Source organism: Cervus elaphus, chromosome 20 (genome assembly GCF_910594005.1).
Source record: "Cervus elaphus chromosome 20, mCerEla1.1, whole genome shotgun sequence".
Classification (NCBI taxonomy): domain Eukaryota; kingdom Metazoa; phylum Chordata; class Mammalia; order Artiodactyla; family Cervidae; genus Cervus; species Cervus elaphus.
Window position 1 is genome coordinate 34,783,792 of NC_057834.1, and position 72,089 is coordinate 34,855,880.

The 72,089-nt window shown below is 38.2% G+C and overlaps 1 protein-coding gene and 1 pseudogene across 2 annotated transcripts; both read right to left on the minus strand.

The window, feature by feature from the left end:
* Positions 1 to 19,783: 19,783 nt before the first annotated feature.
* On the minus strand, positions 19,784 to 22,783 carry LOC122676439 (annotated as a pseudogene).
* A 15,860-nt stretch (positions 22,784 to 38,643) lies between these two features.
* On the minus strand, positions 38,644 to 44,965 carry LOC122677949 (T-cell surface glycoprotein CD1a-like). 2 transcript variants are annotated; one of them, XM_043878282.1, is made up of 6 exons: positions 44,487 to 44,965; positions 43,859 to 44,125; positions 43,047 to 43,325; positions 42,564 to 42,842; positions 42,150 to 42,240; positions 38,644 to 41,996 (listed from the first exon to the last, which is right to left on the minus strand). In XM_043878282.1, exons 1-6 carry the CDS (start codon positions 44,545 to 44,547, stop codon positions 41,954 to 41,956), a joined length of 1,020 nt encoding a protein of 339 aa, XP_043734217.1. In that variant the 5' UTR covers positions 44,548 to 44,965; the 3' UTR covers positions 38,644 to 41,953. The 2 variants fall into 2 exon arrangements, with proteins under 2 accessions (XP_043734217.1, XP_043734218.1); XM_043878283.1 differs by lacking the exon at positions 43,859 to 44,125.
* Between the last annotated feature and the right edge of the window lie 27,124 nt (positions 44,966 to 72,089).

Consider the following 72,089-nt stretch of genomic DNA (forward strand, 5'->3'; position numbering starts at 1 on the left):
GGATAGAGAAGCAGACCAGCAGACCAACCAGAACATTTGAGGAAGAGCTTATAAAAAGGACAACCATAGTGGTTGTGGATAATCTGCCACATATCCCTTCTTGTCTGGAAGGATGCACACAGGAGCAAAGCTGCATGCACACTCACAGGAAACCAGAAAGAAGCAGCCCTAGCTTTCTGCAGGTCCGTGGATGAAGATGAGGTTTGTGCACATGCTGTAAGAGAAACAGAAAGTAGACGGAAAGTGAAAACTAAGGCTGACTTGCAAACTTTCTGAAATGTGAGTACTCTCCCAACTCAAACAAAGATCTATTGGCAAAGGATAGAAGCTTAATTGACTCAACATGTTTGAGCACTACTTTATTAAACTATGCTCACACAAGAGTGATCCCTAAGAAATCAGGCTGAAAAAGAAAAAAACTACAAAAAAAAAAAAAAAAAAATTAGCAGAGACTCCTGTGGCTGCATACTATGGAAGAAGAGTCAGACTGACAGGTTAGACCAGCCAAGTCACTAAAGAAACATACAAAGAAGGAAACAACAACAGCAGTAACATAAGGAGATCAGAATCAGCACGTCATCTATAATATCCATTTTTTCAACAACAAAAAAAGCAGGTATAAAAAGAAAGAGGGAACTGTGACTATCCACAGGGAGAAAGGAAATGAATACAAACTGCCTTTGATGTTGCTCAAGGGTTAGATATAACTGACATAAATAGAAATCCTCAAAGCTGGAAGGTAATGAACATTAAAAACATTTGATTAACAATGCTCATTTTTAAAAATTAAAGTATGACAATAATGATGCATCAAATAGAAAGTATCTTTAAAGAAATGGAAAATATCGGAAAAAAAACTAAGTGGAAATTCTCGAATTGAAAGTAAAATAAATTCCTGATAAGACACAAGATAAATATATCAATTTCATATATATTTATAAAATCAATTTTATTTATGTGTCCCAACAACAAATAATCAAAAATGAAATTGGGAAAGCAATTTCATTCATGAAAGTCTTAAAAGCAATAAAATCTATAAGAAAAAGTTTACCAAAGGAAATGCAAGATATGTACATTGAAAACTAAAGGAGATTCTTGAAATTCATAACCTAAATATTAATAAACAGGGAAACATTTCATACATTCACAGTAGAATCAAAAAATAATGAGAAAAAGAAACAAAGTTAACAAAAATGTAACATCCGTATTCATTTTGCCTCTGTTGTGTTGGTCAAAAATTTTGTTTGGATTTTTCCATAGCATTGTATGGAAAAGCTCACATGAACTTTTTGACCAACCCAATACATATGTCATAAATAGCTCTTCTTGTTTTCCCTGCCAATGAAGCATTCTTCTGTTGATACTGTTTTGTTTTTGCTGAATATCATTTTGGATAAATGGGATTCAATGGAAAATTTTATTTTAGTATTATATTGATTTAGTATGTTGATATTTTGTCCAGAAATATTGCTGAATTATGTTCCTTTTAAGATAATTTCACTATTGTTTAATTTTCCTGTAGAGAAAATCATATTTTATGAAAATAAAGCCTTTTATGTCTTTTTTAAAATATTTACGCACTGGACTAGAATGTGCCACTTTAGTACCACTTTGAAGAGCAAAGGCAATAGCAGAGACCACTGTCTTTTCTCTAATTGCAATGGTGTGTGTGTGTGTCAGTCGCTCGATTGTGCCCGACTCTTTGCGACCCCATGGACTGTAGCCGGCCAGGCTCCTCTGTCCATGAAATTCTCCAGGCACGAATACTGGAGTGGGTTGCCAGTTCCTGCTGCGGAGGATCTTCCCGACCCAGGCTTGAACCCGGGTCTCCTGCATTGCAGGCGGTTGCTTTATCATCTGAGCTACTAGGGAAGCAAAGGTGACTTCAGTAAATCTTTTCAGATGCACCCTCAGCTGTTTAACTCTCCTGACAATGGACAGCAATGCATGTATATACAAGATGAATAAAAGGAACGAGGTTCTCTGATCTCTGCAACAACACTCCTCTTACCTTAGATAAACTAAAGGATGACAAATTGCCACAGGCTCATCATGGAAATCTGAAAGGTGTGTTTGCATTTCTCTCTCTTTTCTCTTCCATGTCTCCTCCTCTTTTGTTTAAATATCCCTGAGAAAATTTTGCAGTGTAAACTGAGGAGGAAGATGTGCCTGAAGGCTTTGCTAGGAACAGAATAAAGATTGGCTCATTCTCCTGTGTGAATTGTAATGATAAATCTTCATTTTTTTGCTACTATGAATAACTACCATAGGTTGGTTATAGATAAACTAAACAATACAAAGGAAGTTTTCTTTAATTCCAAAATAAGTAAGATTTTTTTTTCATCAATGAATATTTAATTTTATTGAGAGTTTTATTTGGCAAGTAGTGAAATGATCAGATGTTTCATTTTTGCCCCTTTAATCTGTTAATATAGATGAGCACATAAATGGATTTTCTAATTTTAAGTTGCTCTTGTACTCCTGGTAAAAATGCTATTGGTATATCTAAGTTTTCTTCAATTCCTAAGTGAAATTGAATGATAGCTACTGGGTGTTCAGTTTATCTGTTTACTTTGTCTTTAAGTGTTGGGTTGCTGAGCTTTTCATGTTGTGATATTCTAACCTCATAAAATGACTTCAGTTGTTTTCCATTATTTTGTATAACTTGAAACTGGGCATCATTAAGTGCCTAAAGTCTTTTGGATTTGTGAGCAAGTTTACCACCAGTTTCAATTTTTATGGCAACTGATATCCTTAAAATTTATTTTTCTTCTGAGTCTTATTTGACTCATTTATAATTTTCGATAAAACTTTCCATCTCACTTTTATTTCAAATGACCTGAATGAGGTTGTACATAGTTTTCTCTTATTTTCAATCTTAATTATATCCATTAGCACCCACTTATTAAACCCCAGTGTTCTTTATTTGTGCAGTATCTTTTTTTTATCATTCCTTCTAGTTTACTTTTATATTTTATTTTTTTCAGAAAAGCTGTCTGTTTCTAAGTTTGTAGTTTCTATCATAATATGTTTTAATTTCTATTTTAATGATACAGTCTTTATACTTATTTCCTTTCTTCCTCATATTTTGATTCATCTTATGGTTCTTTTACTTGTTTCCTGAGTGTATGTCTAAGTTACATATTTTCAATATTTCTTTTTCTCTACAAATACATTTTAAGCTATAAAATGATTATAATTCTACTTGGTTTCATAACACCATTGTGGATTATAGACAAGGATAGATATTGCAAAGAATACATACTACCCTACAAAAAATGTATAGTCAAAAGATTCAAAACATACTACAAGTAAGTGTACTACCTTGAAAAATTTTCAAATCATTTATAAATAAAATTAAGCAAAAAAAAAGTTAGAGAGGAAAATAATTTGATTATTACACAAGAAACACTATTACATAGGTGAAAATAACCAAGCGTCAGTTTTCAATTTTGAGGTTACTGAAACTGCAAGCCTCAGCAATGAAATAACTGAGCAAGGCAGGAAGAAATTTCTGATAACAACCCCAAAATAATTAATAAAATCATAAAAGACTTACTGTAAATTCAAACCATGCAGAAGATAAATTCTAAAGGAAAAATCCCTAACTGTAGTTTTAATTTTTTGATACATAGTATGGTATGACTACTTCCTCCTTGCTCCACAAAATTTCATTTGAGCCTAACCAGTTTTGACTAAGGGGCTTCCCAGGTAGCTTTAGTGGTAAAGAACTCACCTGCCAATGCAGGTGACTCTAGAGATGTGGGTTCAGTCTCTGGATCAGGAAGATCCCCTGGCGGAAGGCATGGCAACCCACTCCAATATTCTTGTCTGGAGAATCCCTCGGGCAGAGGCACCTGGCAGGCTACAGTCCATAGGGTCACACAGAGTTGGACACGACTGAAGCGACTTAGTATGCACACATTAATTTAGACCAAAAGCACTTACTGTTTGTGACCAGTCTCTTGTAAGAAGAAATCCCCCCTCCTCTGCTGCACTCTGGGGCTGTCCCACAATTACAGTCACAGATCCCTATTTTGTTAACCTTGCCATAACTGAAGATTGACTGGAAACATGTTACAAGAAGGTGTAGCTTTAGACAATGTAATCATCCTAAGTATGTTGGGGGGAAATCACCTAGAACTGATTTTTGAAAACATTTGTATAAATATAGAGAAGTGTTCAATTTGCTACTATTGAAAACTCTGTAATCATCAGATGACCTTCCTGTATTTCCTCCAAAGAAGTCTGAGTTACAATTTAATGATATTAAATTAAGCAGTGCCAATTTAATAAAATGTTAACCGAAGGTATAAAGTAACATCAATTCCTATTATTACTACAAACATTCAATAGTCAACCAACAGAAACTCATCTTTCTATTTGAACATGTTGTTCTTTCTTCAAAAGTGCAGGAAAAAGGAGAGAAGGTATCCAGGCTGTCCAATATGATCACACGGTTGGACTGTTTCTAACTTCATTCACCTTTTTAGCAGTTCTTTAACCTTCCAAGTCCACCCACACAGCCAACTCTTTCCTGTAGCTGATTTTAAGGAGATTTATATATTTCAACTCTTTTCCTTCCAAATCTATTTCTAAAGTTCAGTGGCATTTTCTCTCTGAGATCTCATTCTTTTTCAAGGAGATTTCCATTTAGATAACAATTTCACTCATGTGAATTTATGAAGCCAGGGTTGTTCCAGGTAGCCACAGTGGCAGGGTGCAGAAAGGTCTCTTTCTGTTCTAATCCAGGTTGCTCTTATCATTTCCCTTACATATTGTTGGATTATCTTCAGAATCTCCAAAATCTTAAACAATTATTTCTAAGAGCACCTTTGTGATGCTTCCATGATCTTACCAATGAGTACATTTAGCACCTACTTTTTGAAAACCTGTGAACAAGTTTCCTGGCAATACCTCCTGTGGTCTCAGTCATTGAGTGTCATGGGCCCTTATAGTCATAGCTAAACTGACCTGAAATGAGTCCACATGCTCAAAAGTAGTATACAGTATGCTCTGAGGCCTTCAAAGTGCTACTAAATGAAAATTCATATCTTTCTCCTCACTTGTGATGTATCTCAAGGTTTTGAGTTATGCTAACTACATTTTAGAATAGTGTTATATAACAAAATTATCTGCATGATGGAAATATTCTATTCTGTGATTTAATGGCACAATGTTTAGTTTAGTTTAATTTTGGAAAGAACGATCCTAGTGTTTAAACTGAAAATAATAGCTTTTCAGTTCTATCCACATGTCTATGGCTTTTTGTGTTTTAAATTTGTCCAGCTCACAGATAAGCTGAACTTTTCCCTCATGTCTGAATCCTGTAGACATTGTTGAGCCCAGGCTGAACACATTTACATGCTGCCTACAATGATTCATTTAAAGAGTCTGAAATCTCCATCACAGCGCCCTATGCTTCTTTACCTAACTACCCAGTCCATGATAGCTTTATTCTATGGCTAAATGTTACTATTTCCTAATTCTTTGCACTGTTTCGAAGTACAGCAGAAGGTGAAGTGGCCATTGCATAGGCTGACTTCTCATTAGCCTGGGTACCTTTTCTTTAAGAATCTCCAGACAGGATAGCTGACTCTTCTTAACAGGCTCATGGAGGTTTTTGAGGGAAAATATTTGAATAGAATATTTAATACTTTATATTTTTAATTCATATTAATTCAGCTCTTCCATGTATTTCTAATTTAAATTTTTCTTTCACTTCTACCCCATGGAATTTCTTTTTTGCTCTTCTTAGTTTAACCATAATATGTAGACCCACAGAGTAAGTCTTAGTTCATGTGGCACACACTTGTGTAGGCCTTCTTAACAGTTCATATACTTTATTAAATTTGGAAATGGCAACCCACTCCAGTACTATTGCTTGGAAAATGCCATGGATGTAGGAGCCTGGTAGGCTGCAGCCCATGGGTTCACAAAGAGTTGAACATGACTGACCGACTTTACTCACTCACTCACTCACTTTAGTAGGATTTAAAATTTTTTTTTCCCATAATAATTTTAGGTTTAAAGAAAAGGTGTGAGATAGTTAGGAAAATTCTGCCATTTCCCATAATATTAACACCCTACATAACGCTGGTAAATTTGCCAAAACTAATAAATTAACATTTGTACCTTATCATTAAAGTACAAATTTGTTCAGACTTCACCAGTTTTACCACTATTTTCCCACTATTCTCTACAAGCCATTCCACACGAATACTGTAAAGACTCCTTTTTCAAATGGCTCATGCCTCCAAGACAAGGTCCTGCCTTTACTGGTGAAAAGTAGAATAAGACGGTAGGAATGAAAAGGTGAAATTTTGCCTCCTATTGCTCCAAGTTCCTAATAATAGTTTCCTGTATTTAACAACACATATCCTAAAATTATACCCCTAAAGCATAGAAAACACACACCTTGAATCTAGAGGTAAGATTTCTGCAGACCTGAGGGCAACAAAGATCCGTCCACCGAAATACAGGTCAGTTGTTCAAGTGAGCTGTTATCTAATTGCTGCCTGAGGGCTGCTCCCGTGTGCAATCTTATACAGTCTGAGTGGTGGTCACCATACCTGAGGATGCTAAACCAGGCAGAGGAACCTGAAGCAAACGAGTAGGCCATGATATTGCTGTTTTTTCTTTTTTTTTTTTTTTTTAATGCTTTAATATTAACCAAACAATGCATCTAAAAAAGACAAGAATACTTTGATTTACTTGTTTATGCATTTGCTCATTTATTGAGCAAGCCTTCTGCTTGCACCCATAACAGTCCTTTACTGTCTTTTCACCAATGAAATTGTCGTCCCCTATCCAATCTTATCCAAAACCTGGGAATAAGTTTGTGGATCATTTTGGCACAGAAACCTGATTGGCTTAATTTTGTTTAGGATTCATGGATTCTTGAAGTTGTAAAGAATCTTAAACTTGATTTGTAAGAAACATTTCTCCAGCAAAAATTTACCTGCCTCTCCAGTCATTTGGACACAGAAAGACAAGCTTCTGAAACAGACTGATTGGCAAACCCATTGTATTTTTGCCTTATTGGCCCTTCCATCCACACCACATGTTTTTGGATTTCATTTTTTCTGATGTTATTTTTATAGATTTACTGCTTTTTTGCTGTTGTCTATTTTTAGGTGGCTCCTGTGGTAAGGAATCCAACTGCCAGTGCAAGAGACCCCAGAGATACAGGTTCAGTCCTCGGACTGGGAAGATCGCCTGGAGGAGGAAATGGCAACCCACTCCAGTATTCTTGTCTGAAAAATCACATGAACAGAGGAGTCTGGTAGGCTACAGTCCACAGGGCCACACAGAGTCAGACATGACTAAAGCAACTTAGCACACACACATGAACGGACTGAACACACACATCCCATCTTTTTTTAAAACTAGATTTTGCAGTAGAGCTGATTTACAGTGTTGTGTTTAATTTCTGCTCTACAGCAAAGTGACTCAGCTATACATATGTATACATTCTTTCCATTATGGTTTACCACAGGATATTCAATAGAGTTCTCTGTATTATGCAGTAAGAAATTGTTATCTATTCATCCTATATGTATTAGTTTAGGTCTGTTAATTCCATATTCCCTGTATCTTTTAAGAGTCATATAATAAGATTCATCTAATTCTTGTATCTGAATATAGCAGATGTATGTCCAGAAATATCTGGATTTCAAACTCTAAGTGCCAAGTTATATTTTATTGTTTTTCTTGCATCCATTGCTGAGGGCTCCCCTGATAGCTCAGTTGGTAAAGAATCTGCCTGCAATGCAGGAGAACCCAGTTTGATTCCTGAGTCAGAAAGATCCGCTGGAGAAGGAATAAGCTACCCACTTCAGTATTCTTGGGCTTCCCTTGTGGCTCAGCTGGTAAAGAATCTGCCTTCAATGGAGGATACCTAGGTTCTTTCCCTGGGTTGGGAAGAACCCTGGAAAAGGGAAAGGCTACCCACTATAATAGTCTGGCCTGGAGAATTCCATGGAGAATTCCATACAGCACAAACAGTTGGACACAACTGAGAAACTTTCAATGAAACAATAAATTCAATTGTTGAGGAAACAACTATCATTCTATTTATTATTATTTGTAGGCAACTTTTTCTCTCCAAAGATTTTCATCTTTTATTTTCCATTCTTTGTTTTTTGGAAGTATAATTGACATATAAAGTTTTATGACTTTAAAGTGTAGAATTCAGTGATTTGGTGTTTTTACACATTATGAAATGATCAACATAATAAATCTAGCTCCCATTCATCACCATCTGAAGTTATTACAATATTATTGATTATATTCCCTATCCTGTGTATTATACCCCCAATGACTTTATCCATTCACCTATCAGTGAAAGTTAAATCAATGGCTTCCCTAGTGGCTCAGTTGGTAAAGAATCTGCCTGCAATGCGGGAGACCTGGGTTCGATCCTTGAGTTGGGAAGATCCCCTGGAGAAGGAAATGGCTACCCACTCTAGTATTCTGGCCTGGATAATTCCATGGACTGTATAGTACATGCAGTGGCAATGAGTCAAACATGACTGAGCAACTTTCACTTTCAAATCTTGGCTTGTGTAAGTAATGCTGTAATAAACATTGGTGTGAATATATCTTTTCACATTACTGTTTTCATTTTCTTCAGGTAAGTACCAAGAAGTGGGTTCCTGGATCCTATGGTAGTTCTATTTTTGAACAACTTCCATACTGCTTTCCATAGTGGCTGCACAGATTTACATTCTTATCAACAGAGAAAGAATTTTTCCCTCTACATCGTTACCAACATTTGCTTTATTTTGGTTTGGTTTTTGTCTTTTTAATAATAGCCATTCTAAGAGTTGTAAGATGATATCTCGTGGGTTTTGATTTGCCTTTCTGTAATGATTAGAGATGTTGAGCACTGTTTCATGTGCCTGTTAACCAGAAATGAAAATGTCTGTTCAAGTTTTCTGCCCATTTTACAGTCATATTGGTTTTTATTTTGTTGTATGTGTTCTTTCTATATTATGGATATTAACCCCTTATCAGATATATGATTTGATAATATCTTATCCAGTTAAGTAGGTTGTTTCTTTATTTTGTTTTGTTGATAGTCTCCTTCACTTGTCCAAAAGCTTTTTAGTGTGATGTAGTCTTCTTTATTTTTGTTTTTATTGAGGAGATAGATTTTAAAAAATGCTGCTAAGATCTATGTCAAAGACCTGACTCCTGATGCTCTCTTCTAAGAGCTTTATGGTTTCAGTTTTTACATTCACATCTTTATGGGCTTTCTGTACCTTTGTACCTTTGATTTATCTGTCTGTTCTTGTGCAAGTACCATACTATTTGATTACATAGCTTTGTAGTATGGTCTGAAGTCAAGATGCATGATACCTTCAGTTTTGTTCTTCTTTCTGAAGTTTGCCTTTGCTATTCAGAACTTTTTGTGATTTCATACAATTTTTTTTTTCAGTACTATTTATTCCAGTTCTGTGGAAAATGGTATTGGCATTTAACAGAGATTGCATTGAATCTATAAATTGCTCTGGGTAGTTTGAACGTTTTAATGCTGTTAATTCTTCTAATCCATATACAAGTTATTCTTTTTTTTTTTCCATTTATAGGCATGCACACATGCTAAGTCACTTCAGTCGTATCTTTGCAACTCTATGGACTGTAGCCTGCCAGGCTCCTCTGTCCATGGAATTCTCCAGAGAAGAATACTGGAGTGGGTTGCCATGCCCTCCTCCAGGGGATCTTCCTAGCCCAGGGATCAAACCCATGTCTGTTGCGTCTCCTGCATTGGCAGGCAAGCTCTTTATCAGCAGCACCACCTAGGAAGCCCATGTATAAGCATACTTTGCTTTATTACGCTTTGCCTTTGTTGTGCTTCCAGATACTGTGTTCTTTACACATTGAAAATCTGTGGCCACTCTGCACAGCACAATGCTATCAGCATCATTTTTCTAACATTTTCTCACTTCGTTTCTGGGTCACATTTATTAATTCTCAAATGTTTCAAGCTCTCTGACTCTGATAGCAAAAAGGTTATGACTTGCTGAAGGCTCAGAGAATAGTTATCAATTTTTAGGAACAAAGTGTCTTAAATTAAGATATGTACATTTTTTTAACAAATAATGCTACGGCATATTTAATAGATTACCACATAGTATAAACATAACTATTACATGGACTGGAAAACAAACAAAAAAAATTACGTCACTGGCTTTATTGCTGTATTTGTTTTATTGAGGTGTTCTAGAACTGAACTTGCAGTGTCTCCTGGGTATGCTTCTATTTGTTCATATTTTTGTAGTTGGAAAAGATGTTTAAAGGATTTCAGTTATTTTAAATTTATTGAGACTTGTTTTGTGGCCTAACATGTAACCATTATGGGGAACACCCAGGTGTACTTGAAAAGAGTATATTTTCTGATTTTGGATGGAGTGTCCTGTGTATATGTATTAACTCCATCTAGCTAAAATGTCATATAAAGTCAGTGTTCCCTTACTGATTTTCTGTCTAGATGATTTATTCATCACTTTAAGTTGAGTATTAAATCCTATACTATTATTTGTTAATGTCAATTTCTCTTTTTTGGTCTGTCAAAGGTGCTCTATACATTTAGGTATTCTTATACTTGGTATATAAATGTTTACAAGTATTTGATTGTCTTGGAGGATTGATCCCTTTATCATTATGTAATACCCCCCTTTTTTTTAATACCCTTTTTTGTCTCTTACTATAACTTTTGTTTTAAAGTGTATTTGTCTGATGTAGCTATTGCTACCCTGGCTTTTTAAACATTTTTACTTTATATTGTAGTATAGTTAATTAGCAATGTTGTACTAGCTTCAGGTTGCTGTACATCATTTTCACGAAATATCTTTTTCCATCCCTCATTTTCAGCCTATGTGTGTCTTTAAAGTCAAAGTAAATCTTGTAGGTAGTATATATCTGCATCATTTTCTTTTTAACCCAATATGCAACCCTAAGTCTTTTGATTGGAGCATTTGATAGGTATCTTTATGACCATTGCATTGAACTCTTTGTCTAGCAAATCACTTATCTCCATTTTTCTCTTTCTGAGGTGTCTGTTTTATTTGTTTAGAACATATTCCTTTGTCTTTTCATTTTGACCAACTATCGACACTTTTTCTATATATTAGGTAGATCAACTGTGTCTCCTGGTCTTGAAGGAGAGGCCTTCTTTAGCAAGGCTTCTGTGGGAAGAGCAGTCCGGTCTGGTCACAGAACCAGGCACCCCAAAGCTGCACTCTGTGTGGTCTGTGGGTGTCCACCAGTTGTGATGTGGTGTGGTTTCTGTAGATGGGCTGGTGGCAAGAGCTGTCCTTGATGCGGCTGGCTGTGCAGCATAGCTATCACTGCTTTGGGTGCACCAGTAGGCAGTGCTGGCCCAGCAGGGCACGAGTTGCCCAGGAGGAGCACCTGTCCTGTCCTAAGCCTTCCACTACGTGCAATGGGGCAGGAGCCACTTTCGACAGGTACAGGTTCTGGCTCAGGCTGCCTGTTTGGTGTGTTAAGACAGGAGCTACTTCGGAGGGGCTCCAGAGCTAGCCACGGCTGCCTTCTGGGTGTGATAGGGTGGGAACCCCGGTAGAAAATCACTAGCTGGGTAGGTGTATTGGACAGTGTGGATTCACAAGAAAATGCTTGGACCTATGGTGATTCATGTTGAGGTTCGACAGGAAACAGCAAAATTCTGTAAAACAATTATCCTTCAATAAAAAATAAATACTTTTTTTTAAAGCTCAAAAAAAAACAAAAACAAAAAAAATTCTAGGACCAGGTGAAGAGTGCTAGCAAGGTTGGCCACAAATGTCAGAAAGGCACCCACCAGAGTTAGGTCAAGTAGATAAAGAGAGAATTTTCTAAAATGGTGCCAACTAGCACTTTGGCTCCCAGTTATTGCTGTTCAGTTGCTCAGTCACATCTGACTCTTTGTGAGCCCATGGACTGTAGCATGCCAGGATTCCCTGTCCTTCACTAATTCCCAGAATTTGCTCAAATTCATGCCCATAGAGTCAGTGATGTCATCCAGCTATTTCATCCCCTGCCACCCCCTTCTCCTCCTGCCCTCAATCTTTCCCACCATCAGGATCTTTTCCAGTGAGTTGGCTCTTTGCATCAGGTGGTCAAAATATTGGAGCTTTAGCTTCAACATCAGTCCTTCCATTGAATATTCAGGGTTGAATTCCTTTAGGATTGACTGGTTTTATCTCTGCAGTTAAGGGACTTTTAAGAGTCTTCTCCAGCACCATCAATTCTTTGGCTCTCAGCTTTCTTTATAGTCCAACTTTCACATGCATACATGATTACTGGAAAAAATATAGTTTTGACTATACGGACCTTTGTCTAAAATGATGTCTCTGCTTTTTAATACATTGTCTAACTCTGTCATAACTTTTCTTCCAAAGAATGAGTGTCTTTTAATTTCTTGGCTGTAGTCACCATCTGTAGCAGTTTGGAGCCCAAGAGAATAAAGTCTGTCATTGTTTCCATTGTTTCCCCATCTATTTGCCATGAAGTGATGGGTCAGATGCCATGATCTTCATTTTTTTAATGCTGAGTTTTAAGCCAGTTTCTTCACTCTCCTCTTTCAACTTTATCAAGAGGCTTTTTAGTTCCTCTTTGATTTCTGCCATGAGGGTGGTGTGCATATCTGAGGCTATTTCTCTCAGCAATCTTAATTCCAGCTTGTGTTTCCTCCAGCCTGGCATTTTGCATGATATACTCCACATATAAGTTAAATAAGCAGGGTGAAAATATACAACCTTGACATACACCTTCACCAGTTTGGAACCAGTCCATTGTTCCATGTCTGGTTCTAACTGTTGTTTCTTGACCTGCATACAGATTTCTTGCAGGCAGATAAGGTGGTCTGGTATTCCCATCTCTTTAAGAATTTTCCACAATTTGTGGTGATCTACACAGTCAAAGGCTTTAGTATAGTCAGTGAAACAGAAGTTTTTCTGGAACCCCCTTGCTTTTTCTATGATCCAACGAATGTTGGTTATTTGATCTCTGATATGACTGCCTTTTTGAAATTCAGCTTGAACATCTGGAAATTATTGGTTCATATACTGCTAAAACCTAGCTTGCAGGATTTTGAGCATTACATTGCTTGCAGGATTTTGAGTATTGCATTGCTAGCAGTGAAATGAGTGCAATTGTGCAGTAGTTTGAACATCCTTTGGCATTGCTCTTCTTTGGGATTAGAATGAAAACTGACCTTTTCCTGTCCTGTGGCCACTGCTGAGCTTTCCAAATTTGTTGGCATATTGAGTGCAGCATTTTAACAGCTTCATCTTTTAGGATTTGAAATAGTTCAACTGGGATTCCATCACATCCACTAGCTGCCTTCATAGTAATGCTTCCCAAGGCCCATTTGATTTCACACTCCAGGATGTCTGACTCTAGCTGAGTGATCACATTATCATGGTTATCCAGTCCCCAGGGAAAAGGTCCTGCACCTTTGACATTCACCCTAAAATTAGTCAATGAATCTCCTTCTTTTATGGCCCAGGCACATTTTAATGTGCTGACTCTGTGCCAAGACCAGAGTAAGTGAGTTTGTGTGCAAGGTCCTTAAGAGGTGAGTCTCTGTTTGCTATACCCCTCCTGCTTTCCTGGATGTAAGTTTCACTGGTTTGCAAAGCCAAATATTGAGGAGGCTAAGTCTTCCTGGTGCAGGTCCCCAGGACTGAGGTGCTCAACATGGAGTTCCAAACCCTCTCTTCTCAGGGAGGACCTCTGTTTGTGATATCAACTCCATTTACGGATTGCTGTGTGAGGGTTGTGGCTCTTGACTAGACTGCATCTTGCCCCTTCTATCCTGGACCTGTTCTTTTTCTTTCATTTGTATCCTTAGTTGAGGAAGAGATGTTCTACTAATCTTTAGGTAGTTCACAGAGAGATTGCTCTAAATGTACTCATAGTTTTCATGTGTGGGGGAGGAAGTGAGCTCAGGATTTTCTTACTGCCATCTTCATTCTGACCCCTTTTCCATTCTTTTCTCATGGAACATTTTGTAATTGGACTCAGAAATTTCACATTATAGTGCAAATATCTCACAATTGCTTACTTATTTCTATTGAGGTGAAACATGACCCATAAAGTGACCGTTTTAAAGCGCACAATTCAGTGGAACTTAGAACCACACAATACCGTGCAGCCACCAGCTCTAACAACATAAAACATTTGTGAAAGTGAAAATCGCTCAGTTGTGTCCGAATCTTTGCAACCCCATGGACTATACAGTCCGTGGAATTATCCAGGCCAGAATACTGAAGTGGGTAAGCTGTTCCCTTCTCCAGGGGATCTTCCCAACTCAGGGATTGAACCCAGGTCTCCTGCATTGCATGCAGATTCTTTACCAGCTGAGCCACCAGAGAAGCCCATAAAACATTTTTATTACCCCCTGAAAAAGAGCTCACATTCATTAGGCAGTCACCACTTATTTCTCCTTTACCCCAGAGCCCTATTAAGTAATAATTTTCTTTCTGCATCTATGGATTTATCAGTTCTATATATTCCATACATATGGAATGAGACTGTATATGTATTTTTGTATCTGGCTTCTTTCATTTAGCATGTTCTTGAGGTACATTCACTTAGTATCAGATATCATGCTTCCATTCCTTTTTAGGGTTGAATAACATTCCATTGCAGGTATATATACCATATTTTGTTTATCCACTTATTCATTAATGGACACTTGGATTATTTCTTCCTACTCATCATTGTGAATGGTGCTACTATGAGCATACTTGTACAAATATTTGTTTGAAAATCTGTTTTCCATTTTTAGGGGGACGTATCTAGAGGGGGAACTCCTGGGTCAAATAGTTAATATTTAACTTTTTGAGGAACTACCAAACTGTGTTCAATAGCAGCTGTATTATTCTACATTTCTACCAGCAATGTATGAGGATTGAAACTTCAAGTAGATGATAGATGGATAGATGATAGATAGACAGATAGGCAGATGACACCCACCTGGAGGGTAGAAAGTGAAGAACTAAAGAGCCTCTTGATGAAATTGAAAGAGGAGAGTGAAAAAGCTGGCTTAAAACTCAACATTCAAAAAATGAAGATCATGTCATATGGTCCCATTACTTCATGACAAATAGATATGGAAACAGTGACAGACTTTATTTTCTTGGGCTCCAAAATCACGGCAGATGGTGACTGGAGCCATGAAATTAAGACACTTGCTCCTTGGAAGAAAAGCTGTGACTAACCTAGTCAGCATATTAAAAAGCAGAGACGTTACTTTGCCAATGAAGGTCTGTATGGTTTTTTCAGTAGTCATGTATGGTTGTGAGAGTTGAACTATAAAGAAAGCTGAGCTCCAAAGAATTGATGCTTTTGAACTGTGATGTTGGAAAATATCCTTGAAAGTCCCTTGAACTGAAAAGAGGTCCAACCAGTCCATCCTGAAGGAAATCAGTCCTGAATATTCATTGGAAGGACTGATGCAGAAGCTGAAGCTCCAATACTTTGGCCACTTGATGCTAAGAATTGACTCATTGGAAAAGACCCTGATGCTGGAAAGACTGAAGGCAGGAGAAGGGGATGACAGAGGCTGAGATAGTTGGGTGTCCTCACTAACTCAATGGACATGAGTTTGAGGAAGATCCCAGAAACTGGTGATGGACAGGAAAGCCTGGCATGCTACAGTTCATGGGGTCGCAAAGAGTTGGACATGACTGAGTGACTGAACTAAACTGAACTGAGATAGATAAGACATTAGAAGTTGTTGTTGTTGTTGGTTAGTCACCAAATCCTGTCTGACTCTTTTGTGACTCCATCGACTATAACCTGCCAGGCTCCTCTGTCCATGGGATTTCCCAGGCAAGAATACTGGGATTTCCCGCAAGTATAGAATAGGTTGCCATTTTCTTCTCCAGGGGTCCTTCCTGACCCAGGGGTCAAACCTGGGTCCCCTGCATTGAAGGAGGTTTCCTTAAGCTGAACCACCAGGGAAGTCCATATGAGAAGTAAAAATGAAAAAGTTTTTAAAAAAATATATTTTAACATAAGAAAAATAAACAGTATTAAAATATATCTTTAAGTTAAAGTTCAAAAGCTACAATGATAATAGGGGCTTTGTAGCCTTGAAGCTTTTAAAATATTTTTGCAATTCCTCTGACTTAATAGTAGGCAACTGTATTTTCATATCTGCTTCCAAATATAATCTAATGCAATATTATATGTCAGATAGTGTCTTGAAAGCAATGAACACTAAAATAATATTTTGGTATTGTTATAAGAATAGCTTTTAACCCATGGATCCTCTGAATGGGTGTCAGAAATCTGCAGATATCCAAAAACACACTCTGAAAACAATTCACCTACATCTAGTACTTCTTAAAGCAGTATGTAAGGGTAACATACCTTCTTTCTAAATTAGAATTTTTCTAAAAAGATACATTCTCCTGAATAAGTATCTCATTACCCTGAGATAACCAAAGGCAGAATAAGTACTTGATTCTTACCGTGTATTTACCAATGTACAAGAGAATACGTAGTTTATATAGGTTCCTGGGTGACCAATGGGTTAGTTTCCTCATTATTGAAAATTCATGAATTTCAGCATGTTGGAAATGTTTGAATCTGTCCTAACCATTGTTTCTCTTGAGACTTAAAATGATGGGATCCTTTTCAAGCCAGTTGTGTATGAATCCGTTCAACATACATTTATCACTGAGCTTCCACTTAACCTTCTGGCATGACAAAATTGTTACAGACCCTTGTAGACAAAATTGTTACAGACCCTTCCTGCTCTGAACTAGAAATTATCTGTTTCTCCAAAGTGCTCTGGTTCCTTTTGGTGGAAAATATTATATGGAAGCCACAACCTTGCCTTTGTTTCTGGGTTTTTTAAGTGGTCAGAATGTCTTTTTCTTCCTATTAATGAGTTTATATTTATACCTTCAAGTTTAGAGCTACAGAGGTTTACTCATCTATCTCACATCAACTTGCCTTCTCCTACACAGAAAATCCTGGTTCCCAATGAATCAGCGCAATTGTGTACTCACCTAATCCTACTGTACACTATATACTATCCAGCTGTCCCATTATACAGTATATCTCAGTAGCCTATACACGCATGATAGTCTTAGACTAACAAAAAAACAAATACCTCCAACAATATGATTATTGAAAACAATTTAAGATTTGTTTTCTATCCTTAGGTTATATATTTTGGGGATAAAAAAATTGAACTTTAGAGCAGCTTGAAACAGTACTTAACTTGTGGTATGTTATTGGCTTAATAAGTGATTATGTTCCTTGCTGCCATTTGCTCTCAATTTTTAGAAACTGAAACTCCTGTTTGATATATTTATAATACTGCAAAATGTCTACATGGAGCAAAGCACCCTGAATGTCAGAGTAAGGAGCTCAAGAAAGTCTTTTTCCAAATATTGATGATAATACTGGACAAAATTTTCAAAATCCCTCCCTCTTGAGCCTCTCTCTCCCCTCGCACTCCCCTCAACTAGGTTATCACAAAGCACCAGGCTTGACTCCCTGTGTTACACAGCATCTCCCAGTAGCTATATATTTTCCTCATGGTAGTGTCTATATGGTAATGCTGCTCTCCCCTTGCTCCCCACACCCTGCTGTGTCCACATGTCTGTTTTCTACATCTACATCTCTATTCCTGCCCTGCAAATGGGTTCATCTGCACCATTTTTCTAGATTCCACCATTTTTCTAGATTCCATATGTATGCATTAACTTGCTATGTTTGTTTTACTCTTTCTGACTTACTTCACTCTTTTTAACAGGCTCTAGGTTCATCTACCTCACTACGACTGACTCGAATTCTTTCCTTTTTATTTCTGAGTAATATTTCACTTGCAATGAGATCTATTTTCTTTAAGGAGACATCAGTGGCTACAAACTGCAAGGCAGCCAAAATTGACAGAATTAGCCCAAGCATGTAAATAAAGAAACAAACAAAAAATAACATGAATCAAATAGAAACAATAATGGTGACTTTATTAAAAGAACCTCAAACTAGAAACAAACCAATAGTCAAACAGTGGATGGATAACACATACACACACACACACACACACACACACACACACACACACACACATACACACACACACACACACATATAATTTCATGTATGAATATCGCATTCATACATAAAATTCTATTGAGCATATTGAACAATAAAAAAGGATAGACTACTAGTGCACTGATAAGCAACATAGATGACACAACCATAAGCTAGGTGGGAAAAAATGACAGCTACAAAGAGCATATGCAGTTTGTTCCATTTTAATAAAATTATAGAAAGGACAAATCTAAACAACTAGCATAAGACATGGTAGTAGCCGCAATAATACATAGTTGGTAATGGTTTAAGTGCAAATAGGTTTGAGGAGTATTGGGGTAATGGAAATGTTTCATATCTTGATTGTGATCATGTTTACATAGGTTTATATATTTTTCAAAATAATGGGCATGTACATTGAAAATAGATGTATTTTATTGTATATAAATTATCCACCCATTAAATTAATTCAGTTTTTAAAATGAAGCAGAAAAAAAAAAAATGTGACCAGTAAAAAGGACACAGGTTAAGAAAGTAAACTTTGTAACTTCAAGAAAGTAGGGATAACCTTGGTTGTTTCCTCCCCCACCAGTTTATAAGTTGAATGACTGTCTCATATTCAGGGCTTAACAAATATTACTTGATTAGTGAATGAAATCTTCCCTGGTGGCTCAGATGGTAAAGAATCTGCCTGCAATGCAGGAGACCTAGATTAAATCCCTGGGTTGGGAAGATCCCCTGGAGAAGGAAATGGCAACCACTCCAATATTTTTGCCTGGAGAATCCCATGGTCAGGGGAGCTTGGTGGGCCACAAAGGCCAAAACTCTGTGGGGTCACAAAGAGTTAAATGCGACTCAGTGACTTACACTCACGCAGTGAGTGAAACTTAAAGGAACCAACATCTAGGCAAGGTTACCTCAGAACCACTCTCTGGGGGACTTGTCTTCCATAAACATCCTTTGTTTTGATCCTATCTTAGTCCCTCTTGCTCTTACCTTAACCATTCAGTGATACATTTGGCCCACTGCCCTTCATACATGGCCTGCCCTCTTTCTCTCCTTGTGTTTAGAATATGTTTGAAAGAGCCGACTAAATGTATGTAGAAAATAAGTGTGACAAAGGGCAAAGTTACAAGAGTTCACATAGAAAGTGAGGTAGCTAAAGAAGTATGGAATTTCTTGCCCACATTAAAAAAGAAAAAAAAAAAAACATTTAAACAAGAAGGGGACCATCAGAGTTTCAAATAACAACAATAATGTCAGGAATGAATATAATGAGAAGTCTGTCAATGTGACAGCAAATCCAACTTGGATAAGGTTTGTTTTGGTTTGATTTTCATTGAGCATTTTGCATGTAATAAAGTCAACTTTGTCATGACCATTGTCCCAAAGGAGCTTAAATATTAGAAGATGTACAAAGACCTAAGTAGCTGTAATTCAGGGAAAGAAGTATTGTATACTTGTAGCAGAGCACAGTTGAAGTACTATCTGAATTCAGACCAGGGAGAGACTCCTTCCTACTTATAGATCAGGGAAGCCTTCTGGAGGATATGGCATCAGAAATAGGCTTTGAAGGTTGAGTACTATTAAGAAAATAGAGATTCAAAGGAATGTATTCCATGCAGAGTTACAGAAATTAAATTAGCAATCATTAACAAATTATTATAAAGTAGAAGCAGAAAAAATAAGTAAATGGAGAAGAGAAAGAGTGACATCACTATGTCGTCCTAGGCTTCTGGGCTGTTGGGTTCCCATTCAGATTGGTAAGACATGGTGAAGAATCTCATGGGATGTCTTGATATGAACTGTGAAACAAGAGAAATGGTGAGAAATTCTAAATAAGATGGAAATAGTGATTGAGGAAGGGGGAAATGTCAAGGGAAGAAAGCTAAGAGAAGTAAAAATGAAATGGAATATAAAATAAGAAATTGGAAAGAGAGGAGGAAATATAAAAAACTCACCAGTGCTTCCTAACCCATAATGCAAGGATCATCAAAACCATTAGGGGCACTATCACTGCCAATGATATCAAGTTCATGGAAAGATGATGCCCTGTGAATATTAGAGAGACACCTAGATTTTATAATAAACCCACTGCCAATTTTGCTCCATCTATTGATTTGCCAACCTTAGCATAGGAACCAGGCATGCGTGCATGCTTAGTCAATTCAGTCGTGTCTGACTCTCTGCAACCCAATGGACCACTGCCCGCCAGGCTCCTCTGTCCACGGGATTCTCCAGGCAAGACTACTGGAGTGGGTTGCCATTTCCTTCTCCAGGGATAAAGTAGGAAGTGAGTGAAGTGAAGTCACTCAGTCATGTCCGACTCTTTGCGACCCCATGGACTGTAGCCTACCAGGCTCCTCCATCCATGGGATTTTCCAGACAAGAGTACTGAAGTGGGTTGCCATTTCCTTCTCCAGAACTAGGCGTAAGTCCCATCAATTATCTTATTTAGTCACTTTATTCTAATACTTGCTTGGGAAGGATTCTTCATCTCCCCACAAATCTCTTGTATCTGAGTGTCCCTCATATTCTATTTTTGCATTTCTGAAATCACCTCTATTAATTCCTTCTTAATATCTCTCTCACTTAGTTCTGGCATCATGAAACTTTCTTCTGACCTGACTTCTAGACTCAAGAATCATCTTTGCACACTTAAAAATTCCATCTTACTTACCCCAGCAGAGAAAGATGTTCTGGCAAGAAAAGTCAGTTGCCTCCTCAGCATCCACATGCATGATCACGTGAAGATCCAATCAAAGTTGGGCAGAACATCACCCTGATGAGTTCCTGGCTGCTCCTGTTCACCCCGCATCCACGTCACCAAAACAGGCTTTGGGTAGAAGCCAGAGACATGGCAAGCTAGCAACACCTGACTTCACCCAAGGATGGGGCTACTGGTCAGTCAAGCCTCTGGTGTCACTGGAAAAGGCATTAAAAATATTCATATGAGGACTCTAACAGACAGTTTAGGGACAAAACTCCACATTAATATTAAAGTTCCTCTAGGAACTTTTGCCCAGCAACCTGTATCCCTCTTAAACTGCCCCTTCCTAATTTTGAAAGGAATGGTGGAAAGGAGCAAGACTTATATAGAAAGATCTTAGAAAAGGGTGCTGTACCTACCTTGCCTCTGGGGATACATCTTCCCTGCATCAAGGACACCCAAGAGAAATCAGGGACAGATGTTGCTGATGAGTTTATGCACTGTTTCCTTGATGCCTTCATACTGATTGATTAGATCACAGACACTCTTACCCTCTGGATATAATACCCATGACATGTTTTGGAAACTCAAGAAATCGGATCCTTGATAAGCTGCCTGAAAAAACCCTTTTGTGGTTTTCCTATAATGCAGCTCACAGCCAACTTTCACCTGTAGTTCAAAGGGATCTGGGAAGAGGGAGGAAGAAGAAAGAGAGATCAATGAAGAAAATGAGAGGAACTACATGGGAACCTGAGACTGTATTTAAAAAGTGGAGATGGTTTTATAAGTGCATAAGGGTGAGTCAATGAAATATTCAGTCAGGAACAAGGAAGAGAATTGGTGGAATTGGGAAAAGGGCATAAGGGAGAAATGCCAAGAACTGAGGGTTTGATTTGAATAAGTTGGAGGGTAAATGATAAGTGAGGTTCATGGTATAGGTTGGGGGAGGGTGAAGAGGAACTCATGTGAGGAAGGTGAGAGTACAACATTCCTAGGTGCATGAAATGAATCATGGTTTTTGGACTATGGACGTAGACTTAAGCTGAGTGGGAGAAGAGATCACATTTTAAGGGAGTCAGGCACAGAGTGGGCCAGTTGTATACCTCTGGATTTTAAGCCATAGAAGGGAGAACACTGAAGAAAGATAAAAAAGCACAAGAAAAACAGAAGTCTGGAGGAAGCAAGAGTGTAGGAAATCTTGAATAGTCAACATCTGGAGTAACCCCCGAGAGATTTAAACATGAAGATTTTTATGGTGGAATAGAAAAAGAAATGGTCCAGAAAAGTGTCTGTTTATAGGAAGAGAACCCTTAATTGAATGGATTGAACTTAACGTTCAAATTTCAGTTGACTGACATAATCTTGAATCTCCCAAATTAATCCAATCAAATAGACACAGAATAACAGCTCCAGGTCTATCATCTCCTCATTGCTGAAGTTGTCCTTTGACCAGGGGTACAGAAAAATTACTGCACCTTGTTTCACTCCCCCAGCTGCGGGTCTGCAACTCATCCAGCCAACCAGAGCCCTGATTCTGTGATCCTGAATGGTTGGCAAAGGATGAGATCTGGATAAGATAGAATGAGATGTAGTCCTGGACTCCTGTGATGGTAGATGGTCAGGTAGTTTAAGGAAAAGTGAGGCAAACAGAAAGGATAGAAGATGGAGATTCAACCAGTTAAAAGGGAGAGAGAAAAGTTACAATTAGCCTAAAGATGATATTTTCCTGACCCAGGGCCCCAAGCTCTCCACCTTCCTTTGAAAGAATAAACTGGATCTAGAGACAGGAATGCTCAGATTGCAAACACTCTGGTACCCTTATAATCCAGATCCATCTTGGAATGGTCCACTACACTTTAACCACATCCACTTGATTAATGACAGACAGACATTCTTACCATCTACATTGTCCCTGGATGAGAGGAGAAAAGCTAGCAAAGCAAGGTGCAGAAAGAGCATACCATTTGCAGATGCTTCCCTCTCTCTGTTCTCAGGAAACCTCCCCATTGTATCTCCACTCTAACTTCCTTCTTCTATCAACTGGAAGTTCTCCCCACCAATCACTGACTATAATAAAATTGCTGTTTCACTCAACCTTGGGCCTCCTACTCAATCTCTCATCTCACCTCAAGCTCTGGCCTGAGATTATTCTCTGCTGCCTGAATTCCAGCCATTCTCCTTACTACTAGTCTTCATTCTGTGTTCTTTCACTCAACTGCTGTGGACAAAGTTATATGTGACACTGAAAGGTTATGTCCCCTCTCTGGAACGATCATCTTATCTTTCAAATGAAGAACAGAAACTGCACTGTTTCCCCAGGTTCTGCCTGTTTTAACAGATCACATTTCTTCCAGTTTCTCCACTCAATTCTGTTTAAGTTCCATCATGTTTCTTCTTCTAGGCATCAATTCTACCCTTCTCCTTTCAAAAAACCTCAAAGTATTCTCTTTTCCATTCACTTCTTTTTCTTCCACATTTCTCATTTATTTTAATTTTTACTGACTTATTTATAAACGTAATCTCATGGATGGAGGAGCCTGGTGGACTACAGTGCATGGGGTCACAAAGAGTCGGACATGACTGAGCGACTTCACTTTCCTTTCTTTTTTATAAATTGCAAAACATAATTTCTCAGATCTTCTATGCTTTCACCATACAATTGTATACAGTTTTCCATTATGCTTAGAGTTGACATTGTAGCCACCCAGAGTGTATTCTACCATGAAACATATAAAGAATAAGGCTTCCTCTTTCTGATTTCACTTCAATCCGTATAACATACTCTAAGTCCATCCATGACTTTACAAATGACCAAATATCGTTCATTTTTATGACTGAGAAATACTCCATTGAATGTATGCACCACATCTTCTTTATCCATTTGCAGAGCAGGAATAGAGATGCAGATGTTGAGACTGAACATATGGACATAGGGTGGGGAAGGGGTTAGGATGAGTTGGGAGGTGTGATTGACATATATACATTATTATGGCTAAAATCGATAGCTAGTAGGAACCTGCTATATAGCATGGGGAGCTCAGCTTGGCGCCCTGTGGTGACCTCGAGTGTTGGGAAGTGTGGATAATATTATATATATATATGCAAACAGCTGATTCAATTGGTTGTAGAGCAGAAACTAACACAACATTGTAAAGCAGCTATACTCCAATTTAAAAAATAAAAAAGAAGAAGAAGCCTTTCTATGGAGTTTAATTCATATGCTCACTCACAAAAAGATCACTCAACAAATGTTTAGTACCAAGCGTTTTAGTAGGTACAAGAATGTACACAGATGGACAATGCATTCATGCCTATTAAGGAACTTTAAACTACAGAAGTGTATAAAACCAAAATTAAAACTTATTGTTATGACTGTCATTTGATTGGCTAGAATTCCAGAAACAAGCTTATTCAGAACAATAGTTTTGTGGTTTTAGGAACCTATAGCTGATACAATGCTATGTTTTCATTAAACTTTCCCCCAGGGCCTAGAGAAAAAACATAATTCTCCCACTCTTTTGGAATTGGGTCAGGACCATGTGACTGATTCTGGTCAATAGGATGTGCTGTGCTAGAGATGTAAGCCTTTTCTAGGCCCTACCACATAAACTGTTACATCTGATCATTTTGCCATGCAGTGCCAGCCTGAAGATCATCTGTCCCATGTGGAAGAGATACAAGCAAGGAACAGCTTTCTGGTCTCCATGGAGTTTGCCAGAATGAAAACTATATTTTGCTGTGTTTAGCCTCTAAGGTTCTCAAGTTTACAACGGCAATACAATCTAATTATGCTTGTCAATATTATACAACCCAGTAACTATTATCCTTTCCTACCTCCTTAATTCAAATCCAAATGAGATAAACATATAGAGCATTTGAAATATGGATCAAATTGTCACCTTCACTTCTGATAAATCTTCTAGATGATTTCCGTTAACTGTATAATCCAAGTAATGTTGCTGACATTGAAAACCGAATGAGGTAGACTGCTTTACTCCTATAAATGGATTATTTGTGTCCCCCCTGAACTCACATGTTGAAACCCCCATCCCCAAGGTGGTTATACTTGGAGATGATGACACTACAAAAGTAATTAGAGCTAAATGAGGTCTTAGGAGTGGGGTCTCATATGAAAAGACACAGAGTGAGTTCACTTACTGAGTAAAGGTCATTTGATGACATATCAAGGAGGTGGCTATCTATAAGCAAGCCAGAAAGAGAACCTTCACAAGAAATCAAGTTCTCTTGTATTGCTAGTCTCAAGAACTGTGAGAAAGTTTGTCTGTGGTTGAAGCCACCCAGACTGTGTGTTTTCCTCTGCAGCCCAGGCAGACTAATACACTTACCTGGTCCAAGAAGTGCTAGAAAACCTCTAAGCAACCCCTCCCCAAGGGTCTGGTCAAGTCAAGGGATGGAGGAGGAGACTGGAACTGACACTTGTGGGAGCAGCTTGACTCCAGAGGCAAAGGGCAGGAAGAAGCTGTTGAGACATATCGCAAACCCAGTTTCTCTCCTAGACTCACCAATGAGCTAATTCTATTTCCTATTTTCACAGCAAAGAATATGACTGAGAAAAGAAACAAAAAATATTAAAGGAATTCTCCAGAGGAATTAGAGGGTATCATCCAGTTCCATGACAATAATACTCATTCAATCATCCAAACAGAAAATTAGTAATGCACACTCTTTGCAAACCTATCTCTCCTGACTGACTACTCACAGTAACTGCATTTCTCTCCATAATCTGTAAAATCTGCCTCTTTATCTCTAACCCCACCATCATTTAGTCTTGCTTTCATCATGTGTGACTCAGGTCATTGCCATAATCCCTTATCTGGACAATGCAATCCAAATCCTGTCCCTATATGTTCAGCACTCAGGTTCACAGTTGCTATGTAAAATGCGCACCTAATCTTGTCAAACTCATAAGTAAAATATTTCCATTGCCTTCATGAAAAATAATCCAAACTCCTACATATGCCAGTATTATACACAAAGGCTCATATTTTAATATATCATTCCCCAAGGAAAAGGTTGGAGGAAGTGGAAAAAGTAGGATTTGTGAGAAGGGAAACAGACTATGTGAACCAGTGAACAATTGTGAACAGAGATCCAAGAGCCTGAAAATCTGCAATAGGGAGGGAAAGAGGTGGTTATACATGCCCTCTAGATACACATGATCCCCAAAGAATAACCTGAGATGGCTGGAACCTCTTCTGATTAGAATCCAGCTTGGCTGAGGGTCCTCCCTTCCCTGGGGGGCCCAGTGCTCTGCCTTTGTCACCAACCTTCCCCAGACTCCCTCTTCTCGCCCTATTGATGCTCAGGTTATAGATGTGCTCACGCTCACCTTTGCCTGGGCTCTTACCTGGCCCTCACAGAACTCATGTCAGCAAGTGGTTTCCCCCTAGAGATCACTGTCCTCAGCACTCACTGTTGTGTGCCCATCCCACAGGGTCACACTCTACTCCATCATCCCCTCTCTGCCAGCAGAAACCTCACCCTCTGCCCACTTCCCTGCTCAAGAAACCCCGCTATTTCTCAGAACCACATGCCTTTCCCTGAACTTTCATTTCCCCATCAGCACTTCTTCATGTGATTCTCTCCCCTTCCTGGCTCCCAGCAGCAGTCTCTGTGTCTGTCCTGGGTCCTCCTTCCTCTCACATCTGCAGCAGTGGGAAGAGTCCCACCCTGAGATCCAGGATAAACCCCTTACTAGAATTCATTGATTACTGCCTTGGGTCTCAGTTTCTCCCACAGTAAAATGATTGGACTAAAATAATTTGATATTCTCCAATTCCATTTCAATTTTAACATTCTTTGACTTGGTCTGTGTTCATATTCATTTTTATTTACATAGTCTTTTCCCTCTCAGCCTCCTGGTCCTCATTTCTTACTTAATTATGACTCCATGATGTTCTCTATTTACCTTTAATCTGAATCCCCAGGGTCCCCTCTCTATTTTATCAACACTCCTCCCTAATCTTCCTATCCATTCTTTCTAAGCACTGCTCACCACCTCAGTTAAATTTTAAAGCCTAGAGTATTTCCATATCACTTGACCCTTCAATTTACATGCTTAAATATATGCATGACAAGTAAGATGCTTTTTTTTTTTTTTTTTTGCAAGATTGAAGCCAGGAAAGAACAACAACAAAAACAAAAATCTACTATAAAAATGTAGATATTCTGGATAAACTATAATTTTATAAATTATTTATTTATACAAGCATATGCTCACCTCATAAGATTAAGGAAATTGTCCAGAAAACAATCAAATGAGACATTGAGAATTGGATCTTGAAATGAATACTGACACTTGGACTTCCCAAGGTGTTGTCAAGGGTTGATTCCCAAGGGGTTTGGCTATAATAGCCATACAGATGATGAGGTAAAGTCTTGAGACCTCCAAAAAAGATACAAGTTGGGTATGAGACTTTCTATTACATCCTCAGTAAGACTGGACCAGATAAAAAATTCACCCTACTAAACAGGAAGATAAAAAGAAATCTTGTGGTTACCTTATGCTCTGGCTAGAAATTCTTAAAATTATTCTTAGATAAAACATGATTGCAGGTTTTTCTTCACATGAATTTAATGCTGAATAATATTCACTCAATTTGGAATGCCCAACCCAGGAAATTATTATTAATAAGTGGTTCTAGGCAAAAAAGGATGACTAGGCAGCGTGCAGAGAATTTTTACAACAGTGAAAATTCTCTTTACAATATCAAATGAAGGCTATATTTATCCAAACCCATGCAATATACAACTCCAAGAGTGAATTCTGGGGTAAGCTACGGACTTTGGGTGATTATGATGTGTCAATGTAGATTATCCTTGGTAAAAAAAAAAAAAAAGTGCCATATGGAAAGTAATGTTGATGATGGTAAGGATATGACTATGTGGGGGCAAACTGTATACTCTCAATTTTCTTGTAAGCCTAAAAAGTGCTCTAAAACATAGTCTTAAAACAAATTTTAAAATTTACATTGGTAGTAGTAAATCATGAAACCGAAAAAGAGTTCTTCTAAACAATCAATAAAAAGGAAAAACAAATCTGATCAATTTATGCTAGAGACAGACTGGATGATCTTTTCATGTTCCTGGAGAAAATGATGTAACAAATTGTTATCATAAGAGGCAATCAAAAAGCATGCAGCTAAACATGTAGGGGATATAATATTAGAGGTATGTCTATGTTAATTTCAAAATGATCTTATTTTTCTGGATAATATATTTCTGGTATTTGTCAACTTTAAAAAAAACTGAAGTTTACTGTCATTTCTCTCATGTTTTTTAAATATTAACTATCTTACAACAATAACAAAGAAATGGCTCTAAGCTGGTCACTTGGCAGAAGCAAAAAAAGAACAAGGAAAATTCTAGGGGTCCACAAATAATGCAGACTTCTTTTGTCTAATATAGTCAATGCTTGCTTTGCACACTTTCAATATACACAAATTTTAGTTACCAGGGTTTATTTAAATAACACCAATTCCCCAACAGTATGGTTCAAATTTCAGTTGCCACAATATATTAAGTGTAAGTAAAGTACAAAACTACTAATTTTTAGTTACACGAATCACTATGGAAATAACAAGCATGCAATCAATAACTAATGATATCACTGACAAATCACAACCCTTCACAGACTTTGTCATTGACTGTTATTTTTTTCCATGAACAGACATCAAAGGGTATACTTGATTGTCTCCTTGTATTTCAACATCCCCTACATAAATTCTGAGACATTTTAAAAGAATAATAATTTTTAAAAAAGAAATTGACCAACAAAGATAAAAATGAAAATGCTGGAAGTGAGATTTGAACTGAACGTAAATGAAGTCATTGAAGAAATAGCTGACCTGAGGAATATGGATATTGCCACTGGTTGAGAAATTATAGACATGAATCTAGATAGAGGAACTTATCAACATAAATGAGGAGAATGGTTGTTATAAAATTGATGAAGTTGTCTCAAATGAAGTTATGCCTGCAGAAGACTTCACTTTTAAGGAAATTTCAGATACTTCCCAAAACTGAAAACAAGTATAAAATGTTGGAACCTGATTCAAATTTAGAAAGAATTATGAAAATTCACCAAGGCGTAGAAAAAATACTTTATAAATTATGGTAAGAATAAGGCAAGCAGGGGTCAAACCACTGCTGGTAAATTTTTATGAAGAATTAAAACACTCATTCTGGATGTTAAGTTTGTAACACTATAGACATTACTTTGCCAACAAAGGTCCGTCTAGTCAAGGCTATGGCTTTATCAGTGGTCATGTATGGATGTGAGAGTTGTACTATAAAGAAAGCTGAGCGCCGAAGAATTGTGAACTGTGGTGTTGGAGAAGACTCTTGAGAGTCCCTTGGGCTGCAAGGAGATCCAACCAGTCCATCCTAAAGGAGATCAGTCCTGGGTGTTCATTGGAAGGACTGATGCTGAAGCTGAAACTCCAATACTTTGGCCACCTCATGCGAGGAGCTGACTCATTTGAAAAGACGCTGATGCTGGGAAAGATTGACGGCAGGAAGAGAAGGGAACAACAGAGGGTGAGATCGTTGGATGGCATCACTGATTCAATGGACATGAATTTGGTAGGCTCCAGGAGTTGGTGATTGACAGGGAGACCTGGCGTGCTGTGGTTCATGGGGTCGCAAAGAGTTGGACACGACTGAGCGACTGAACTGAACTGAAACTCTCCTCTTAGAAATTCTTTTGTTGTGTCCCATAGATTTTATGTCATCACGTTCTTATTTTCCTCTGTCTTTAGAAACTTTTTGAATTTCGTTTTTATTTCATTGGTTGTTTAGATGCGTTTTGTTTAGTATCCACGTGCTTGTGTTTTTGTAGGGATTCTTTTTGTAGTTGATTTCTAACCTCTTAGCATTGTGATCAATTATTTTTATAGCAATCAGAAAAGATCCTTGATATGATTTCAGTTTTCTTAGCTTTACTGAGGTTTGTTTCATGGCCCAGCATGTGATCAGTCCTGGAGAATGTTCCTTGTGCTCTTGAGAAGAAAGTGTATTCTGCTTCTTTTGGATGGAATGTTCAATAAATATCAGTAGAGTCTTTCTATTCTAATATGCCCTTTAAGACCTGTATCTCTGGAATTGAGCTGCAGGAGTTGCTTGTATATTTTTGAGATTAATCCTTTGTCTGTTTCTTCATTTGCTATTATTTTCTCCCATTCTGAGGGCTGTCTTTTCACCTTGCTTATAGTTTCCTTTTGTGTGCAAAAGCTTTTAAGTTTCATTAGGTCCCATTTGTTTAGTTTTGCTTTTATTTCCAATATTCTGGGAGGTGGGTCATAGAGGATCTTGCTGTGATTTATGTCGGAGAGTGTTTTGCCTATGTTCTCCTCGAGGAGTTTTATAGTTTCTGGTCTTAAATTTAGATCTTAATCCATTTTGAGTTTATTTTTGTGTATGGTGTTAGAAAATGTTCTAGTTTCATTCTTTTACAAGTGGTTGACCAATTTTCCGAGCACCATTTGTTAAAGAGGTTGTCTTTTCCCATTGTATATTCTTGCCTCCTTTGTCAAAGATAAGGTGTCCATAGGTACTTGCATTTATCTCTGGTCTTTCTATTTTGTTCCACTGATCTATATTTCTGTCTTTGTGCCAGTACCATACTGTCTTGATGATTGTGGCTTTGTAGTAGAGCCTGAAGTCAGGCAGGTTGATTCCTCCAGTTCCATTCTTCTTTCTCAAGATTGCTTTGGCTATTCGAAGTTTATTTTTATTTCCATACAAATTGTGAAATTCTTTGTTCTAGTTCTGTGAAGAATACCGTTGGTAGCTTGATAGGAATCTATAGATTGCTTTGGGTAGTATACTCATTTTCACAATATTGATTCTTCCAATCCATGAACACAGTATATTTCTCCATCTATTTGTGTCCTCTTTGATTTCTTTCATCAGGGTTTTATAGTTTTCTATGTATAGGTCTTTCATTTCTTTAGGTAGATATACTCCTAAGTATTTTATTCTTTTTGTTGCAATGGTGAATGATGTTGTTTCCTTAATTTCTCTTTCTATTTTCTCATTGTTAGTGTATAGGAATGCAGGGGATTTCTGTGTGTTAATTTTATATCCTGCAACTTTGCTATATTCATTGACCAGCTCTAGTAATTTTCTGGTAGAGTTTTTAGGGTTTTCTATGTAGAGGATCATGTCATCTGCAAACAGCGAGAGTTTCATTTCTTCTTTTCCTATCTGGATTCCTTTTACTTCTTTTTCTGCTCTGATTGCTGTGGCCAAAACTTCCAACACTATGTTGAATAGTAGTGGTGAGAGTGGGCACCCTTGTCTTGTTCCTGATTTTAGGGGAAATGCTTTCAATTTTTCACCATTGAGGATAATGTTTGCTGTGGGTTTGTCATATATAAGTTTTATTATGCTGAGGTATGTTCCTTCTATTCCTGCTTTCTGGAGAGTTTTTATCATAAATGGATGTTGAATTTTGTCAAAGGCTTTTTCTGCATCTATTGAGATAATCATATGGTTTTTATCTTTCAATTTGTTAATGTGGTGTATTACATTGATTGATTTGCGGATATTAAAGAATCCTTGCATTCCTGGAATAAAGCCCACTTGGTCATGATGTATGATCTTTTTAATATGTTGTTGGATTCTGTTTGCTAGAATTTTGTTAAGGATTTTTGCATCTATGTTCATCAGTGATATTGGCCTGTAGTTTTCTTTTTTTGTGTGGCATCTTTGGTTTTGGAATTAGAGTGATGGTGGCCTCATAGAATGAGTTTGGAAGTTTGCCTTCTTCTGCAATTTTCTGAAGGAATTTGAGTAAGATAGGTGTTAATTCTTCTCTAAAGTTTTGATAGAATTCAGCTGTGAAGTCATCTGGTCCTGGACTTTTGTTTGCTGGAAGATTTCTGATTACAGTTTTGATTTCCTTGCTTGTGATGGGTCTGTTAAGATCTTCTATTTCTTCCTGAAAAACAAATGACCCAATCAAAAAATGGGCCAAAGAAGACATACAGATGGCTAACAAACATATGAAAAGATGCTCAACATCACTCATTATCAGAGAAATGCAAATCAAAACCTCAATGAGGTACCATTATACACCAGTCAGAATGGCTGCTATTCAAAAGTCTACAAGCAATAAATGCTGGAGAGGGTGTGGAGAAAAGGGAACCCTCTTACACTGTTGGTGGGAATGCAAACTAGTACAGCCACTATGGAGAACAGTGTGGAGAGTTCTTAAAAAACTGGAAATAGAACTGCCATATGACCCGGCAATCCCACTTCTGGGCATACACCCCGAGGAAACCAGATCTGAAAGAGACACGTGCACCGCAATGTTCATCGTGGCACTGTTTATAATAGCCAGGACATGGAAGCAACCTAGATGCCCATCAGCAGACGAATGGATAAGGAAGTTGTGGTACATATACACTGTGGAATATTACTCAGCCATTAAAAAGAATTCATTTGAATCAGTTCTAATGAGATGGATGAAACTGGAGCTCATTATACAGAATGAAGTAAGCCAGAAAGATAAACACCAATACAGTATACTAACACATATATACAGAATTTAAAAATATGGTAACAATAACCCTATATGCAAAACAGAAAGAGACACAGATGTACAGAACAGACTTTGAGATTCTGTGGGAGAAGGCGAGGGTGGGATGTTCTGAGAGAACAGCATTGAAACAAGTATACTATCAAGGGTGAAACAGATCACCAGCCCAGGTGGGATGCATGAGACAAGTGCTCAGAGCTGGTGCACTGGGAAGCCCAGAGGGATGGGATGAAGAGGGAGGCGGGAGAGGGGATCGGGATAGGGAACACATGTAAATCCATGGCTGATTCATGTCAATGTACAGCAAAAACCACTACAATATTGTAAAGTAATTAGCCTCCAACTAATAAAAATAAATGAAACAACAACAACAAAACCTGTGTCTCCTTTCTCTCTGGATGCTCTGTCTATTAATGTACAAAGGGTGTTAATGTCACCCACTATTACTGTGTTACTGTCAATTTCTCCTTTTAAGTCTGTTAATATTTGCCTCATACATTGCAGTACACCTATGCTGGGTAGATATGTATTTGCAATTGTTATTTCTTCTTCTTGGATAGATTCCTTGATCATTAGGCAGTGTCATTCTTTGTTTTTTGTAATAGTCTTTATTTTAAAGTCTATTTTATCTAAGTCTATTTTATCTAAGCTACTCCAGCTTTCTTTTGATATCCATTTACATGGAATATCTTTTTCCATCCCCTCACTTTCAGTCAGTTTATGTCTCTAGATCTGAAGTGGGTCTCTTGTTTTTGTATCCATTAAGCCAGTCTATGAATTTTTGTTGAAGTATTTAATCCATTTATATTTAAAATGACTATTAATAAGTATGTTTTTATTGCCTGTTTGATGACTGTTTTGTATTTGTTTTTGTAGGTCTTTTTTCTACCTTACTCTTTAGTTCTCTTTTCTTGCAATTTGATGACTATCTTTAGTGTTGCATTTGGATTCCTTTTTCTTTTTTGTGTTTATCTGTTATAGATTTTTGACTTGTAGTTATCATGAGGTTTTGACATAGTAGCCTCATAGCCCCCCATTTATTTTATGTACACACACACACATACACACACAGTTGTTTTAAGTTGCTGATCTCTTAATTTCAAGTGCATTTCAAATATCCTGCATTTGTACTCTCCCTTCTCACAGTTACTGGTTTAAATATTTGTGTGTAGATGATTTTCTATCTTTACTGTATGTTTGCCTTTTCCAGTGAGGTTTCCCATTTCATAACTATTTTGTTTCTAATTGTGACCTTTTCTTTTCTGCTTATAGAAGTTATTTTAGCATTTGTTGTAAAGCTTGTTTGGTGGTGCCAAATTCTTTTAGATTTTGTATGTATGCTTTTTGTATGCTTTTACTTTCTGTGTAAAATCTGAATGAGAGTCTTATTGTATAGAGTATTTTTATTTGTAGGATATTCCTCCTTCCATCTCATTTTGTCTAAATTTCTACTTGCATTTTGATGTCTGTGGAAGGCTAGTTATGTTTCTTGACCTTGGAGAAATGGCCTTCTATAGCAGATGCATTTTATGTTCCATAAGTACACAACCCTCTCATCATCCAAGGGCCAGGCACCAGCTGATGCCAAGGAAAGTTCTCATCTGTGTTCTCAGAACTTGGTTCTACAGGTTGCTGGTTTGTAGGGATTTTGTTTCTGATGTCTGCCCTACAGTATGTGAGGCTGGTCTAGATACTTTTGCAGGTTTCCTGATGTAGGGACTGGTGCCTACCCATTGGTGAATAGAGCTGAGTCTTTATCCTCTGGTGGGCAAGGCTGCATCAAGCAGCAAGGATAGAAGTGCCATGCGCTCAGGAAGTCTTTAAGCAGCCTGTCTGCTGATGGATGAAGCTGTGTTTCTGTCATGTTGGTTATTTGGCCTGAGACATCTCAGCAATGGAACCTACAGGTTGTTGGGTGTGGCAAAGTCTTAATGCCAAAATGGTGGCTTCCAGGAAAGCTCACAGATGAATATTCTTCAGTAGCTCCACCACCAGTGTCCTTGTCCCCACACTGGGCCACAGCTGCCCCCACCTCCCCATGAGATCCTCTAAAACCAGTTGGCAAGTCTGGCCTGGGTCCCTATAAAGTCACTGCTTTTTCCCTTGGGTCCTGGTATGCATGAGACCTTGCATGTGCCCTTCAAGAGTAAAGTTTCTGTTTCCCCCAGTCCTATGGAGCGCCTGCATTCAAGCCCCACTGGCCTTCAAAACCAAATCCTCTGGAGCTAAGGCCAGATCCCCAGGTTGGACATCCTGATGTGGGACTTAACACTCTCTCTCCTGCAGGAGAACTTCTGTGATATAATTATTCTCCAGTTTGTAGGTTTTCTACCTGGGGAGCATGGCATTTGATTATGTCACAAGGATGCCCTCCTTACCATTTTGTTGGGTTTCTTCTTTTACGTCTTTGGATATAGAATGTCTTTTTGGTACGTTCAGCAGTCTTTTTTACTGATGGTTGTTCAGCAGTTAGTTGTGATTTTGGTGTGCTCCTGACAGGAGATGAACTCAAGGTCCTTTTACTCTGCCATCTTGTTAAGGTCCCACTGAGAGGGTGATGTTTACATTGACCATTAAATGTTGAATGTAAGTTCCAGAATAGATCTTGGTAAATAGAAGGCAGCCTGGGTAGGGAAATCAGGATCAGTAAAGCACTGAGACATGAAAACATAGCGAGACTAAGGATGATCTTTCATATATTAATTTATTTTTCATTTTCACAATAATTTTTTTCTCTATAGTTACAACAAAGGTTCCAGAAGCCTTTGTTAATTATTTCCTGCATTGAACTTATTCCTCTAAACTACAGGTATCAACCTTCCATCTTATTTAAAATGAGTGAGAATATATGATAAAATTTTACCCCAACTTTCTATGTATATTATAGATCTTCTTTGGTTTTTGTTTGTAAGCTAAATCTCTCTGGTAGATTAAATGTAGAAAAATTACTTTTTGTACTTTGGATTTATCTCAGTGAAATGAATTATTAATTTTTTCACTCTATCATTTTCCTAGAAGTTCACTGTGATTTCTTTTTTCAAATTAATTAATTTTTTTAATTGGAGGATAATTATTTTACAATACTATGGTGGTTTTTGCCATACATAGACATGAATCAGCCATGGATAAACATGTAAATATCAATTTCATATAAATTTCAGATGATGATTGCATTTGCTTCCTTGCCTTAGAAAATTTCTAGATAAAAATGAACTTATATACAGATAACATGGGTGCTATTGTCAAAATTTTTCTTTACTCTTAGCAAAAAATAAATAATGCATATATGTCAATACAATGAAGAAAAGTAAAGAGTTATAAGTAAACATTTCATAAACCAAAAGTATCAACTTTAAATTGATATTTAGCTAACATCCTGGATTAGTTAGGATCAAGTTTGACTCCAAGTAACAGAAAATTAAAACGGAAAACAAATCTTTAAAAATATATAAAATAGATATTCAAAAAACAAAAATTTCTTTCTCTTGTGAAAAGACTATAAGTAGGCAATTCAGGTTTGTTATGTCATTTCATTGTCATGGACTTGGTTCCAGTTTCCTCTTTCGCTTTGAGGTGTTTGTTTGTGTTTTTTTTTTTTTTTTTGCTTTGTTTTGTTTTGTCCTTTGCCATGCTTGATCCTCACTCCAAAGGCAATCCTAATCTCTGAAATGGATGCCAGAGGTCCATCCATCAAACCCATGTTATGCTGACAATAAAGAGAAAGGCAAAAGCTGAACACACCCACCACCTCCCAATACTTCAGATCCCTTTGCAAAAGTTGTCAAATCACATTGATTTGAGAGCTCAGTAACATAACCACAACCAGTTAAAAGGGTGCTAAGAGATGTAATTTTATTCTGCCCAGCTAATGATTAAGCAGTTGATTAATTCTGGAGGAAGTGTAAAATAGATTTCAAGAAAAAATCAGTGGTCTTTGCCATATGGCAGCATTTGGCAATTCAACTGTCAATTTAGGGACATAAGTCAACAGTTTCACTTAAATAGGTCATCTGGATTTGGTCACTTTTTCAAAGACCATGGATGTTTTACTTAGAACACTTTAGATCAAAATTAGGGCTCATCCTCATTTTAAATATTTCCCTTTCTCAAGTTCTGTCTAGTATTCTCTCTGAAGTGGAATTGGCCATGCATTGGGAATGGACAGAGTTGTAGGTAGGCCAACAAATGCCTTTGTATTAGAGCAGAACCAAATTATATCTTGAGAAGAATCTTGGTCCTTGCTACAGGTATTACCAGCCTCCTGGGAGCACTTGAGATTCAAACAACAGGCCATGAGTGATCTCCAAAAGTTACAAGAAGTTTTCAATTGCAAATTCCAACTACAACTCCACTGATTAGAGTCACTACTCTGCATTTATCAGATTATATAAAACTGTCATACATACGGTATAGGTTAGAGTAACAATCTAAAAGTCTCTGTTGCTGAAAAAGATTCAAATTAGTTCAACATAAACAATATTTATGGGAGACTTAGAGTCTACTCATTTCTGTCGATTATGTAAGATCTGCTATTGAATTTTCCAGAGCATCAAAGAACTGCACAGGTGAACCAGATCCTATGTGCTGCATAGAGTTATTTTCCCCATTTTTGAAAAATATATTTTAGACTGACATGCTCACCCTACTTTGAGACTACAAGCCACCAGGCCTGTGAACCTCATGAAATTTACTGAAAGAACTTTCCTAAGAACATTGTTCCCTGAACCAAACAGTTTCTTCTCTATGGAAACTGATGAAAGAAATTTCCCTGGGGCCTCAGGACCAGGAAGAGCTGTCTTTACTGAACAACATATTTGTCTGTTTCTTCTAGACTCTGTGACTGTGTAATTGATCAGTCTTACTCATCTTATAGTCCTCTAATAATCCATGACCCATCCAGCCTGTGCATAGGGTGTCATGACACTTTCTTTTATAAGATAATCCTTCTTGGGGTTAGCGTGTTTTACTGGCCACATATTCCCTTGGATTTTATTTCCATATTATTGTTGATATACTTTTAATATTATGTGCATGTTTTACAAGCAATTTTTAATTATTTTTAGAGCTAACAAATTACTGTGAATTTAAGTAGTATTATGATTTGGAGGCCTTCTGAAAATTTCAGTATTAAGTAGCTGAAAAAAACTTTGTTTTAATTTCTACTGCCACCAAGTGGTAAAATATAGAAATGTATCCCTATCTAGAACCTTAGTGAAAGCGTGAAAGTGCTAGTTGCTTAGTCATGTCCTACTCTTTGCCACCCCACGGACTCTAGCCTTCCAGGCTCCTCTGTTCATGAAGTTCTCCAGGCAAGGGTACTGGCATGGGTATCCATTCATTCCACCAGGGGATCTTCCCAACCCAGGGATCAAACCCAGGTCTCCAGCATTGGCAGGTGAATTCTTTATCATCTGAGCTACCAAGGAAGCCCCATTTATAGACTTTAATGATTGCAAAAACCTTAGCATTTTAAATCAGATAGTCTTGAGGTTGCAGATCAATACATTTCTTAGATATAAAAGTATTTTATTGCATAGTTTGCCATAAAACTAACAATATTGCATAGTTTTGTGTTTTTTCCCTATTAAGATACTGCCTACTATGAAACCCATTATCCTAACTCAAAATCTGGTGCTGGAGAGGACTCTTGAGAGATCCCTGACCAGCAAGGAGATCAAACCAGTAAATTGTAAAGGAAATCAAGCCTCAATATTCATTGGAAGGACTGATGCTGAACCTGAAGCTCCAACACTTTGGCCACCTGATGCAAACAGCCCACTCATTGGAAAAGATCCTGGCTCTGGAAAAGATTGAAGGCAAAAGGAGAGGAGGGAAACAGATAATGAGATGGTTGAATGGCATCACCAACTCAATGTACATGAGTTTGAGCAAACTCTGGGAGATGGTGAAGGACAGGGAGGCCTGGCATGCTGCAGTTCATGGGGTTACAAAGAGTCAGACACAACTTAACTGAACAGCAAATCCAAATTCAGCCTCTATTTTATACAGCATCATTAAGCATTTTCCAACTGTTGTTTTGTTGTGTTGTATTTTGCCTTTAGAATCATTAGTGCTTTGTTGAATTATTCTCCATTTATGGCTCATGGATATCATTTTGATATCATTTCATGGATATCATTTTTTTGGTCTGAGCAGACTTCCTCTATAAATGACTTGATTGGTTGACTTATCCCCATTCTCTTCTCTTCCCCACATTCTTACTATATTATCCTTCTGTTTCTATATGTTATTATAAAATGCGATGCTGTTTCTGATGAAAGTAATTGTAAACAACACGACCAGGTAGGAAAACATACCATGTTTATTGCTTGGAAGAATTAATATTGGTAAAATAACCACACTACCCAAAGCACTGCATAATTTCAATGCAATCTCTGTAAAGTACCAATGGCATTTTTTCATGAAACTAGAACAAATAATTTAAAGTATGAAAACACACAAGACCTCAAAGAGCCGAGACAGTCGTGACAAAGAGCTGGAGGTATTTATGTACCTTGATTTCAGTGAAGTGAAAGTGAAAGTATCAGTCACTCAGTCTTGTCCAGCTCTTTGCAACCACATGGACTACATGTAGCCTGCCAGGCTCCTCTGTCCTTGGGATTCTTTAGGCAAGAACACTGGAGTGGGTTGCCATTTCCTTCTCCAGAGGAACTTCCCAATCCAGGGATTGAACCCCGATCTCCTACATTGCAGGCAGATTCTTTACTGTCTGATTCACCATGGAAGCCCTCTTGACTTCAGAATACATTTCAAAGCTATGGTAATCAAAACAATATGATATTGACACAAAAAGAGACACATAGATCAATGGCACAGAATAGAGACCCCAGAATTAAACCCATGGTCAAATAATCTACTACAAAGGAAGCAAGAATATACAATAAAGAAAAGGCAGTCTCTATAATAACTGGTGCTTGGAAAGCTGGATAAATGTAAAAAAATGGAATTAGAATATTGTCTCACATCATACACAAAAATATAATGGAATAAGACCTAAATATGAGACCAAAACCTATAAAACTCCTAGAAGAAAAACAGGCTGAACACTCTGACATAAACTGCAGCAATACTTCCTTTGTTTCCTAAGACAATGGAATCTAAAGCAAAAATAAACAGACAGGACCTAATTAAACAAAAGTTTTTGCACAGAACAGGAAACCATGGATAAAATGAAAAGACAACCTACCCTAAATGGGAGCATTTATTTGCAAATGACATGACCCAGTAAGGGGTTAATCAGAATACATAAACAGTTCATACAACTCAGTATCATTAAAATAAACAACCCAATTTACAAAAAAATAGGAAGAAGACCTAAATAGATATTTTTCCCCAAAAGACATACAAACTAGCAAGGCAAAAATTTTCAGCTCAGAACACAGTGGTGATCTTTCTCTCCCCCACTACTTTATGCTCAATTTGTTCCTGATGCAAGATAACTGTTTAATAATTATTTGTTGAACTGATTAATGAATCCTAAAATAATTGAAGTCTCTCCATGGATATTTCAACTCACAGTGCCAATTTGGCTCATTAGTCATAAAGAGTATATCTTCACTATTCACCAGTTCTGCATGTGCTTATTTACCTGTCTGCTAAAATTTATTTTTAATGCTCAAATAAATACTCACAATGCTTTCACAGTCATTCATGGACGTGTGCAGAGTGGTACAAAATACCACCTGCCTCACAAGTTCCCAGATGAGAAAGGTGACTCCCTGAATTTTTATTGCAGTTCTCAAACTGTAAAAATATTCTTTCCACCATCTACTTAGGCCAAATTTCCTGTGTATCTGTGCACTTTGATGGTGATGTTGCTGTTTAAAATAGTCTTAAGGCAAAGTGTTGAAGTGTTGTCTGGTGTTCCTAAGCACAGAAAGATTGGACATGTCTTATGAAGAAAACACACATGTAGATAAAGTTTTGTTCAAGTGTGCCTTGTAGGATTGTGAGCCGTGAGTTCAGTGTTAATGAATCAACAGTGCAGTAAATCCAGGAAAACAGAAGGAAATTTACCGATTTATAAGTGGAGCCACTCCAGAAAGTGTTAAAGTGTTAAAGTAATATCTACAATGTTGTGATGAAGCTACTGAAGAGATGGGGAAAGAGCTAGATTTGTGGATTCATAAGGTGTGACTGGTTTTTGTTTGTTTCCTTTTTCTTTGTTTTTAAAAGTATAGTGGACAGCACAGTGGTATGGCTGAAAGTCAAAGATATTTATGATAGTGTTACCCAGGACCAAGAAAAGATTAAAAACTTCTTGGCTGGTATTTTATAATTAAGAAATACTGTATATAATTAATAGATTATTTTGAAATATATATATATATATATATATATATATATGCAGAATCACACATAAAGCTATGTATTTATTAGTTGACAAAAAATGTTGTGACCAGAAGTTCACTGGAACCAAACCTTGCATTTGCCCTAGAAGCAATGGCTCAATTTTCACTAAATCAGCACTTCCTGTAAATTTAACACAACATCATGAATAACAAGAACATGTTTTATGTAATCTCCTAGTCTTGATCTCACTTCAGTCCTGAGGATCAATACTCTTGTTCTTTTTGCTTGACTTTTCTTTCCTCTTCAGGGAAATACTCCCACCACTATCTCTCTGGCATCACTCATATAAGTGCTCCTGGAATTTAAAGGCAACTATGAACCCCTTCTGATTTTGTTAAAATGCAAATTATGACTCATGAAGTCTAAGAAGAGATCCAAGACCCAATATTTATAACAATTTCCAAGATGATAATTCTGCTTCTCATCCATGAACCACCCTGAAAAATAAGGGTCTATATTCTGCCTTCCTCTTTCTGTTTAGAATACTTGGAGCAACACTTCATCCCAATAGGTCTCTAGAGTTAAATAATTAGAATTGTCAGAGGCAAAACTCTGTTTCTCCTCAGGAGCTCAGAGAAATCACTAAGGAACTAGAAAATTGTGAAATTTCTTGGTCAAGTGAGGAGTACTTTAGTCAGAAGAGCATCAAATGTCTCAACTACTACAAAGATAGCAGGAAGGAAAACGATGTTTAAAAGGCTATAAAATTGAAATAAATTTAACACAGATTTTTACTGAGAACATATCACACACAGGTAAGACATTTTGCCAAGGACACACATAGTAAAATATGTGAACTTTGTTCTCAAGAGCTTAAAAATTAGAAGGGGGAAAGAGAACTAGACAGTGGCCACAAAGGATCTGAAGTGAGGAGGAGATTTAGCAAAGTCCAGTTAAATGTTGCTGGGAACTCAGACGAGGCAGAGACAGCTTCCACTGGTGAATCAGGAAAGGCCCTTTGGATGAAGGGGCATCTGAAATAAGCCTGATGACCCACTCACATTTGAATACGTGAGGGATCCTAGGACTGTAATCCATTCAGAATTTAAATTATGAATTTTTCAGTCTCAAACCTAGGTTAGAACAGCAAATCCTGCAAAATTACATTTGTTATTGCTTATATTAACAACTGATCATTCAGCAGAAAAAAGCAGCATCTAAAGAAGTTGTACAAAGAGTGGAAAGGCCGTCATCACCGAGTTCTATTTAGATGTGTCCTGGGTTCCTGGGCTGCTGGGATCTCATTCCAGAGGGAAAAGTGTGTTTGAAGGTTTACAGCAAGTCCTGATGAGAACAGAGATTGAAGTCATTCTACATGAGGTGGAGGTGAGAAATGAGGGGCAAGAAGGAAAGGGGCTGGGAGGAGAATGAGAAGAGAGAGAAACAGGTGGGCAGGCAAGTGGGAACTGTGGGGGAGGCAGGACACAAACAACTCACCAGCTTTTCCTAAGCCAAAATGCAAGAGCTGCCAGGAGGACCAGGGGCACGATCGCTGCCAAGATGATCCAGCCATTGGAGCTGCGATGATCTGTGGAGGGGGGTGTACACAAGGGTGTCCTCCCAAACCCACCCACTGTCTTGCTGCATTTCCATGCTTTTCCTTTGTTATTCAAATATCTGCCTCAACAATCTCCTCCCTCCTTGTTTCTTCTCTTATCCCTCCTCAGAGTGACTCTATCGAAACTTATCATATTCTTATACCTGCAGGACTCTCATTTTTAACTCTTGTATTTCTTATTTTTATTCCTTTTGGGTGTGGAGTCTCTAGAATCCCCAATTTTTCACCTGGCTCTCCTGCTCTGCCTGAGGACCACCTATTCCCAGTCCAGCGGGGCCCCAGTTCTTCCTCACCCCAGTAGAGGATGATGTCCTGGCCTCCTAGACTGCTGTGTCTCACCCGGCAGCTCAGGCCGGATGCCTCACTGGCTTCCACATCCAAGGAAACCTGAAGATACCACGTCCCATCAGCGTTAGGTAAGACGTCACTTCTCTGAGTGCCCTGTTGCTCCTGCTCACCCCGCATCCACATCACCCAAATGGGCTTTGGGTAGAAGCCAGAGGCGTGACAAACCAGCATCAGACGGCCAGGGCCAGGGCTGGGGCCAGGGGACAGCCAGGCCTCCGGTCGTACTGCAGAGGACAGGGAAGATCGTCAGATGAGGACTCTAGTACAGACTCAGAGGTTCAGAGCTTCATGTCAGTTTAATGGACATACTTTTCCCACCGGTAGCGGTCGTCACCCATTAACCCCTCCCCCACTTGGCTCCTTGTTAGCAAGATGAGAAGGTGTGATTTTAGAACAGAAAATTTGTGGAGGAAGGGTGCAGAACTGACCTTGTCTCTGGAGATATGTCTTTCCTGCATCAAGAAGACTCAAGAGGAAACGTGGGCAGGTGTCACTGATCAGCTTGTGTATTATTTCCAGTGTGCCTTGGTATAAATTGAATAGTAAGCAGACAAACTTAGCCGTATCTCCACCCTCTGGAGAGGGTATCCATACATTTTTCTGGAAGCTTAGGAAGTCTGATCCTTGATAACCAACTCGCACAAAGCCTACTGAGGCATCTCTGATGTGCATCTCACAGCCACCTGTCACCTGCAGTTCAAAGGGATCTGGGGAAGAAAAGTTCTAAATTAGAAGAAAGAAGGAGTAAATAAGATAAAATAAAATGAGTTTAATTAAAAGATGATAGAAGCATAAGGGAGGATTTTAGAAAATTTGAGGGAATAGAGCAAAATTTTGTTTGATTGGAGGTTCAGAGATTGGGAACTAGTAGTAGTTGGAGATGCAGAAAGAGGTGAATGCCATGAGGGGCAAAGTATTTGAAGAAGGCATTGTAAACTATGCAGGTAAAAAAATAAGGAAGGATTTAGTGTGAGAGATTTGGGATTATAATAATGTAGGGTGAGTAGAATGCTGTAGGTTACACTGAATATACAGACTGATCGCTAAAGCAATTGAATGGGTGATAAAATCACACTTCAAGAAGTGAGTTAAGGAATGAGGAAGATGAGAGTGTCTGGTAAGGCTCAGAATTGATGGAGGCTGCTTATTAGAGAAATAAGAAACTCACTGAGACACACACACATACACACACCATAACTTGCACCATATCCCCAATACCCACTGAGGGAACTGAACTTACATTCAAGCTTCCATTGACTGGCATGGTTGTAAAGTGCCTGGCCAAGTCTAATGAAGAATGTATGAAGTATTTTTTCCACTTCTATCAACTCCTCATCACTGAAGTTGCCTTTGGACCAAGGATGCAGGTAAATGACTGTGTCAGAGTTGTTTTCCCAGGCATGAGTCTGCAACTCATTCAACCAAGCTGAGCCCAGATTTTGTGTAAGGAATCGGCTATAAAATGATGAGATCCGAATGATTTGGAAAGTGACTGGCTCCTGGAAGTCTGGGAAAAGAACAAAGAGAATGAGAAGGGGCATTGGGAAGGAGAGAGAGCACAGAAAGAAAGGTGCCAAAGAGAGGAAACTCAGAATTTAGGGGAAAAGCAAGACACCTCAGCAAACGTTTGGCTGCCCCAGGGACCCATACATAATAGATAGCCCTCAAAAGGGCACATGGACCTGGAGTCAGTGATACTGGAATGAAATTAGGCTGATGTTCTCAGTCTCTAGGTTGGGGAAGCCACTCCATACACACATGCATACCACACATTCACACACACAAGCTCAAACAGGTGGATGTGCCTGCCTGCCTGCATGCACATGCACACGCGCACACACACACGTCTTTTTGAACAGAATTCTTACCATTCTTACTGTCACCCCATGGGAGAAGAGTCAGGAGCAATGAAATTTGCAGAAACAGCATCTCATTTGCAGATGTTCTTTCTCTCAGAAATGTGAGTCTTTGATTTCTGTTCTAAACAAACCTACCCCACAATGCCTCTATTCTGACTTCCTTCTCTTGCCAACAGACAAAACTTCCCTTTAGTCAACATCTGAAAAAAGAAAAATCTGCTCCTTCCCTAAACCCTGGGCCACCTCCTCAGATACTCATTTCCCTCCCAGTTCTGATTGTCCTCTCTGACTTCCAGCTTCTCTTCCTGTCACCAGATTCTATCCTGTTCACCTTCCTCTAGCCTAACTGCTACGGACCAAGTTTTATATGGCACTGAAAAGCCAATGAATATAAGTCACTTTCCCCCTCTTTCATATAATAAAACCAAGAAACTAAATGTTTTCCTAGTGACCTATCTAATGTTCTCATGCCCCTGCTCTTCTCTGACATACAGTCCTTCTTTTGCCTTTTTGAATATCTTCTCAACTGTTCTCTTCCTCTTTCTTACCCTCACCCCACCTCATTCACATCTCTGACTTCTTATTGGTTGCTTTATTAGCTTTTTCAGAATTCCTTATGATTGCTTTGAAAAACAGTATAAACTGACACCAATTCTCCATCATACTTAGGGAAGAATCAAGTATGTAGACAGTAAACAATCAATGATTTGGGGCTAGCTAGGGGCTAGGTTGTAGGAGACAAAGAAGTGTAGCAGTTGTATTCTTAGGGCAGTGAAACTAAACTAAAATATACTGTCACGGTGGATGCATGTCATTACATATTTGTTCAAACCCATTGAGCATACACCATTGTTGTACTTTGGTGATAATGACGTAAATTATGAATTTTGGCTGATAATGAAGTGTCAGTGTAGGTTCATCAACTGTAACAAATGTATCAGTCTGATGGGGGATGTTGATGGTCGGGGAGGCAGTGCACGGGTCAAGGCAGGAGCTATATGGTAGCCTGTGGTTTCTACTCAATTTTACTGTGAACCTAAAACTGCTTTACACATTGTTTTTTAAAAAAAATGTTTTCTGGTATTTAAAGTCAATTAAGTATGTATTTTCAATAGAACATACAGGAAGACCAGAACTTATAAGCAGTACTGTGAGATGAAAAACGATCACACTGTGATAAGGATTCTTGTAGTCTCACGTTTCTAAAGGAGAAGATAGACATTTAATATTAACTGAACCTCCTCACTGTACCAGGCTTTGATCAGGGAACTTTGTTATGCACCCTGATTTTTCCAAATAACTCATTAAGTTTAGTATGCAATAATTGAGGTCCCATATGTTTCTAGATATGATCTCCTCTTAGATTATGACTAAAAGAAATGCTCCGATCTGCTTGCCCCTAGTCAGAAAACTTTAGACTCTCAAAGATAACTAAAGAGTTGAGTCAGTTTCAGAAGTGTTTCTGACCACTTTTAAGCAGTTCAGTCTGTGAGTGATTGCAGGACTTTTGAAGAGACACAGAACTTCTTCAACGAACTATTTTTCTTATCGATTTAGGAGTCATCTCTTTGATCCTATTAGGTACTAGATGTGCAAAGATAATGCTGATAATAATAAAAACCAGCAAAGTTGGGTTTTACTCTTATAGCACCTCTTATCTGCCAGCAGAAAGTATCTCTATTCTCTCAATAACCTTAAAGTAGGTATTATTAACTTTTTCAGTTTTAAAAATGAAGGGAAAAGGGGTTTGCTAAACTGAACTGAATTTTACAACTTCTGATTTGTGGAATTGGAATTTAAACCCAAGGTTTTCTGACTGCATATTCTTCTATAGTATTATCAACACTAAAAATTGCACTTGAGGTTCTAACTTTTCAGTACACTCAGAGTCATGAGACATAAGTAGTATACATGTCTACGGGGATGAGAAAAGCAGAGATGAATGCATAGGCAGGTGATCAGAACTGATCTTTTTTTTTTTTTTTTTTCCTTAAGAGGAAATGTTGTTCTTCCTAAAAAGGAAATGATATGTTTTAAATGTTCTGAAAGAGCAAATAAGTGTGACAATACAGAATACACCCCTCTTCTTTTGGAGATGAGCTGTCTCTTGGGGCATATAATGATCTTACTCTCCCTTTGCTTTTTTCATACTCAACAGACTTTTTCCCCTTAAGTACAAGTAAAGAAACTACATTCTTATTTCTTGATGCTGTTATCCTGGATATCAGAACAAAAAACAAATCATTTATCATACTTCACAAAATTACAGATCAAAGAAATCAATCATAAAATTGGATTTTTAATCATAAAATTAAATATCCATATTTTATATATATATAATATATTTTAAAAATTTTGGCTAGTATTTTCACTGTAAACACTTTTTCTGCAAGTAGTTTCACCACACAGCAAGTTGTTCATACACCAATTTGGGCATTAAAGATAAAAAATTATAATTCACCGCAGTCTTCAATAACATTAATTATCAATTCTTTAGCTAATTTATATACAATGGCTTGTTCTTTAGTGCGGTGTTTACCAAATGTATCAAGCAACATTTGAAGTTGGAAGCAAAATAAGAATAAGATTTCTCCTGTCTCAAAAAAAATAACCATATGATTCCTGATGAATACGGTTCTTGAAAATGGTGATTATTTTTTGCTATTTTATAGTGGAGAACATAATGTAGACAGAATTTTGGTGTCTGGCACAGAATCTAGCTGAGATAATTTGGTGAAATATTAGGACTGGACATATGATGGAAAATTTAAATAAAATCTAGATATATGCTTCCAACTATGTACACTACATATATTGATAAGAAACAGCTGCATCCCTCCTGTTTGTTATACTTCCAGGGAAATTGAAAGTGACTTATGGCAGACTTTTTTTTTTATATCATAAACAACTTGCATCCACTATTAGATCCTGAGTCCTTAATATTGACTTTGAGAAAGGAAACATCACTGCTTCCTCTAAGATATACCCTAATACAACTATAAGTATGAAGCTACACCAGTTTGTTTTCAGATATTTTTGTATTTTTACTCTTCACAATGAAATATTTTTACAATTTTATTAATTTTTCATATTTAATTATCTTCTTTTTATCTTTTTCACTATGTCCTTTTCTTATGGCAAAACTGCCTGTGGCAAAGATTCTTCTGGCAAGAATACCTAGAATCTAAAAAATATATACAGCTCAGGAAAGGTGCGTAACCCACTTTGGGTCAGAGTTAGTTAGTGGCAGAACCTCGATTAAAGCTCAGGCCTCCTGACTCCCACTCTACATCCACAGGGTCTCCTATGAACATAGGGAATAGATGCCCTTCTGCATGGCTCAAGCAAAACTGCGAGGCTGGTACCTCCCACAGGCCTGGGGAAAGGATTCCCAAGAGAACCGTTTTCTAGAGGTGCTTTTTTTGCATCCTGTTCTGCATTCTCATGTTCCCAATTAGTATTAATTGAGGGAGGCATGAAGAGAAAACTGGGGCCTCCCAGAAGCTCCCTGCTCCTCAACTCAGGCAGAGAGAGACCCCTGCAGAGAAAATGATAATCACTGAAGTTTGATAATCACTAAAGCTGAGGTTCTGCTTTATTAAGTAGGCACAGCCTCTCCTGGGAACAGTTCCCTAGACCCACCCTTTGGTTTCCCCAGCTCAACTAAACAGCTTGTTGGACTTCTTGTTAACAAACATGTTAGTGCATTGCTCTGTTCCCCTGAGTTGCTCAGAAGAAAAGTTTTGTGGAAGGATTTCCTTAGCTGCATAGATCTGACTCTCATGCTTCCCTATGGAATATCTTGGTATTCCAGGTCCTTCAAACAAGGTGTTGGGACAGTAATAATTCAGTGGTGAACTAAAGCTCCTCCACTTGAGCAAAGGGAGCTGGAAAGATAAGCCTGGGCTAACTAAGGAAATGGAAATTCAGTATCACTGCCTGAGATCTAAGTGAGAAGGAGGAGAAAAATCTGACTTGTTTTAGACACACTGCTCAAAGATTTCCAGGCTTATCTTGCACTGTCAGCCCTCTAAGCAGAGGTGTCCATGCAGTCTGGACTCCTCTCCATATACAGAATTCCTACAGACCCCGTATCATGGTACAGCTCTTTCATATTCACTAAGCACTATCACCCTTCAGCAGCACCTCCCCACTGAGGCAAGATAAGACAGGATACATGTTATTATTCTCTGTTTTCCAAGTAGGAGCCCGGTGTTCTAAGAGCCTGCCTGAAGCAGAGACTGACTTCACTGGTCGGGGGATTTCTAGTCCTTACCAGTGGTGGGTGAAATGACATTCAATACTGCTTTATGCTTCAGCCCAATGAGACAAAACATCAGTGATTTATTGGGTTGGCCAAAAAGTTCATTTAATATTTTTCCATAAGATGTTACAGGAAGACCCAAATGAACATTTTGTTCAACACAACAATTTGATATGCTTATGTTTACCACCAACAAATTAGTAGCAATAACAATAATACTATTTATTGAATGTCCACTATACTGAGTATGTAAATTTACATTTCTGAGGAGACTGAGGGTCCCACTAGCCTGAGATCACAGCAAAAATGATGGATCTAGTGTTTGCACATAGGTGCAGAGGAGGGAAGGGGACATTTTATATAAAGGACTAATATAGGATAGGTAGGGACAATGGGTTCAATAATTAGTATTCATCTAGAATAGTTGGAGAGAAAGGCATACAAGAAGAGATAAATGGGAGACATAGTTAGAGATCATAGGCTTAGAAAATGTTAGAATTCACCATTATTCTGATTTTACCTTCATTGAGTGTGGCTTTTGGATCTACTAAGAGATTCAGCCTTGGACTCTTAAAGTACCCAGTTTCTACGTGAAACAGAGCAGAAACAGAAGATTCATTACTATATCAGGGAATCTCAGACTCCATCCCAATTTCACCATCTGCTCTGCCCCTCACCATTGGTAGAAGTTTTTAGTTAAGTTACACTGTTCTTCAGTCCTTGGTTCCTGGTCCTCAATCCGTATGCTGACTAGTCTTGTTGACTCTTTTGATGAGGGTACTGAATTATACTACCTGTTCAGAATACAGCCTTGTCTATGTTTGATGCAGGTAAGCTGGTATCCTGGAATGAGGAATGCTCTTTCCTTTTTCACATTAGTCCAGCAATTTCTGTATAGTCCTAGCAAGAAGCAGACCCAGCGTTCTTGAAATATCAAAGAAGACACCAAGAAATCATCTCTAATCCTATATTTTCAAACAAACATATAGCATTAGAATATGTTTACTATTCTAGATGGATACTAATTGTTGAACCCATTGTCCCTACCTATCCTATATTAGTCCTTTATATAAAATGTCCCCTTCCTTCCCCCGCACCTATGTACAAACACAAGATCCATCATTTTTGCTGTGATCTCAGGCTAGTGGGATCCTCAGTCTCCTCAGAAATGTAAATTTATATACTCACTATAGTGGGCATTCAATAGATAGCATTATTGCTATTACTACTAATTTGTTGGTAGTAAACATATGGTAGATATATAGAATCTGCCGTATATAAAGCAAAGTAGAAAACAGGCTGAAACAGAAAGTGGAAATGGGGACACCCAAAGCCCTGGCCACTCCCTGTGCAGTGTTTTTACCCTGTCTCCGCAACAAGTTCCTCTGCTGAGATGACTCAGTTCTGCTTTCTCACTTTTTCACATGAGGGAACTAAGGACAACGGAGATGACATGAGCTACCAAAGGTGAACAGCTCATCAGGGATGAAGACAAGACCAGAGCTTGCAAACACAGGCCATTCTATGGGTCAGGAATTTTTTTTTTTTTTTATAAAAATGTTTCTAATTGTTCGTATGTAAAAATGAAATTAGAAAAGTTCCTGAACATGAATTCAACTGCAGATCCACTCTAGTGAGCTGGGTGACCTTGACAAGACTTCCTCAACCTTCTTCTGTCCTTCTGCCAAATGAGAGTGGGGAGTGAGTAACTAACCACATTCCTTCCTGCTTAGCAAGTTTTGTTGCATGATTGCAACTCTTCTCAAATAAAGCAGAATCTGAACTAGATTCAGATGGAAAAGATCTGAATATCCAGCACAGAAAGGAAAAGATTTTGGTCCAAATTTCAGTTTTTCTACTTTTTGACTATATAATCCTGGACAGGAAAAGACAGTAACTTCTCTCTGACCTCAAATTTGTCTTTTAAAAAAATCTGCAAGAAAGAGTCCTAAAGGTTAGATGAAATAACACATGTTGAATGTTCAACACTTAGTTTAGGCAGAGTCTGAGCAGTTTAGTGGTTAAAACATGGAATTGCTCCCTGTCTGATTGGGAATATTAATTCTAAAACTCTTGCTGTGGGACCTTACCCACCACACTTAACTTCCCAGTGACTCAGTTTCCTAATCTGTACAATAAGGGGAATAATAGAACCTTAAGCACTATATAAATGTTAACTCAGGGCTTCCCTCATAACTCAGTTGGTAAAGAATCTGCCTGCAATGCAGAAGACCCAGGTTTGATCCCTGGGTCAGGAAGATTGCCTGGAGAAGAAAATGGCAACCCACTGCAATATCTTGCCTGGAGAATTCCATGGACAGAGGATCCTGGAAGGCTACAGTCCATGGGGTTGCAAGAGTCGGACACGACTGAGCCACTAAACCACCACCACCAAACGTTAACTCATTGTCACTTCAAACATTTCTCATATAAATTTCTGCAGTGGGAATTTCTTTTCTTGAGAATGCTTAGTTTAACACGCCTCACAAACAATTCAAGTAAAACATCTCTTTTTGACCTAATTGTGCAAAATCAGCTTTGCATGAGGTAAGGAGTGCTCCCAGCTTTCATGAAGTCTACACTATTCCCCTAAATTAAAAATTCAGTACTCACTTCCACTGGCCTGCTAAGTCTACTACTTTTTTTAAGATGAGAAAATATCTTTTGTTGAGGTATACTGGACATAAAATATTATATTAGTTTCAGGTATACATCATAATGGGCTTCCCTGGTGGCTCAGATGGTAAACAATCCACCTGTAATGCGGGAAACCTGGGTTCATTCCCTAGATTGGAAAGATCCTCTGGAGGAGGGCATAGCAACCCACTCCAATATTCTTGCTTGGAGAATCCCCACGGGCAGAGGAGCCTGGGCTACAGTCCACAGGGTTGCACAGATCAGACATGATTAAGCAACTAAGCCTAGCACAGTATATACCATAATGATTTGACCTTTTTGTGTTAAGTGAAATGATCACCACAGTAAGACTAATTACACCCATTAGTATATGAGAAAATGTATTTATGTTGTTGTTTAGTCACAAATTCACATCCTTCAGCTTCAGCATCAGCTTCAGTTCTTCCAATGAATATTCAGGGTTGATTTCCTTTAGGATTGACTGGTTTGATCTCCTTGCAGTCCAAAGGAATCTCAAGAGTCTTCTGCAGCACCACAGTTTGAAAGCATCAGTTTTCAGCACTCAGCCTTCTTTATGGACCAGCTCTCACATCTGTACATGACTACTGACAACACCATAGCTTTGAGTATACAGACTTTTGTTTGTAAAGTGATGTCTCTGTTTTTTAATACGCTGCCTAGGTTTGCCGTAGCTTTCCTTTCAAGGAGCAAACACCTTTAATTTCATGGCTGCAGTCACTGTCTGCAGTAATTTTGGAACCCAGGAAAGTAAAATCTGTCCCTGCTTCCACTTTTTCCCCTTCTATTTGCATGAAGTGGTGGGATCTGATGCCATGATCTTAGTTTTTTGAATGTTGAGTTTCAGGTCAGCTGTGGGGAAATTAACAAGATGGCCCCAGTCAGTCTCTCTGGCACCACACTCTCAATGGCATCTCACCTCATTTTCTGTAACCAATGATTCCACGTGGTTATATAACAGCTGAGATCACTTATAGCAATGTGCATGCAGGTCAGGAGGTACTCACTTGGCCATGGGCTACTTTTGTTCTGTAAGTATATATAAGCTTCACCTAGAAAAGTTCTTCCAGATATTCTTGAACTTCAGGATGTTCAAACTGGATTTAGAAAAGGCAGAGGAAAGAGAGATCAAATTGCCAACATCCGTTGGATCATAGAAGAAGCAAGAGAATTCAGAAAAACATCTATTTCTACTTCATTGACTATGCTAAAGCCTTTGATTGTGTGGATCACAACAAGATGCGGAAAATTCTTAAAGAGATGGGAATACCAGACCACCTTACCTCCCTCCTGAGAAATCTGTATGGAGGTTAAGAAGCAACAGTTAGAACCGGACATGAAACAACGGACTGGTTCCAAATCAGGAAAGGAGTATATGAAGGCTGTATGTTGTCATCCTGCTTATTTACTTCTATGCAGAGTACATCATGAATAATGCTGGGCTGGATGAAGCACAAGCTGGAATCAAGATTGCCAAGAAAAATATCAATAACCTCAGATATGCAGATGACACACCCTTATGGCAGAAAGCAAAGAGGAACCAAACAACCTCTTGATGAAGGTGAAAGAGGAGAGTGAAAAGGCTGGCTTAAAATTTAACATTCAAGAAACTAAGATCATGGCATCTGGTCCCATCACTTCATGGCAAATAGAAGGGGAAACAGTGACAAACTTGGAAATAGTGACAGACTTTATTTTCTTGGGCTCCAAAATCACTGCAGATGGTGCCTGCAGCCATAAAATTAAATGACGCTTGCTCCTTGGAAGAAAAGCTACGACCAATCTAGATAGCATATTAAAAAGCAGATACATTACTTTGCCAACAAAGCTCTGTATAGTCAAAACTGTGGTTTTTCCAGTAGTCATGTATGGATGTGAGAGTTGGACCATAAAGAAGGCTAAGCCCTGAAGAATTGATGCTCTTGAAATGTGGTGTTGGCAAAGACTTTTGAGAGTCTCTTGGATTGCAAGGAGAATGAACCAGTCAATCCTAAAGGAAACCAATCCTGAATATTCATTGGAAGTATTGATGCTAAAGCTGAAGCTCCAATACTTTGGCCACCTGATGAGAAGAGCCTACTCTTTCAAAAAGAGACTGATGCTGGGAAAGATTGAAGGCAGGAGGAGAAGGGCACCACAGAGGATGAGGTGGTTGGATGGCATCAATGACTCAGTGGACATGAGTTTGAGCAAGCTCTGGGTGATGGTTAAGGACAGGGAAGGCTGGCATGCTACATTCCATGTGGTTGCAAAGAGTCGTACATGACTGAGAGACTGAACAATAAGGAAAAACACTGAAGGTCTGTGCTGTATTATGTTATGTAGCTGCAGCTACGATTGCTGTCCCAGCCAGGAGAGAATAAACGTGTTGCAGTTCCTATGGCTCCTCGCATTTTCTTCCAGCCTCTTAACTTGCACCTTGCCTACCATGGGTTCAGCGAACTGTGTGCACAGTAGACACATCGAGACAACTAGCACTGTGAACAGGATCAGCAATACACCAGCTTTTTTGCTCTCTCTTTCACTCTCAATAAGAGGCCACCTAGTCCCTCTTCACTTTCTGCCATTAGTGTGGTATCATCTGCACATCTTCCATTGTTGATATTCCTCCTGGCAATCTTGATTCCAGCTTGTGATTCATCCAACCTGGCATTCTGCATGATGTACTCTGCATATAAGTTAAATAAGCAGGGTGACAATATACAGCCTTGACGTACTCCTTCTCCAGTTTTGAACCAGTCCTTTCTTCCATGCCCAGTTCTAATTGTTACTTACTGACCAGCATACCTGTTTCTCAGGATACAGGTGAGATGGTCTGGAACTCCCATGTCTTTAAGAATTTTCCACAGTTTGTTGTGATCCACACAGTCAAAGGCTTTAGTATAGTCAATGAAGCAGAAGTAGATATTTTTCTGGAACTCCCTTGCTTTTTCTATGATCAAATGGATGTTAGTAAATTGATCTCTGGTTCCTCTGTCTCTTTGAAACCCAGCTTGTACATCTGCAAGTTCTTGTTTCATGTACTGCTGAAGCCTAGCTTGAAGGATTTTGAGCATAACCTTGCAAGCAGTGAAATGAGCACAATTGTACAGTAGTTTGAACACTCTTTGGCCTTGCCCTTCTTTGGGATTGGGATGGAAACTGACATTTCCCAGTCCTGCGTCCATTGCTGAGTTTTCCAATTTTGTTGATATGTTGAGTGTAGCATTTTAGCAGCATCATCTTTTAGAATTTTAAATAACTAAAATTCTATTTAATTTCTATGGAATTCCATCACCTCCACTAGTTATGTTCATAGTAATGCTTCCTGAGGACCACTTGACTTCACACTTCAGGATGTCTGGCTCTAGGTGAGTGACAATTTTGTGATTATCCAGGTCATTAAAGGACTTCCCTCATAGTTCATTTGGTATAGAATCCACATGCACTGGAGGAGACCCTGGTTTGATTCCTGGGTTGGGAAGATCAACTGGAGAAGGGAAAGGCTACCCACCCCAGGATTCTTGGGTTTCCCTTGTGGCTTAGCTTGTAAAGAATCTACCTGCAATGCAGGAGACCTGGGTTCAATCCCTGGATTGGGAAGATCCCCTGGAGAAGGGAAAGGCTACCCACTCCAGTACTGGCCTGGAGAATTCCATGGACTGCATAGTGCATGGGGTTGCAAAGAGTCAGACATGACTGAGTGACTTTCACTTTCAAGATTTTCTTGTATAGATCTAAATCCCTTCTCTTCTATTAAATCATAACAATTTCTGTCCTTTATCATTCCCATCCTTTCATGAAAGTTTCCCTTGATATCTCCAATTTTCTTGAAGAAATCTCTAGTCTTTCCTGTTCTATTATTTTTCTCTATTTCTTTTCTTTGTTCATTTAAGAAAGCCTTCTTATCTCTCCTTGTTATTCTCTGGAACTCTGCACTTAGTTGGGTATTTCTTTCCCTTTCTCCCTTGTCTTTTGCATCTTGTCTTTCTTTCCTCAGCTATTTGTAAAACCTTCCCAGACAATCACTTTGCCTTCTTGCACTTCTTTTAATTTGAGATGGTTTTGGTCACTGTGTCTTGTACAATGTTACAAACCTCTGTCCACAGTTCTTCAGGCAATCCATCAGATCTAATCCCTTGACTCTATACATCATCTAGACTGTACAGTATAAGAGATTTGATTTAGGTCATACCTGCTGATACTGGGAAAGATTGAGGGCAGGAGGAGAAGGGGATGACAGAGGATGAGGTGGTTGGATGGCATCACCTACTCGATGAACATGGGTTTGGGTGAACTCCGGGAGTTGGTGATGGACAAGGGGGTCTGGCGTTCATGGGTCTCAAAGAGTCAGACACGACTGAGCGAATGAACTGAACTGAACTGAACTGAATGGTCTGTTGGTTCTCCCTACTTCCTTCAATTTAAGCCTGAATTTTTCATTAAGGAGCTCATGATCTGAGCCACAGCCAGCTTCAGGTTTGCTTATATATTTATAAGTAATATTTTATGTCACTATGGTGCAGCCACAATAGTTAGATGTGTCTTTTTTTTTTTACTTTTTTTAAAAAATTATTTTATATTGGAGCTGTTAATTAACAGTATTGTGTTAGTTTTTAGTGTACAGCAAGGTGAGTCAGTTATGTATTTACATATATTTCTTCTTTTTCAAATTGTTTTCCTATTTAGGTTATTATGGAGTAGTGAACAGAGAATTCCTTGTGCTACATAGTAGGTCCTTGGTGGTTATCTACTTTAAATAGAGTAGTGCGTGCATTCGGCCTGGTGGGCTGCCGTCTATGGGGTCGCACAGAGTCGGACACGACTGAAGGGACTTAGCGGCAGCAGTGTGTGCATTTCAGTCCCAAACTCCAACACGTTTCTTTCCCCACCCCTTGCCACTTGTCATTCTCTAAGACCATGAGTCTACATCTGTTTTGTAAATAAGTGTCTTGCATCATTTTTTTTAGATTCCACATATGAGCACCATCACATTATATTGTTTTTGTCTAGTTTACTTCACTTAATATGAAAATATCTCAGCCCATCCATGTTGCTACAAATAGCACTATTTCACACTTTTTTAAATGGCTGAACACTTCATCATTGCATAAATAAGCCACATCATCTTTATCCAATCATCTGTCAGTGAACATTTAAGTAACTTCCACCTCAGTTGTTGTAAATAGTGCTGAATTAGCAATAGGGTGCATGTATCTTTTCAAATTATGTTTTTCTTCTGAGAAAATATACAGAAGTAGGATTGCAGAACTGTATGGTAGCTCTATTTTTAGTTTTTATAGAACCTCCATGCTGTTTTCCATAGTAGCTGTACCAGTTTACATTCTCACCAACACATAGGATAACTTCTTTTTCTCCACATCCTACTCAGCATTTATTATTTGTGGACTATTGGATGATGGTCACTCTGACTGGTGAGGTGATACATACCTCACTGTAGTTTTTATTTGAATTTATCTAGCAATTCAAATAATTTCCCATTATTAGTAATGCTGAGTGTCTTTTCATGTGTTGTTTGGCCAGTCCATACACTGTATGCCTTCTTTGGAGAAAAGTCTATTCAGATCTTCTGTCCATTCTTCAAATGGGTTGTTTGTGTCTTTGGTATTAAGCTGTATGAGTTATTTGCATAGTTTGGAGATTAAACCCTGTGGGTCACATCACTTGCAAATATTTTCTCCCATTATGTAGGTTGTCTTTTCATTTTGTTTATGGAGCTTTTTTGCTGTGCAAAAACTTTTAAGCTTAATTAAGTCCCTTTTGTTTATCTTTGTCTTTATTTACATGTCTCTAGGTGACAGATCTAAGAAGATACCGCTGCAATTTACAGCACAGTGTTCTGCCTATGTTGTCCTCTTTGAGTTTTATATTATCTAGTCTTATGTTCAGGTCTTTAATACATTTTGAGTTTATTTTTTGTGGCTAGAGAATGCTCTAATTTCATTTTTTTTTTTTTTTTACATGTAGCTGCCAAGTTTTTCCAGCAAAACTTATTAAAGAGACTGTCTTTTCTCCATTATATGTCTTGCCTCCTTTGTTGCAGGTTAATTGACCATGGGTGCATAGGTTTATTTCTGGACTTTCCACCTTGTTTAATTGATCTATATGATTTTGTGCCAGTACCATACAGTTTTGATGACTGTAACCTTGTAGTATAGTCTGAAGTCAGGGTGGCTGATCCCTCCAGCTCCTTTTTTATTTCTTAAGATTGTTTTGGCTATTCAAGGTCTTCTGTGTTTCCCTACAAACTTAATATTTTTTGTTCTAGTTCTGTGAATAATCCATTGGTAATTTGATAGGGATTGCATTGAATCTGTAGATTGCCTTGGATAGTATAGTTATTTCAACAATATTTATTATTCAAATCTAAGAACACGGTATAACTTTCTATCTGTTTGTGTCATCTTTGATTTCTTTCATCAGCGTCATACAGTTCTTGAAGTACAGGTCTTTTGTCACCTTAGGTAGGTTTATTCCTAAGCGTTTTATTCTTTTTGATATGATGGTAAACGGGATTCCTAAATTTCTCTCTCTCTTCTCTTTTTTTTTTTTTTTTTCTCTCTCTCTTCTCTTGTTGTCAGCATACAGGAACGCTAGAAATTTATATGCATTAATTTTGTGTCCTGCAATTTCACCAAATTTTTTGATGAGTTTTAATACTTTTCTGGTAGTGTTTTTAGAATTTTCTATTTATAGTATGTCATCTGCAAAGTGACAGTTTTGCTTCTTCTTTTCACTTTGGATTCCCTTTACTTCTTTTTCTTCACTGATTGCCAAGACTAGGAGTTCAACAACTACATTGAGTAAAAGTGGTGAGAGTGGAATTCCTTGCCTTGTTCCTGATCTTAGAGGAAATGCTTTCAGCTTGTCACTGTTGAGTATGATGTTATAGTACTCAAGCTATAGGCTTATCATATCTGGCCTTTACTATGCTGAGGTATGTTGCCTCTGTGCCCAGTTCCTGAAAAAGCTTTTTTTTTCTTTAAATCATAAATAGGTGGTGGGTTTTGTCAAAGCTCTTTCTGCATCTATTGAGATGCCATGATATTTTAAAATTTTTTAAAAATGTTAGTTATCTATTTTTCACAGTGCTGGGTCTTCATTGCTGCATGAGAGCTTTCTTTAGTCGTGGTGAGTGAAGGCTACTCTCTAGTTGCAGTGTGTGGGCTTCTTACTGCAGTGGCTTCTCTTGTTGCAGAACATGGGGTCTAGACGTGTGGGCTCAATTGTTGTGGTGCATGGGCTCAGTAGTTGTAGCTAGTGGGCTCTAGAGCAAGGGCTCAGTATTTGTGGCACATGGGTTTAGTTGCATGTGGAATCTTCCTGGACCAGGAATTGAACCCATGTCACCTGCTTTGTCAGGAGGATTCTTAACCACTAGAAAACCAGGGAAGTACAATCATAATTTTAATTCCTCAGTTTGTTAATGTGGGGATTTCCCTTGTGGCTCAGCTAGTAAAGAATCCACCTGCAGTGCGGGAGATCTGGGTTCGATCCCTGAGTTGGGATCCCAAGGAGAAGGGAAAGGCTACACACCCTGGTATCCTGGCCTGGAGAATTTCATGGACTGTATAGTCCATGGGGTTACAAAGAGTCAGACACGACTGAATGACTTTCACTTCACTTTTGTTAATGTGGTGTATCACACTGATTTAGAGTTATTGATGAATATATGCATCCCTTGGATGATTCCTATTTGATCATAGTGTCTGATTCTTTTAATATATTGTCAAATTTGGCTTGCTAGCATTTTGTGGAGAATTTTTGCATCTGTGGTTATTAATGATGGTGGTGGTTGTTTAGTCACTAAGTTGTGTCAAACTCTTATGACCCCATGGACCATAGCCTGCCAGGCTTCTCGGTCCAGGGGATTTTCCAGGCAAGAACTGGAGTGGGTTGCCATTTCCTTCTCCAGGGTTATTATTAATGATATTGGCCTATGATTTCCTTTTTTTGTGGTATATGTGTCTGGTTTTGATATCAGAGTGATTGTTGCCACAGAATGAATTTAGGAGTGTTCCTTCCTCTTAGATTTTTCAAAACAGCTTTAGAAGAATAGATGTTAACTCCTTTCTATATGTCTTACAGAATTTTCCTATGAAACCATCTGATCCTGGACTTTTTTCCATTGGATGTTTTTAAATCACTGTTTCAATTTAAGTACTTGTGATTTGTCTTTTCATATTTTCTATTTCATCCTGTTTGGGTCTTGGAAGGTTTATCTTCCTAAGAATTTGTCCATTTCTTCCAGGTGGACAATTTGTTGGCTATAGATGCTTGTGATAATATAGTAGTCTCTTTGTATTGTATTGTATAATCCTTTGTATTTCTGTGGTATCCACTGTAACTTATCCTTTTCATGACTAACATTGATTTGAGTCCTCTCCATTTTCTTGATAAGTCCAGGTAAAAGTTCATTAATTTTGTTTATCTTTTCAAAGAACTGACTTAGTTTCATTAATCTTTTCTATTGTTTTCTTCATCTATATTTCATTTATTTCTGCTCTAATCTTTATAATTTATTTCCTTCTGCTAACTTAGGGTTTGGTTTGTTCTTCTTTCTCCAGGTACCTTAGGAGTAAGGTTAACTTGTTTATTTGGGATTTTTCTGAGATAAGGTAAGATTGTATTGCTATAACCTTCCCTCTTCAGTATCAGTATCAGTTCATTCGCTCAGTCGTGTCCGACTCTTTGCAACCCCATGAACCGCAGCACGCCAGGCCTCCCTGTTCATCACCAACTCCCAGAGTTTACACAAACTCATGTCCATTGAGTCCATGATGCCATCTAACCATCTCATTCTCTGTCGTCCCCTTCTCCTCCTGCCTTCAATCTTTCCCAACATCAGGGTCTTTTCAAATGAGTCAGCTCTTTGCATCAGGTGACCAAAATATTGGAGTTTTAGCTTCAACATCAGTCCTTCCAGTGAACACCCAGGACTGATTTCCTCTAGGATGGACTAGTTGGATCTCCCTGCAGTCCAAGGGACTCTCAAGAGTCTTCTTCAACACCACAGTTCAAACGCATCAATTCTTTGACATTCAGCTTTCTTTATAGTCCAACTCTCACATCCATACATGACCACTGGAAAAACCATAGCCTTGACTAGATGGACCTTTGTTGACAAAGCAATGTCTCTGCCTTTTAATATGCTGTCTAGGTTGGTCATAACTTTCCTTCCAAGGATTAAGTGTCTTTTAATTTTATGGCTGCAATCACCATCTGCAGTGATTTTGGAGCCCAAAAAAATAACGTCAGCCACTGTTTCCCCATCTATTTGCCATGAAGTGATGGGACTGGATGCCATGATCTTAGTTTTCTGAATGTTGAGCTTTAAGCCAACTTTTTCACTCTCTTTTTTCACTTTGATCTAGAGGCTCTTTAGTTCTTCTTCACTTTTTATCATAAGGGTAGTGTCATCTGCGTATCTGAGGTTATTGATATTTATCCCAGCAATCCTGATTCCAGCTTGTGCTTCCTCCAGCCCAGCATTTCTCATGATGTACTCTGCATATAAGTTAAATAAGCAGGGTGACAATATACAGTCTTGACAGATTCATTTTCCTATTTGGAACCAGTCTGCTGTTCCTTGTCCAGTTCTAACTGTTGCTTCCTTACCTGCATACAGGTTTCTGAAGAGGCAGGTCAGGTGGTCTGGTATTCCCATCTCTTTCAGAATTTTCCACAGTTTATTGTGATCCACACAGTCAAAGACTTAGACCTAGTCAATAAAGCAGGAATAGATGTTTTTCTGGAACTCTCTTGCTTTTTCGATGATCCAGGGAATGTTGGCAATTTGATCTCTGGTTCCTCTGCCTTTTCTAAAGCCAGCTTGAACATCTGAAAGTTCACGGTTCACGTATTGCTGAAGCCTGGCTTGGAGAATTTTGAGCATTACTTTACTAGCGTGTGAGATGAGTTCAATTGTGAGGTAGTTTGAGCATTCTTTGTCATTGCTGTCCTTTGAGATCGGAATGAAAGCTGACCTCTTCCCTTTTAGAACTGTCTTTTCTGCATCCTGGAAGTTTTGCATTGTCATGATTTTGATTTTATCTGTCTCTAGGTACTTCTCTTTTAATTTCCTCTTTGATTTCTTCGGTGATCCATTGGATGTTTAGTGGCCAACTGTTTAGCCTCCATGTGCATGTGTGTTTTACAGTATTTCTCTTTGTAGCTGATTTCTAATCTCATCTCGGAGTGTTGTGGTCAGAAAAAAATGCTTGATATGATTTAAATTTTCTTAAATTTATGAAGGCTTGCTTTCTGGCCCATCATGTGATCATTCCTGGAGAATGTTCCATGTGAAATTGAGAAAAATGTATATTCAGCTGCTTTTGGAGCAGAGTACATCATGAGAAATGCTGGGCTGGATGAAGCACAAGCTGGAATCAAGATTGCTGGGAGAAATATCACCCTTATGGCAGAAAGCAAAGAACTAAAGAGCCTCTTGATGAAAGCTCAACATTCAGAAAATTAAGATCATGGCATCTGATCCCATCACTTCATGGCAAATAGATGGAGAAGCAGTGGAAACAGTAAGAAACTTTATTTATTTTTTTGAGGGGGAGGGGGGCGGTGGGTGGGATCCAAAATCACTGCAGATGGTGATTGCAGCCATGAAATTAAAAGGTACTTACTCCTTGGAGGGAAAGTATGACCAACCTTATCAGCACATTAAAAAGCAGAGACATTACTTTGCCAACAAAGGTCCATCTAGTCAAGGCTATGGTTTTTCCAGTGGTCATGTATGGATGCGAGAGTTGGACTATAAAAAAAGCTGAATGCCGAAGAATTGATGCTTTTGAACTGTGGTGTTGGAGACGACTCTTGAGAGTCCCTTGGACTGCAAGGAGATCCAACCAGTCCATTCTAAAGGAGATCAGTCCTGGGTGTTCATTGGAGGGATTGATGTTGAAGCTGAACTTTGGCCACCTGATGCAAAGAGCTGACTCATTTGAAAAGACTCTGATGCTGGGAAAGATTGGGGGCAGGAGGAGAAGGGGACAACAGAGGATGAGATGGTTGGATGGCATCACCGACTCAATGGACATGAGTTTGGGTGGACTCCGGGAGTTGGTGTTGGACAGGGAGGGCTGGTGTGCTGCGATTCATGGGGTTGCAAAGAGTCGGACACGACTGAGCGACTGAACTGAACTGAACTTGGATGCAGTGCTCTATAAATATCAATGAAGTCCATTTGGTTTAAAGTGTCATTTAAGGCCTGTGTTTCCTTACTGTTTTTCTGTCTGGTTGATTTGTCCATTGATGAATCCAGTGTGTTAATATTCCTACTACACTTAGTTGTTTTTCTGCAGTTTTATATTGATTCTTCATCTGGGACATGTTCCTCTGCTGTCTGTCTCATTTTGTGTAATTTTCTATGATTAGTTTCTTTCAGCAGGCTGCAGGGTTGTAGTTCTTCTAGATTCTGCTGCCTGTTCTCTGGTGAATGAGGTTGTCTATGAGGTGTATGCAGGTTTCTTGGTGGGAGGAATGTACCCACTCATTGTTGGTGGAGATAGGTCTTGTCCTTATTGTAGGCAGGGCCATGCCTGGGGTTATGCTTGTTATCAGGCAGCAGTTTATTCAGGAATACTTTAAGCCGCCTGTCTACTGCTGGGTGTGTTCCTGCCTCTTGGTTGTTTGGTCTGAGGCATCCCAGCGCCGGAGCTTACAAGCTGTTGGTTGGGGTCAGGTCTTATTGAAAAAATGGCAGCCTCCTGGAAAGCCCATGGCAATGAACGCTCAACAGAATATCTGCTGCCAGTGTTCCTGCTCTCACAGTGGGCCACAGCTGCCCCTCATCTCTACAGGACACCCTCCAATACTAAATGGGAATTTTGGCCTAGTTTCTTATGAAGCTACTGCTTTATTCCCTGGGTCCTGGTGGGTAAAAGACCCTCTGTGCATCCTCCAAGAGTATAGTTTCTGTTTCCTCCAGTTCTGCAGAATTTCTGCAGTCAATCCCCACTGTCCTTCAAGGCCAGATTCTCTGGGGACGCCTCTTTCTGTTGCCAGGCCCTCAGGCTATGAAGCTCAACATGGGGTTCAGAACCTTCATTTCCATGGAATAACTTCTTTGGTATACTTATTTTCCAGTTTGTGGGTCATCCACCCGGTATGATAAGATTTGATTTTATCATGATTGCACCCCTCCTACCATCTCTCTGTGGCTTCTTCTTTGTCTTTGGATATAGTGCTAATCAGAAAAAGAGCTGAATTCTTGCAGGAATTTTTTTTTAAAGATGAAGCTCACTTCTTAAGTGCTCAATGTATGACTCTTAAAATGTGCATTTATGCAAAGTGAGTTATCTTTTACCATAGAAAGCTGTATGGAATTTGCAAAAATTCTAGTTGTCCAGAGGACACAATGTTCCTGAGATTGAATTCTAGAGCCCTATGATCAGGGTAACAGAGTTGAGAAAAGTTGTTTGAGAAATACTGCTACTCTGATTTGCTTTCCTGTGCCCAACATTCTACCCCAGAAGGACTTCTGCTGAGTGCTAGTCATACCCAGCAACCCCAGGGAACCCAGCAAGGAGCCCCTGGGAAGCCAACATTTCTAGGAACAAAAGTTATTTGTAGGGGAGTGCACTAGAGATAAAAGGACACTGAAAAAAAGAAGCTATAAGACTTAATGGCACCTGAAGTCAGGTAATGGTCAGGTATGGTGTAGCACAGATGAGAGGAGCTGAAGAAGAGGCCTAAGAGAGGACTTTGACCTTTCCTATGTGAGACCTGTTAAATGTAGGAAGAAAGCTCTTGGGACATTAGCATAGATCTCCTTTCTCCATCCTCATCCCTAAAATATTTTTCAGTAACTTTAGAAGACCACAGACTACTAGGACTATAAGGGGCTATACAGGACATCTATTCAAAATTCATTTTAGATGAGAACAAGTTGAGGTAAAGACAGGAGCGATGGCCAGGCTCAATTTTCATTTTGAGTTAGTGGCAAAGCAAGTTTAGAAAGCCAGTTCCCAAAAAGAAAATGTTTTTTGTTATAGTATTGCCCTTCCATACCAACGCAGAGAGCCCTGACTTCATCAATTCACACAAACAGGCACATACACACTTTAGAGACTTCCAAGTACATAAGTCCTTCTGGGACTATTTACTCAGAATGCACTGTGCCTACTGTGGTGCCCTATCATTCTGGACTTTGAGGGATTCTTCCCAGAGTGTTCACATTTCTTTCTTCTCTCACCTCTTCCTCCTTCAGCCCATATAACATTCAGCCTTTACAGCATTCCTGAATTCCAGAGAGGCTCTATGAAGGAACTTACCTGTCATATTTCAGAAATATATGTCTCCTTTTCCCATAGTTAAAAACAACTGATTATTGGATACAGGGGATACGGTATAGGTGGATGATTTAAAGTCACAGGACATTTCATTTGGACTATAAGAAGAGCATGAAAACTTTCTTATCTCTTTTGATTCCTTGTGGTGTATGTGAAAAATACCTGGGGTCTAAGATGCTGGTGTCACATTCTGCACAACCAAAGCGGTGCTGGGCTGTAAATCAGGAAACTTGGACTCCACTCCAACTCTGTTAGCAATGGACTGTGATGTTATGCAAACCACTTCTGCCTTCTGGTCTGCAGTTCCTCTTTTAAAAAGAAAGATGACTTAGTTTGATAATATGCAAGTTTCAGGATCATACATTCTATACTTTTGAATTTGGCAAAATTTCTGAAGAAAAAGAATATTGAAGTGGTTCATCTCACTTTTTCCATCCTTCCTAAGAATCATGGTTTATGTCATCCACATGTGGACTTCTAGATTTTCTTCTTTGCTGATTTCACTACCACGGGACTCCTGTGAGCTCTTTCATTCTTGGGGACACCCAGTGCATCTGTCTGCTCATCCTGGCAAGGAACTTGTTTATCACTGTCCTGGTTCAGGCAGATTCTAGATTAGCCATGCCCATGTACTTCTTCATCAGTATGCTCTCCTCCTTGAAAATCTGATATGTCAGTAAGAAGACATATCTACAACCATGCACTTATGAGCAGAAAGGTACAGATATGACTACCACTTGGGTGGCTAGCTTCTCAACTATGCTTATGCCAGCCAGTCACATAATCAATCTACCTTCTTGTTTGAAAGAGAGGTATGAAATACAGAGTTACCAGATTTAAAATATCCAGTTTCAGCAACAACAATATCAAATACAAGACATGCAAAGAAGTATAAAGTTTGACCTACACAGAAAAAAAGTAGTAACTAGAAATTGTTTCTTAAAAATCATGACTATAGAGCTTCATAGACAAATATTTTAAATTATATATTATAAATATGCTTAAGAATTAAAGGAATTCATGATAATGGCTTTGATATAAAATATCAAAAAATGAGATTAGAATTATTTTTTAAAACTAAGTCAAAACTCTGAAGTTAAATAATCCAATAACTGACATGAAAAATTCACTTAGGACTCACAACAGTATATTTGAGTTGGCAGAAGAATCAATAAATTCAAAGATAAGCCAATTGAGAGTATCCAGTATGAGGAATGGAGATAAAAATATAATAAATAAAATAATAATAAATAAACTTAATAAATAATAATAAATAATAAATAAACCACTCCAGAGATCCCTGTGACATTATCAAGAATAGTACTAAATATTAACAATGAGAGTCTCAGAAGGAGAGGAAAGAGAGAAGGGGGAGAAAAAGATATTTGGAGAAATAAAGCCGAAAGCATTTCAAATTTGAAGAAATACATTAATCAATATATTCAGGAAGCTAAACAAATTCCAAGTAAGATAAACTCGAAGAGATTCATATCTAAACATATGATAATCAAACTATCAAGAGCCAAAAGACAGAATCTTATAAAGCGGGAAGAAAGAAGCAAATCATTGCATACAATGGATCCTCAATAAGATTAAAAGCTTATTTACTATCAAAAACCATGGGGATTAGAAAGCAGTTGGATGATATACAAAGTGTTGACAGGAAAGGATTTCCAACCAACGATTCTACCTTGCTTATACTTCACCAACTAAGGATTTCTGCCTTATTTATACTTCAAAGTAACTTTTCAAACAAAGGAATTTTTTCATAGATGAATAAAGATTGAGACAAATTGTCCCTAGAAAGGCTGAACTACAAGAAATACTAAAGATTAGAGAAAATTAATTAAATTAATGAAATAGAGAGCAGAAACCCAACAAACTTGAAAAAAAAAAAAGTAAATCCTTTAAAAGTGTCAACAAAATTGACAAATTTTTAGTTAGATTGGCAAAGAAAAAAGAGAAAATATCAAATTACTAAAATCAGGAATGGAAAGTGGAACTTTACTATTGACCTTAAGAAATTAAAAAGAATTGTAAGGAAATACTTTAAAATTTTTATGTCAACAAATTATATGACCTATACATGAAGTGGACAAATTCCTAGAAAAATGCAAATTGCTAAAATAGATTTAAGAAAAATAGCACATATGAATAGACCTAAAACAACAATAACAAAAAAGTGAATTACTAATCAAAAATCTACCCACAAAGTAAAAAAAAAAAAGCGGGGGCGGGGGGGGCTTAGAATGTTTAATGGTGAATTCTACTAAATGCCCAAAGAATTAGTATGAAACTTTCACAAACTTTTTTAAAAAGTGAAAATGAAGGAAATACTTTTCAATTCATTGTATGAGGTCAGTATTATGTTAATGTCAAAACCAGGAAAAGACATGACAAGTAAACTATAAAACAGCATTTATCCTTGTGCATATGGACACAAGCACAAAATTTCCCAAATATTAGCAAAACAAATGCAGCAGTGTATAAGGATTATACATCATGATCAAGTGCAATTTAACCCAGGAATGTAAGATAGCCTTACATATGAAATTCAATCAATGTAATACACTATATTAATAAAAGATAAAACTTCAAGATAAACTCAATAGATGCAGGAAAAATAAATAAATGAAATCAGCTTATTGTTCTCAGGTCATGACCTGTAAAAGGTCAATTTTCATTCCAATCCCAAAGGAAGGCAAAGCAAAAGAATGCTCAGACTACCACTCAATTACACTCATCTCACACGCTAGCAAAATAATGTTCAAAATTCTCCAAGTCAGACTTCAACAGTACGTGAACCGTGAACTTCCAGATGTTCAAGATGGATTTAGAAAAAGCAAAGGAAGCAGAGATCAAATTGGCAACATCCATTGGATCATCAAAAAGCAAGAGAGTTATAGAAAAACATCTACTTCTGCTTTATTGACTATGCCAAAGACTTTGATGTAGGGATCACAGCAAGATGTGGAAAATTCTTAAAAAGATGGGAATACCAGATCACCTCACCTGCCTCCTGAGAAATCTGTATGCAGGTCAAGAAGCAACAGAACTGTTCATGGAACAACAGACTGGTTACAAATTGGGAAAGGAGTACGCAAGGCTATATAATGTCACCCTGCCTATTTAACTTATATGTAGAGTGCATCATGGGAAATGTCAGGCTGGATGAAGCACAAGCTGGACTCAACATTGCTGGGAGAAATATCAACCTGAGATACACAGATGACACCACCCTTATGTCAGAAAATGAAGAACTAAAGAGCCTCTTGAAAGTGAAAGAGAAGTGCGAAAAAGTTGGCTTAAAACTCAACATTCAAAAAATGAATATCATGGCATCTGGTCCCATCACTTCATGGCAAATAGATGGGGAAACAATGGAAACAGTGAGAGACTTTATTTTTGGGGACCCCAAAATCCTAAAGATGGTGACTATAGTCATGAAATTATAACATGCTTGTTCCTTAGAAGAAAAGCTATGACCAACCTAGACAGCATAATAAAAAGCAGAGACATTACTTTGCTGACAAAGTTCCATCTGGTCAAAGCTATGGTTTTTCCAGGGGTCATGTATGGATGTGAGAGTTGGACTATAAAGAAAACTGAGCACCGAAGAACTGATGCTTTTGAACTGTGCTGTTGGAGAAGACTCTTGAGAAGTCCCTTGCACTGCAAGATCAAGCCAGTCAATCCTAAAGGAAATGAATCTTAAATATTCATTGGGTCTTCCCAGTGCACCAGGCCCGAGCACTTGTCTCATGCATCCAACCTGGGTTGGTGATCTGTTTCACCCTACATAATATATACGTTTCGATGCTGTTCTCTCAAAACATCCCACCCTCGCCTTCTCCCACAGAGTCCAAACGTCTGTTCTATACATCTGTGTCTCTTTTTCTGTTTTGCATATAAGGTTATCGTTACCATCTTTCTAAATTCCATATATATAATAAAAATAAATGGAAAAAAAATAAAAATAAGAATCAGAAAAAAATATATATTCATTGGAAGGACTGATGCTGAAACTGAGACTCCAATACTTTGGCCACCTCATGCAATAAACTGACTCATTGGAAAAGACCCTGATGTTGGGAAAGATTGAAGGCAGGAAGATAAGGGGATGACAGAGGATGGAATGGTGGGATGGCATCATGGACTCAAGGGACATGAGTTTGAGCAAGCTCAGGGAGGTGGTGATGGACAAGGAATCCTGGCGTGCTGCAGTCCATGGGGTCACAAAATGTTGGACATGACTGAGTGACTGAACTGACTGACTGTTCTCAGGTACAGTAGTTCATACATTTCTAGGCCCTAAAAGAGCTTACTCTAATCATAAATTTGAATTCTAAACCCTCTTTTGCTCCTTTGCAGTGGGCATCTAACTTCTCAAGCATTCTTTACTGTCTACTCAACAAGCAATCAAACTAGTCCCATTCATTGTATTTTTAAATTTTAGATAATATATAGTTTCATCTCTGTAAGTTACACTTGGGTCTCTTTTCTATCATCTGTTAATCACTTCATCATGCTTACATTTTTCTCTACTTTCTTGATCATACAGAACATATTTGTAAGGAGTATTTCAATGTTCTTTACTAATTCTCTCATCACTGTCATTTTTAAATATATTTCTACTGAATAATTTTCTCCTACATTAGATTGTATTTATCCTGCACCTTTAAATGCCTTTCAACTTTTATTTAGGTGTCAGAAATTGTAGATTTCATGTGTTTTGTACTTTATTCTGGTGTGCTGTTGTTTTACTGGTTCAATCTTTTCAAGCATTTATAAAAATGTTTTAAGATGCTCCAGAGCAGCCTTTAGGCTAGTGCTGCTTTATTATGATTACTAAGGGAAAGTCTTTCCACTCTGGCTGCTAGAAGCACACTCTTTCTGTGTGAACTCTAGAAAGTATTTATTACTTTTGCAAGAGGTTAATTTCTTCTAATGGAAGTGCAGATTGGTATTCTGCCAAAGACTTCATGGAATCCCTTTGCTGATATGTAGAGCTCACTCATTATGCAAATTCCCTTCTAGTTCACTTCTCTGAAAATATCCCCTTCATCCTCCATGAACTCCAGTCTCTGTCTCGCTAACTCAGTGAGACTGCCTCATATTCCCTCTCTGTCAAAAATTTTAATAAGTAAAGTTCTAACATTTAGTACTTAAAATATTTAAAAAATATTTTCATCTCACCCCATCATGATCACAGAACATCCCTGGGGCTCTTGCCACATCCCCTACCAAGGCAGTGGTGGCCAGCATACTACAAGGGAAGCCATGGAACAGCCTGGACTGTGAATCTAGCCCCTTTAGCTCTGGCCCAGACTCCCACCAAGACAGCAATTACCATCACTCCACAGGAGAAGCAGCCCCACTCCTCTGGCTGCAGCCCACACTTCAACAAGGTAATCACCATCATGCTGTGGAAGAAAGCATTGCCTACATCAGGCTCTGAAATTAGCATTGCTAGCTCTAGTTCTACCTTCCATCAAGGTGGTGGCCATTAGTATAGCCTGGCAGAAGCCACAACCTCTGTTTGCTTCAGATACAACTTTCCCACCAAAGCTACTAGGCACACACAGACTGCATAATGAGATTCCCACACAAGGACTACCTGCATAGGTATGTCCAGGATAGGTTACTGCTTCATCTGATTTCATAGAGATAATGAAATTCAAGCAAAATGAAAAGACAATATGTTTCAAATGAAAGAATAAAATGAAAACTCAGGGAGAAAAACTGTAATGAAATGAAGATAAGTAATTTACCTGATAAAAGTGTCAAAGCAATGTTCATAAAGATATTCACTAAACTTAGTAAAAGAACACAGTGAGAATGTCATCAAAGAATTAGAACGTATAAAAAAGAAACAAACAGAGCTGAAGAATACAATAACTGAAATTTTAAAACACTAGAAGGGTGACTTCCTTGGTGGTACAGTGGCTAAGATTTCACACTCCCAATGACGTAGCCCTGGGTTTGATCCCTGCTCAGCAACTAGATCTCACATACCACAAGAAAAAGATTCCTCATGCCATGACAAAGATTGAATATCCCATGAGCTGCAATTAAGAGCCATTGCAACCAAGTAAATAAATAAATATCTTTTCCTAAAAAAAAAAAAGAGCCATTTGTTTAATTTGACATTGTTGTTCAGTTGCTAAGCCATGTCTAACTCTTTGCAACCCCATGAACTGTAGCATGCCAAGCTTCCCTGTCCTTCACTATCTACTGGAGTTTGCTCAAACTCAAGTCCATTGAGTCAGTGAGGCCATCTAACCATCTCACCCTCTACCACCCACTTCTCCTCTTGCCCTCAGTCTTTCCCAGCATCAGGGTCTTTTCCAACAGGTGAGCTGTTCACATCAGGTGGCCTAATATCAGAGCTTCAGCTTCAGCATCAGCATCAGTTCTTCCAATGAATATTCTGGGTTGATTTCCTTCAGGACTGACTAGTTTGATCTCCTTGTAGTCCAAGGGACTCTCAAGAATCTTCTCCAGTACCACAGTTCAAAAGTATCAATTCTCTGACACTTAGGCCTCTTTATGGTCCAACTCTCCCATCTGTACATGACTACTGGAAAAACCATAGCTTTGACTATACAGACCTTTGTCAACAAAGTAATGTTTCTGTTTTTTAATATGCTGTCTAGGTTCATCACAGCTTTTATTCCAAGGAAAAAGCATCTTTTAATTTCACGAGTGCAGTCACCATCTGCAGTGATTTGGAGCCCTCCAAAATAAAATCTGTCACTGCTTCCACTTTTCCTCCATCTATAAATTGGTGAATAAATATTTGATTTTTTAGATGGTATCTGTAAAAGTCATTAGGTAAGCTCATGGAAGTAAAGGTGGCATTTTAAGCTTTGAAAAGAGAAATCTGGAGAGATTCAGACCACAACCTACCAGATCACATTGCATAATTATAATTGTATTACCCACATATTAATCTATCACACAACTAAAAAGTTGTAAAACATGAATGCTCATGAATGCTTGTACCATAGACTATTATTGTTGTTGCTCTGGCTTTTCACAATCCTTTATGCATTGCTCAAAGGCTAATGAAAGAAACAAACAAAAGCAAAACAAACAAACAAAAAAACACTAGGATATCCTCTGAGAAATGTAATTTATTTACTTCCTCAGTTTGCATCTCTGAAGTTTATGCAGTTCATAGTTTATTTGTTCACAGAATGCTAGGATTGTGAGATCTAAAGACAGCAGAAATTCTGTAAGGAAAGACATCTCAATTATACACTCACTTCTGTTATTTCATTGCTTATTAGACTCTTCTAATATACCATTGTATATTAATATAGTTTATGTTTAATAGTTTAATGTGAGAATAGTTTAATGTGAATTTTGAAAAAAGACATCAAATGA

What these genes read in the sequence shown, in the direction of transcription:
- LOC122677949 (XM_043878282.1), bottom strand. Translation starts at nt 44,547, where the DNA reads ATGCTGTTTCTGCAAATTTCATTGCTCCTGACTCTTCTCCCATGGGGT. An exon ending in GACATATCTCCAGAGACAAG is followed by an intron (nt 42,843 to 43,046) that starts GTCAGTTCTGCA and finishes TGTCCTCTGCAG; the next exon opens with TACGACCGGAGGCCTGGCTG. An exon ending in TTTTGGCTTAGGAAAAGCTG is followed by an intron (nt 41,997 to 42,149) that starts GTGAGTTGTTTG and finishes TGTTCTCATCAG; the next exon opens with GACTTGCTGTAAACCTTCAA.